This window comes from Helianthus annuus, chromosome 14, assembly GCF_002127325.2.
Source record: "Helianthus annuus cultivar XRQ/B chromosome 14, HanXRQr2.0-SUNRISE, whole genome shotgun sequence".
Lineage (NCBI taxonomy): Eukaryota > Viridiplantae > Streptophyta > Magnoliopsida > Asterales > Asteraceae > Helianthus > Helianthus annuus.
The window spans coordinates 129,307,962-129,380,050 of record NC_035446.2 but is presented as its reverse complement, the minus strand read 5'-3'; the positions used below and the strand labels follow the sequence as shown (position 1 = coordinate 129,380,050).

Here is a 72,089-nt window from a genome sequence, read left to right as displayed (position 1 = left end):
GCTTGAGGAGGGTTTTGAATAACTCTAAAATCTTATCTTCCTCAATTGCGTTTCGATTCTGCTCGTTACCGCCTTTATCGGATTGATTGTAATTTTGATATCCTCTGGAGCCATGATCCGGGTGGTAAGAACGTGGACAATCTTGAGCCCAGTGATTGTGACTCCCGCAACATGAGCATGCTTCAACATCATAATCCCATTCCATAGTTGCTGCACAAGTAACAAACTAAAAGTAGTACTGAAAAAATAAATAAATAAAAAAAATCAAATAAAAGATATAACACTAAGCGTACTAGCTCCCCGGCAACGGCGCCATTTTGATGAGGCTGTCGTGGGCCACTCAAAAAATTAACCTAACATTACCTATAGACAGGGTAAGTCGGGTGTCGAATCCACGAGGAGCATGTGGTTAGTGTTACACGTTTTGTTTGTAAATTTTACTAAACTAACTGATGATTATAAAACTGATATGGAATTAAAAACACATGAAACAAGTTGCAATTAAGAAAAAGACTGAGTTGTAATAAACAATGATGAGAAAAGGTGATCACTCCGGGATTCAGATTCTGTAATTACTAATAACCTAGTTCTGATTTTATTGGATGCTATTGATTGAATAGTAAATCTGTCACATCTACCAATTACCTATGCAGTTCAAAATCTTAATATTAATTGATCAGATAAATATTAAAATAAACATACATAGGAATCATTCAATCAACAAAAGCATAATTGGATTCAAAATATAATTATAACTCTGACTGTCACTCAGGATTTGTCTGTCACACAAATTATATAATCACGCAAATAGTCGGCTGTCACCCGACTACAAATCCAAATCTCAATACAAAACAGAAACTAGAATTACAAGTGTCTCACAAGAATCATTCACCCGAAGTGTCCACGAGAGATTTAGCCGCTCATGATGTTCGACCAATCCTCGATAGCTTGGTAGAAGGTTGAAGACATGATTGCTCTTTTCAAAGGATGTGGAATGATTGATGAAAGATTGATATCCTTAAGGAGCCAAAGAGAATGATGATACGGCTGCTAAAAGTCCAACAGATGATGTATTAATTATTGATGATAATGTTATCAATCAATACAAGAGCCAACTAAAACCCTCTTTGCTGCCAATCGATGGAATGGTGATGTAAAAAACCAAAAGTCCACGGCCCACAGTTGTTTTTATTGCTGCCAATTGTGATAAAGGAAGCGTCTTTGGGCTGCCAAACTTTTGTATGATCTAGATGTTGTTGGGCCGATTATGAGAGCCCACTAATATTACTTATGGCTGCCCATTTTCGATGTAGAGGAAAGGTATTGTGGCTGCCCATATTTGCGAGTGTATTATGGAAGTCTTGAATCATGAGCAACTCCCAAAAATAATAAACTCTCCTCAAAAGTCGATAGCCAGCAACCATCCTTCTTGTTCCTAGAAGTCTGCGTGAGTGTACATATTAATTGCAAGTCACGTGGCTGCCTCTTGATCCTTTAGAATTAATTGCCTCCACTCTAAAACTTAGCCGCCACTTATGTTTCTTTTATTTATTTAAACCGTAACTAACGGTTTATACCCGTAAGCCCCATCTCTAACTTGCTGTGAACTTTTGCTTTTTGACTGCCCCAAATAAAATAAAAGAATGTTAGAGCCTTGCTTGTTATTATTAAAATCATAATCCTCAATTCTCCACTCAGCCACATGATGCGTGTATATATATGAAGTTGTTGCTGACTTTCCAATACTTCTCTATTCGGTTCCCATGTGCTGCCTTTATCTACAATTCATCCAAACTATCATGTCACAAAAGAGAGTTTCAAAACCCAATTAAATACTTTCCCAATATGGCTGCCAATTGTGTCCTTTTCTTGTAACAAACCCTCTAGTCACGTGAATATGCTCCTCCTTTGTATCACACAATTATGATCATTAAATGTGTTGACATTTATTCACATTGTAAGTTACACTTTGCACCCTGAAAATTGAGATGTGAACCCTTAACTTCTTCATGTGAATCCGTAAGCCATAACACATTCCCCATCTTTGTTTTCCACTCACAAAAACAACTTTCACTGAATAACACATTGGCCCCTCAACTTCAATATTCTTCATTTCTTTCATATTCTCACTCTATTCACTTCCAATGGTTGCACTCATCAATCTTACATGTTCCGCTTTATCTTTAAACACCGTAACTTCACCGAATTACGCGTGGTTTACCTGCAAACATATGAACACTCGCAGTAATCCAACTCCAATCATATAATCATATAAAACAAGCTAAATCATGTAAAATCAACACATAAACACCCATGTCTCACACTCTCCATCACATCCCCACACTTACCTTTGATTGTCCTCAAGCAAACCAATACGGAACTACTCACCATAGTAACAACACCTCTAACCCATTAACCAGTTCAACAATTTAAGTCCCAAGTCATACCCGTTCCTTAGACTAACACAATCGAGATTGACAGTCCGACAAGCAATTGGTACAATTTCTAAAACTCAAGACTTGTCTATTAAAAACTAACATGCTTAGGATTATACACATGCTACACGCCCCTCACAATATTCACTCCTCTCCGTTTAAAAACTGAACTAGCGTGTAATGTGCTAGCAATTATAACACTCAAAACCACACATGAAATTCTGTAATCATAGGCTTGTATGACAATCACACCTCCACTGTATCATATAACACGACACATATCAAAAGGACTTTCGGTTTTGGGCTTAAGCTAAGGGTAGGAAGATTTTAGGTTTTTTTTTTTATGTGGCGAACAAACAAATGACCAAACCGTGACAACTTATTTGCAAACATAACATACTTTTGGGTTGGTTTCTACCCAAAACATTATAACATTATTCACAAACTTTTTTTTTCTTTTTCTATTTTTTCTTTTCTTTTTTTTTCTCTTTTTTTTTCTTTTCTTTTTTTTTTAATGATTTTTCATTCACGGTCGGTATCAAACATTTTATATTAGGTGGACAAACGAGAGGTAAATAGGCTCAACAGGGCTACTACGGGTGATAACTAGGTAAACATAAAACGAACACAACGGGTGTAAGGGTTATCCTAATGCCTTTATCATTTACGTGCACATGTCAAACCACAGTCTCAGCATGTATCAAATCATACAAGTTCTAACACAAAATAACATGCGGCCTGCTCTCAACAAATGAATTCAATATGTAAATCACTCTATCATTCTACAGGCTCAAATCTCACCAAAGAAGGGTAAAAAGGTTGCCGACATGTAGCATATGCAATCTAAAGCATGTTACCCCTAAATAGACATCTCTTTTCAATTCTTTTTCCTAAAACACCTGTCGGACCTACTCTCATGAAACTTAAAGGAACGACCATGACAAAGGACTACATTAGTTTACTACCGGCAAGGAATCCATTAGTGATTGAAACATTCGGTTTTTGTATCCATTTAGTTCACTTAAGGCGATGAAATTCTTTAAAATTTTCAAAATTTTCAATTTTTTCGCTTTTCATCGTTTTCAATCATTTTTCAACCTTTTCAAACTCTTGTCCCAAACCTTTCCCTTCCCGGGTTTCCATATCCCCACACTTGGGCGACATTGTCCCCAATGTATAGTGCTTTTTAACACAAACCCAGGAATACCAACTAACAAACCTCATGAGCAGCCGTACCTAACACAAATAACTAAAACCCATTCCCTAACACATAGAGTTTAACACCACCAAAAACACGAATAGAAATGAAATAATAAAAGAGGAATAGACTCCCCTGGTTTAAAGCATAGAAGCCTCATGTGTCATGTTCCACCACGACCGTTTAGCATTTCATTTGCGGTCGTGTCCAACAAGTACCTGGGTCAATCTCTACAATTAGTGTGCAAATCATCCCCGTCCAAATGGAGATTGAGTATGGACAGTTTTGACTGACTCTAATCCGTGCATTGTCCGCCACTGCAACTAGGACGTATTGGGATTTCACCAAACATCCCCACACTTGGACCATTGCATCTGTAGAAATTATTAACCTGGTAACCTGCAACAATAATCACGCAAAACAGAAAAAAAAATACACTACTCTACATCCTCGGGCTGCCTCCCGAGAGCGCTAAGTTTATGGTCTTCAGCCAGACCGTATCTGGTTAAGCTCATGGTGGTTCATATAGTATCCCCTGTGTATGAAACATATGGTTATCATCCCACATCCATCCATCATCTCTTATGGCATCCCAATGATCCGGGTTATCTGGATCTGTATCATCGAAAGAATATAATAACTCGCCCGTACGTGTCTCTATGGGATTCTTCTTGGATTTGGTTGCTTCCTTTGGTGGCATCTTTTTTCGCTTGGCTAATTGCTTTTTAATTCTCAATTTGAGCCACCAAGGTGACTTGGCCTCTTTATCCTTCACGATCTTGTCATCTTTAGACCTGTCAATCATAGCAACACTCTCTTTCGGGCCATCGTCACACACTCGAGAATAACTCGTGTTAGTAACAAAATCCCATGAACAAGTATTTATAAATGAATAATCAAAAGAATGTGAAAGGAAGTCAATAGAAAGCTTACGGCTCCCGTATGTCATATCAACTGTACCTTTCCAGCAACAGATCTGAGCATCTGCAGTGGCCAAGAATGGTCTGCCAAGTATCACCCTCAGTTGTTCCTTCTCTGTATATGGATCTAAGACAACAAAATCTTCAGGATAATAAAAGTCACCTACCTTTACAGTCAATCCCTTCAAAATCCCTCGGGGCCTTCCTCGTGAGTATTCAGCTAAAACCATAGGATCATTAACCTGTTGCAATGGGCCCAAATCATACCTGTCATAAATATACCCGGGAAGAACACTCATACTAACTCCAAAATTCAATGAAGCGTTATCTGTCTTGAGATCCCCAAGTTGAATTGGGATGAGCGGTTCCCCTGGATCTCTATCTGTCTCTGATCCAGCATCCTCAACCAGGCTAACTGTAGCTTTTCTTTCTGCAAAATTGTCAAACTGATTAGTTAGTTGTTCAATTCGCTGGTTAAGTGATTCATTAATATTTTGTTGTTCCTTGAGAGACTGGGTGAGTTCCTCTACATGCTTGAGGAGGGTTTTGAATAACTCTAAAATCTTATCTTCCTCAATTGCGTTTCGATTCTGCTCGTTACCGCCTTTATCGGATTGATTGTAATTTTGATATCCTCTGGAGCCATGATCCGGGTGGTAAGAACGTGGACAATCTTGAGCCCAGTGATTGTGACTCCCGCAACATGAGCATGCTTCAACATCATAATCCCATTCCATAGTTGCTGCACAAGTAACAAACTAAAAGTAGTACTGAAAAAATAAATAAATAAAAAAAATCAAATAAAAGATATAACACTAAGCGTACTAGCTCCCCGGCAACGGCGCCATTTTGATGAGGCTGTCGTGGGCCACTCAAAAAATTAACCTAACATTACCTATAGACAGGGTAAGTCGGGTGTCGAATCCACGAGGAGCATGTGGTTAGTGTTACACGTTTTGTTTGTAAATTTTACTAAACTAACTGATGATTATAAAACTGATATGGAATTAAAAACACATGAAACAAGTTGCAATTAAGAAAAAGACTGAGTTGTAATAAACAATGATGAGAAAAGGTGATCACTCCGGGATTCAGATTCTGTAATTACTAATAACCTAGTTCTGATTTTATTGGATGCTATTGATTGAATAGTAAATCTGTCACATCTACCAATTACCTATGCAGTTCAAAATCTTAATATTAATTGATCAGATAAATATTAAAATAAACATACATAGGAATCATTCAATCAACAAAAGCATAATTGGATTCAAAATATAATTATAACTCTGACTGTCACTCAGGATTTGTCTGTCACACAAATTATATAATCACGCAAATAGTCGGCTGTCACCCGACTACAAATCCAAATCTCAATACAAAACAGAAACTAGAATTACAAGTGTCTCACAAGAATCATTCACCCGAAGTGTCCACGAGAGATTTAGCCGCTCATGATGTTCGACCAATCCTCGATAGCTTGGTAGAAGGTTGAAGACATGATTGCTCTTTTCAAAGGATGTGGAATGATTGATGAAAGATTGATATCCTTAAGGAGCCAAAGAGAATGATGATACGGCTGCTAAAAGTCCAACAGATGATGTATTAATTATTGATGATAATGTTATCAATCAATACAAGAGCCAACCAAAACCCTCTTTGCTGCCAATCGATGGAATGGTGATGTAAAAAACCAAAAGTCCACGGCCCACAGTTGTTTTTATTGCTGCCAATTGTGATAAAGGAAGCGTCTTTGGGCTGCCAAACTTTTGTATGATCTAGATGTTGTTGGGCCGATTATGAGAGCCCACTAATATTACTTATGGCTGCCCATTTTCGATGTAGAGGAAAGGTATTGTGGCTGCCCATATTTGCGAGTGTATTATGGAAGTCTTGAATCATGAGTTTGCAACTCCCAAAAATAATAAACTCTCCTCAAAAGTCGATAGCCAGCAACCATCCTTCTTGTTCCTAGAAGTCTGCGTGAGTGTACATATTAATTGCAAGTCACGTGGCTGCCTCTTGATCCTTTAGAATTAATTGCCTCCACTCTAAAACTTAGCCGCCACTTATGTTTCTTTTATTTATTTAAACCGTAACTAACGGTTTATACCCGTAAGCCCCATCTCTAACTTGCTGTGAACTTTTGCTTTTTGACTGCCCCAAATAAAATAAAAGAATGTTAGAGCCTTGCTTGTTATTATTAAAATCATAATCCTCAATTCTCCACTCAGCCACATGATGCGTGTATATATATGAAGTTGTTGCTGACTTTCCAATACTTCTCTATTCGGTTCCCATGTGCTGCCTTTATCTACAATTCATCCAAACTATCATGTCACAAAAGAGAGTTTCAAAACCCAATTAAATACTTTCCCAATATGGCTGCCAATTGTGTCCTTTTCTTGTAACAAACCCTCTAGTCACGTGAATATGCTCCTCCTTTGTATCACACAATTATGATCATTAAATGTGTTGACATTTATTCACATTGTAAGTTACACTTTGCACCCTGAAAATTGAGATGTGAACCCTTAACTTCTTCATGTGAATCCGTAAGCCATAACACATTCCCCATCTTTGTTTTCCACTCACAAAAACAACTTTCACTGAATAACACATTGGCCCCTCAACTTCAATATTCTTCATTTCTTTCATATTCTCACTCTATTCACTTCCAATGGTTGCACTCATCAATCTTACATGTTCCGCTTTATCTTTAAACACCGTAACTTCACCGAATTACGCGTGGTTTACCTGCAAACATATGAACACTCGCAGTAATCCAACTCCAATCATATAATCATATAAAACAAGCTAAATCATGTAAAATCAACACATAAACACCCATGTCTCACACTCTCCATCATCCGGGTGACGCCACACAGTTTTAAACAGAACAATAGTGTCCGAAACCCAGAAAAAACGATTCTTCCAAGTTCCAAGCGTGGTAACCATCGATGAAATAAGGCCAGAATCAACCTTAGACGCTTCAAAAGTAAACCAATCGCCATTCTTGGCGAGTCGGAAAAAACGACGGAATAACAACAAAGAGGGATCATATCCGAGGGCACGGCACAAAACCTCGAAGTGTAAAACCCTAGCCATGCCCTTCGGATGAATCTGACCAAAGGAAACCCGGTAATACTCTAACAAATTCAAAACAAACAGAGAAAACGGATAGCGAAGGTTTGAAAATTCAAAATGACGGCAATAAAGGGCGATGAAACCAGCCGGACATTTATCAATCGAAGCGTCACATGCAGGAGCACTAGGTGTAAATTCAGCCTCAATGCCATAATCTTTACAAAACAACTCTACTTCCTCTTGGGTTAACCGGGAAAAGGATCTCGCTAAATCCTTAAGGGCACCCATTTTTGCAAGAAAATTATGAAACAAAAGTAAAGCAAAGGATGAACAAACACTAACCTTGAAAGAAAAGGGGAAAGATTTGCAGGAAACACTTGATGCAAAATGAAACGGCAGCAAAGAAAAATATAAAACGAATTAATATAGGGGCAATAAAGTAATTAAAGTCTTCTGCAAAACCGCCACCCTATCTACTGCCATACATCAATCAAATCAACTGTCAATCATTTAAAATTCAAATTCAAATATTAATTGCCTTCAACCTTTCAACCCATCAAGCAACGAGCCATTGAAACCTTCAAGCAATAACACACATGCATAAAAGTCAGAAGTCTTTGAGTATACTACCCAAAAGCCTCTGACTTGGGGGGGCTGATGACGGGGGTAGCCCAAGACTAAATAAAGTGACTAAACATGCAAGTGCTTAAAGGGTTAAACGGTTCAATGGTTGAAAAGCTGTGAAATAGGAAAAGCGAGGAGGGAACAGTAATCAATCACATCCGAGCTCACTTCACCAACCCACGCTCGCAAAAGCAAAGCAGGTCTGAACAATACATGCTATTATCCAAGGGACAAAAGCCTTCAACCCCAAAAGGGGAAACCCTCCACTGCAAACAGGTTCTACTAGTCTTGTACATACCATTTGAGGAGATGTCTTCCCCTATAAGAAGACAGCTCATTCACCCTAAAAGACATTCTTCGATCAGTTGAGATTCCCTCATTTCTGGTCATTCGTGGAGTACTTGCTCACTCTCAAGTTACTTCTTATCACATCCACCACACACATTCTGTTTGCTTTCACTTCTGGATTCGAGCACGTCTCGGAGAAAGAACTCTCAGCAAACAACAATTACATACTACTGAACCTCCTTCCACGTTTTGCAAACTGTAACACCCCGAAAATTTACATCCAATAATGTATTGACACGTGTCATAGACTTTGCATATGCAAAAACAAACTTTAGAGGGACTAAAGTTGACAAACGGTGAAAACTATGGAACGTAAGGGTCCAAAGTGTCAACAATGGATAAATAGACTCTATAATAACCCTACATAATGTTTATGACCTTAAACGGATGGATCATGGATCATACGAAGCGGAAATTGCACAAAAGTGAGGAATTACAAACTATAGGGGCTAAAAGTGTCAACATGTTGAATTTATACCTCTGAGTGAACTTTTGGCAGACCCGAAGCTTTGTAATGCTAAAATATACTCACTAGAATATGTGGTAAAAATTTCATGAAGTTTCGTTATCGAATGAGAAAGTTATGGCCAAAACCGTACTTGAGGGGTTAAAAGCGTCAACGTCGAATTTCATGGCTTTTCGGGTGAGCGCAAAGTTATCCGAGGACATTACCATGTTGGTAAATGTCCCAAGGTTCTTAAAAACCAAGTTTGGGGGTTTACGAGTCAAAATAAATAGCCGAAACCTCGCGTGCAAAGACAGGGACCAAAGCTGCCATTTTTAATCAAAGTTTGGCAGCCCCAGGTGCAGAATTCGCGATCAGCTGCTGTTAAGTCCGAATTTTTGAGTGTTTGACAGCTAATATCACCTCCCTTATGCACCAATGGATGGACATGCAAGTATAGACACATGTAGACTCCTTACAACATCTGATTTCCTTTATAATTCAGATCAAAGCTCACATTTTGGGCACTTGAGTTAGAGAAACAAGAACATAGCAACTATCAAAATTTCACAAGGCTTCTCCAGGGATAATCTGATCGACAAGGCAGCCTCCAAGTGTTTTCTAGGCTTCATTAGGACCTTTGTGAGCATTCATATCATTCTATAATTCGTTCTAGCTTTGATTATTAGCAAAAAGTCAATCCGTTGTTCATATAGTTTGACTTTTAGATTAAACGAGTTTGGCTCTGTCATTTCTCAAATTGAAACCACTTATAAGTTGGTATTTATGTGGGAAACAAACCCTCAAAAGGGCATTCTCTGATTCCCACTCTAAGCATGCTATTTGTCGAGTCAAAGATGTTCTTAAAAAGTCAACAGAAATCGTTTTTGCGAAATATAGCATAAATGGTAATGTAGATAACATGCAATCAGTTTGATCATCAAAAATAACTTATAATGAATATAAGAATGTGTTTTATCATAATCAACTCGACAATCTTTAGTATAAACTCGGATCGGAACCGAAAGTCTTATAAAACGACTTTTTCGTAGACTATCGATTCGGATCCGTGCATGCATGTTTGAGATCTGTATTAGAGTGTATTTTTGACCATTTTTATTTATGTATAACTTTCCGGAATTTTTACATCTTGAGTCTATGCTTAACCGATTCATATGTGTGTTTCCGATTATGCTTAAAAGTTGACTATTTTGCCCTTTTTGATATAAAACGTGATTTTTGGAAAAGTGAAAGAGTAGAAATCTTTATTATTAATTTATAAACTTGCACCGAAAATTTGAGATCAGTTGGTGGTCCAGATTTTGAGTTATGGCCGATAGCGTAAAACTATATCTTTATGTTAAATAAACGGCGCATTTAGCGTATAACCTATTTCAGGCCACTTTTCGATATAAAACTTTTTACCCATTGATGTTATATAATATTCTGGGATTTTTGAAGATTTTTATTTAATTTTTGGCTGATCGGATCATACGTCGCTAAGTCGATTCGGTTAATGCCGGTTTTGACCGTTTAAGCCATAAAATGAGTTTTATACATTCTTTTGACCCCAAACCTTTTTCTACTGATTTTATTTGTTAAATAAATTATTTTGGGCATTCTGGAAATATAAAAATCTCAGCTTTCTTTTAAAAACCCGGAAACGGCTCTAAATCGCATTTTTAGCGTTTTTAGTGCATTGTAAGCGTTGTACTCATATTAAACATATAAGACTCATACCTACTGATGTATTTAGCATATTTTCATATAATAACAGTAAGTATAAGATTTTGAACTCAGATTTCCAGTTTTGACGTTTTTAGCCCTTGTGAAATTACTAAAATACCCCTACGGTGCATAGTTTGATTTTAAATGATAAGTTTTGTCTACAGGTCATACCCTACTGTTATAACATGACAAATTAAGTATATTTACTGTATAATTCAGACCCGTAACTCAGATTTCCAAATTGACTCTTTTATAATCTTTTAAATGACCAAAATGCCCTTATGAGGCGTAAATTGAGTTTAAATCCATTCGGGGCATAATAGAACATAACTTGCTGATATTATATCATATTTAAAGCATATTATCTCAGGGAACTTGCATATGACTCTTTTGATTACCCGTAACGCCCTTTTAGCGTTCGGTTCGGTTTATGTAACTAGTTTGCATAAATTGACCGAAACGGGTCAAACGTTATCATTTTTATCCCAAAATCCAGAATGTATTTAGTATACCCATATTACACAAGTATTCAAACTTGTCGGGTCTAAATCACATTCTATCCGGTCTTTCGCTTAATCGTGCGCTTGAACCGTATCGTCCTTAAAACTAACCGGTCTAAGCTTAGGCTTAAATAAAGACCCGTTAGGAATCTAATAGGTTATTATAAACCTCTGTTCCAGAATAGGAGAACCAGTAAAAGCTATCTGTACTTGCTTGGTGGTATACGGCTGAGATTGAATTTATATTTAGCTCAGGTAAATACATTTTGACTTATTTTCCCTATACGGGCTTGGGGTACGGTATATAGAATACCGCTTGATCGAGCGTTCAAATCTTGCACCCCTGGGTATGCAATTGGAATAGTTTGTCCGACTCGTTTAAACAGTCTTGTTTTACTTTAAGCATTTGGGGGGTTATTGACCGTGTCTCGGATATCCTTGGCATTATCTTACGAGATGGCCACGACCAGAGCACGGGGTGTAGGCGTACACCCGTCGTGTATAACTCTTTAATGTGGTGTGTCTACTAATCTTTAACCCGGACAGAAGATCCCGGGCTACCAAACGTACGAGTAGCATGTAATTCGTTCACAAGTTTATACTGCATAATTATCCCAAGTTATAAAAATGTTTTATGCCATGTGCATTTAAATAAATTTTCAATCATTTTCAAAATGAGTCAGTTAACTTGTATTTACCAGTGTAAACTGACGTATTTTCCCAAAAGGTTAAGTGCAGGTACTACACGTACTAGGCTGGCTGTCTCCTAGAGCGTCCACAATAGTCTCGCAAGCTCGGACGACAATAATTGTTGAACAATTATCTTATTTTATTTGATCCGCCTGTGGATCCGTTTCAACTACATATGATATTTATTATTACATTTTATTTAAAGTTGAAATGAATCTATTCTGCTTCCGCTGTGCATTATTATATTGTGTTGTTTGTCTATGATGACGCCAACCACGTCACCTTACCCCACACCGGGCCCACCGGTGACACGTGGAGATCGGGGTGTGACAGGTTGGTATCAGAGCCAACGCTGAGTGAATTAAACACTATCCTAATGTGTTTAATCTCAGTGACACGATTGCACATACTTGAGTCTAGACTTAACATAGGAATACTCCCGATTCTAATCTGGAATTTATTGCTTCCAATTATTTTATATATTGGATACGTCGCCAAGCGAAGGAGCCGTAATAGGAGTTCTCCACACCCGGAGCTCCGAGATGCTGAGCTTCGTACCACGGCTAAAATGAAACGAACATCCAAGGAGAAAGCATTCAGAAATAAAATATCGAGGAAGAGACTCCTTTTACTGAAGATCGTTTCCTTAGAGGTCTTTATAACGGTATTTATCTTTTGGTCCCTTTGAGGACAACATTATTTCCTTTAAATTCCTTTTAGGACAATTCAGTATTTTTAAAATCATTGGAATACTTTATCAAAAATTTCCTTTATTCGATATATAAGAATATAATATATGAAATAAATTAAAGTAACATTCCTTTTTGCAAGATCTACCATTATTATAAGATGGCAAAATCTAAAAAGGGCCAAGACCTAGCTCAGGTGTCATTTAAGACAGAGCCAAGATGGTATCTCCATAATTAGATTCAGATCCATAATTAACGTCTCAACTTCGGATTGATCTGCGTTATGTTAAAAAGAGAATCTTAGGGGTGAAACCTAGCCACGTGTCGTCGCAGACATGGCCAAGATGGTAGAACCTGTCAAAAAGATTCCAAATTTATGTTAACATTTGAAAGTGTGTTAACATGCTGGGCAAATTGTGATGCAGTATAAATCACACAGGCCAAATTTGAAAATTGGGATTTATTAAAAATTCCCTGTAAGTAAAATAGCCATCCATTAAGGATGAAGTGCCTACGGGTAATAAATAACGTCCTCTGGGACTAAGAGACAGTAGAAGTCTGCAACTCACTGTCAAGAAGGGTAATGAACTGTAACTCAGACCCAAATACCTCGATTCTGTGGAAATCCTGGTTATAAATTAAACTTGTCTACGTGACTAGGCTTTTATGCCATAGTTATATTTTAAATAAATGTAGGATAATTATAATCCTGAATAAAATAAATATCATTCTTCTCCTGCCAGTATTTATATTAAAAAGAGTCTCAAAGGGTATAACCTAGCTTGAATGTCGTTAGGGACCTGGCTAAGATGGTAAGACCTGTTTAAAGAGATTCAGATCCTTATTAAACACTTGAAAACGTGTTAACACTCCCGACAACAGTGATACGATAAAATCACGATTGTCACCTTTATATTAGGAACTTCCAAACCCCTTAATTAGCCTATATGATTGATAGGAATCATGGCTAATAAACGTCAAACATGATGTACACATCTAAACATCCACCTGGGATGTATACCTACGGGCAAAGATGCATACATGAAAACGATAGTTATATTTCATAACTTCTTGTCAAGACAATGAATTATGAAATTTTCCGATCCAAAGGAATCATTGATTATGTTTTAAAATTTCCCTAGTGACAAGGCATCTGTGCCATCGAAAAGTCCTATGGAACAAGCCGTTGTGCTATATAAGATGTCACTATGACATTGACAGTCGTGACTTATGTCCCCTGTCTAGTAAGTATAAAGGATTTTATTCCATTTAAACGCCAAGGATGGCTTATTTAAAAACCTAGGCAAAACATGATCAAATAAACTTAATACTATCTATTGGCCTATATGGTTTGTTGCACCATGGCTATTTAAATTATCAAGTTCGACAATTCCCTATAATTAAGTAAGCTATTACTTCTTGGTTTGTAGCCTTCGAAGCATCATCATGGCCGACCCCTCTGAAACTCCCAATCATCCAATTAATCAGAATAATGATGCAAGACTGAATTTATCGGGGACCGAGTTACAGACTATGATAGATACGGCCGTAAACAACGCTGTGGACCGTGCGTTGAAGGGACACAAACGAAAGTCCGATGACACCCCGAGTAAGGGTTGTAAAAAGGGTAAGGCCAGTTCAAACTATAGCCAGTTCAAGCCAAAGGAGGCAAAACCCAAGTGTAAAACCTGCAAAAGAAGACATTGGGGGCAGTGTCGATTAAACCAAAAGATAAAGCAATGTGGCATCTGTAAAAGAGCTGGCCACCAGTCCCACGAATGTAGGGACATGAAGGATGCAAAATGTTTCAGCTGTGGTGAAAAGGGGCACATCAGTACTAATTGCCCTAAGGCTGCCAAGAAAGGAGCAGCTAGGTCTGGAAAGGACTCGAAAGACAACTGGCAGTTAGATAAAAAGCCCAAATGCAAAACCTGTAGGAAAAACCACCTCGGGAAATGCAGATTTGAATCCCGGCCTTTACTCTGTGGAATTTGCAAGTCCAAGGAGCATAAGACCTTGGATTGCAAGAAGTTTAGAGACGCAACCTGCTACGGTTGCAAAGAAATAGGGCACATCAAAACTAACTGCCCGAATAAAACCGAGAAGCCTGGAAAGACTAAGAAGAACAACGCTGGAAACTCTCAAATGGATGCTCAAGAAGCTAATCAGGATGCCAATATCGCAACAGGTAATTCCTTTATCAATAACGCTCATGCTAGAGTAATACTTAATTGAGGTTCAGATAAGTCTTTCATAGACAATGGATTTTATAAATCTTTGAATCTGCCTGTTAAAAAAACTCTAAGCGTTAAGTATAAAGTAGGATTGGCCAATGGTACCCCAGAAACTGTTTCAAATATCAGATGGATATATCCGTTAGGAACCATCCTTATCCTCTATCCTTGTTTCCGCAGTATAGGAACTCGGCATAATAATAGTAATGGATTAGTAATCCTGTAACCAAATCTATAGTCAAGGTAATGAGAAGCAAGTAGTTATCAAGAGTTTTTATATTAAGCCCTTGGCAATTCAAGGAAGACTCATGGTAAGGACTGCCTGAGCACTTGTTGAATCTGGTATTTAATACCAAAGCTTCGAGTAGGGAAAACTCGTATAAGGCAAACAACGGTCGCAATGCTAGAGATGCGACAAATGTTATCGGTGCATCGAGAGTAAACCTCAATATCAAGGGAGTTAATCTCCAAATCGGTAATTAACGCAGCCATTGGAAAGGCTGGGAGAAGAGCCATGAAAAGGATCGAGGAACTGAATGTTGTTTGCTGTTTGCTCTAAAACACATGTCGCTGCTCATGAGAAGAACTTTATTCGCGCTTCAAATGCGAAGAATGAACTCAGCAAAACCATAAATGGCAAGGAGCCCATTCTTTTTGGATGTACTTAAAAGTACTTCATCTCGGGGAAGTCCAGAGACTTCAATGAGTAAAAAGGGGCCATCGATTGCAGGAAATTAATTGATGAAGTAGAAACCATTAGGTGCATCATTGGTTAAGTTGAAAAGAACACTGTAATGTATGCATCACAGCCGTTCGATGGTAATACCCTTAATTAATAAGGACATTAATGAAGTCCACAAGAAAGATTCTCTTATACACTATGGGATGGGCCAAGTGTTAAGGACCTTATTAGAGATATCTATTATTCGCATCGAAATGGAAAAAGATGGAATGAGAATTTTCTGACTCTCACCACAAAAGTTTAGACTGTCGACAGTAGGTCGCGGATCGTAATTCATTGGCTAAGATAGTACCCTATTCCAATTACCCAAAGCCTAAGCTTAATGCAATAGTTATTTGTGGTTAGCACCGGCGATAAGAGGGCACATTAAGGTTCAAAGCCTGCTTGTCATAAATCCATTATGGATCTACCTCAGCTACTCGCGTTATATAGATTTAGAAATAACCAGTCAAAGCTAAGACTGCCCCAAAATTGTTAAAGATTCTGCAGCTGAGTTTGAAAGGATTAAGAATAGAGGCGTTTAACCCTCCCGATTAATGATTAGAGGCAGTTCGCATTAATAATGATATTAGACCAATCCCCTATTGTGATTTTTAGTACTGAGAAATTTCGTTTGGGTTCAGGTGCGGATAAGTTTCTCATAAAACCATAAGCTTAGTAGACTTTTAGAGAATATTCCGTAAGAACCCCAGATATTAAGTGTAAGGTAAAACTTACAAGCAAGATCGTAAGAACCATTTCTTCTGTTCCCATCAGAAACCTTCAGCCGTAAAATTTTTGAAGTATCTTCTCTATGGAGGAAGTGCGTCGGCATATACAGTTGATATCTCCTTAATCTCAATCGATTACGAATACCAGACGGTATGATAAAAACGCCATATGGGGATTTGTGTATCTTAATATGTCCCATAGATTGCTTCCATGCCTGATCAGTATGGAAGTTTAATGCATGGGACCACAAAGATGTTCGGATGGTCATATGGTACTAAAGTCAACTAATGGTATTCAAAGAAGATATCCAGAATGGAAGTTTTCATGCAAATGTTCCCGATTAAGGAAAGGACTTATAACATAAATGTGTCATTTATATGACTCGAGCGATGAGGGATGAACTGGAGTCTGAGATTCGGAAAATCTCTGTAATCTCCTTGTATCTTGATTATCTTCTTCTAAGATTACCCTGTTTACCTCTTGAGAGGCAAGTAGAGTTAAGATTTATATCCCATTTAGGGTTGTTCTATTATGAAACCTTCAAGGTAGCTAGTGCCATCATTGGATAATTCGAAACCCAATTAAGTAAGTTTTAAAATAAAGGATTCATATAGCCTAACTCGATATCCTGAAGAAATCAGTATCGTTAATTAAGAAAGACGGTTCATTTTGCTTATGCATGAAATACCGCAACCCCAAATAGGCAACAATTAAGAATTTCCATCAGCTGCCCAGGATCGTCGACTGTTCGACTAACTGTGAGAATTAACTATCCCTTAGGATTAGTCTTAAGTAATGGTTGGAATAACCATTTCACAATTAAGATAAGCTTTTCTATAATAATTGATGTATAAGTATCAAGGCTACTCCTTTGGGGACCTTGCTTAGATGGAATGTTGATTATTTATTGTAAATAGAAGATTGGTAAGTCCAATCATCCGGTCTGATAGTTGCCTTGGAAACAACGAATAAGATCAGGCAAATCCATGATCATCTGTAAGATTGCCAGTTTTGGCAGAAAAATCGAAGAGTTATGAAAATAGCAACCCTCCTAAGTCCTTGTTAAGAAATAAGGTTCATCAAAGACATCACTCTGGAAGGGTGTGCCAAATTAATAAGTATCAGGCTAGTTAAACCCTGATTATATATAAAAATCATTCGAAGGAATCGAATGTATCATAGATCATATAACTTATGAGCTAAAAGCCTATTTAAGGAGCTTAGAGGAGCTCGCAATGTATTGCACCCTAAGGATTAAGGGATATGTTTCGCCAATAAGTCAAAAGGCACTATCACATAACGGTTGGAAGACTTGTGATATTATGATAAACCCGTATCAAATGCGGATCCAAGGCGCAAAGATTTTCACGTCGAAGTAGGTGGAAAAGTGTTACTTAAGGTATCGCCCTGGAAGGGGGTAATGCGATTTGGTAAGAAAGGCAAGCTAAGCCCGAGATACAAAGGACCTTTCGAGATTGTCGAACGTGTCGGGTCAGTCGCTTATAAGTTAAACTTGCCTGAAGAGCTTAGCGCTATTCATAATGTGTTCCACATCTGTAATTTGAAGAAGTGTTTCGCGGACGAATCACTGGTTATATCGCATACAGATATACACATAGATGAGAGTTTGAAATTCGTGGAAAAACCTTTGTCGATTGAGGATCGACAGGTGAAGAAACTTCGAAGGAAGCATATACCTATTGTCAAGGTCAAATGGGATGCCCGTAGAGGCCCCGAATATACGTGGGAAGTAGAATCCACGATGAAAGAGAAATATCCTCATTTGTTTCAGTAAATCTCGAGGTCGAGATTTCTTTTAAGGGGGTGAGGATGTAACACCCCGAAAATTTACGTCCAATAATGTATTGACACGTGTCATAGACTTTGCATATGCAAAAACAAACTTTAGAGGGACTAAAGTTGACAAACGGTGAAAACTATGGAACGTAAGGGTCCAAAGTGTCAACAATGGATAAATAGACTCTATAATAACCCTACATAATGTTTATGAGCTTAAACGGATGGATCATGGATCATACGAAGCGGAAATTGCACAAAAGTGAGGAATTACAAACTATAGGGGCTAAAAGTGTCAACATGTTGAATTTATACCTCTGAGTGAACTTTTGGCAGACCTGAAGCTTTGTAATGCTAAAATATACTCACTAGAATATGTGGTAAAAATTTCATGAAGTTTCGTTATCGAATGAGAAAGTTATGGCCAAAACCGTACTTGAGGGGTTAAAAGCGTCAACGTCGAATTTCATGGCTTTTCGGGTGAGCGCAAAGTTATCCGAGGACATTACCATGTTGGTAAATGTCCCAAGGTTCTTAAAAACCAAGTTTGGGGGTTTACGAGTCAAAATAAATAGCCGAAACCTCGCGTGCAAAGACAGGGACCAAAGCTGCCATTTTTAATCAAAGTTTGGCAGCCCCAGGTGCAGAATTCGCGATCAGCTGCTGTTAAGTCCGAATTTTTGAGTGTTTGACAGCTAATATCACCTCCCTTATGCACCAATGGATGGACATCCAAGTATAGACACATGTAGACTCCTTACAACATCTGATTTCCTTTATAATTCAGATCAAAGCTCACATTTTGGGCACTTGAGTTAGAGAAACAAGAACATAGCAACTATCAAAATTTCACAAGGCTTCTCCAGGGATAATCTGATCGACAAGGCAGCCTCCAAGTGTTTTCTAGGCTTCATTAGGACCTTTGTGAGCATTCATATCATTCTATAATTCGTTCTAGCTTTGATTATTAGCAAAAAGTCAATCCGTTGTTCATATAGTTTGACTTTTAGATTAAACGAGTTTGGCTCTGTCATTTCTCAAATTGAAACCACTTATAAGTTGGTATTTATGTGGGAAACAAACCCTCAAAAGGGCATTCTCTGATTCCCACTCTAAGCATACTATTTGTCGAGTCAAAGATGTTCTTAAAAAGTCAACAGAAATCGTTTTTGCGAAATATAGCATAAATGGTAATGTAGATAACATGCAATCAGTTTGATCATCAAAAATAACTTATAATGAATATAAGAATGTGTTTTATCATAATCAACTCGACAATCTTTAGTATAAACTCGGATCGGAACCGAAAGTCTTCTAAAACGACTTTTTCGTAGACTATCGATTCGGATCCGTGCATGCATGTTTGAGATCTGTATTAGAGTGTATTTTTGACCATTTTTATTTATGTATAACTTTCTGGAATTTTTACATCTTGAGTCTATGCTTAACCGATTCATATGCGTGTTTCCGATTATGCTTAAAAGTTGACTATTTTGCCCTTTTTGATATAAAACGTGATTTTTGGAAAAGTGAAAGAGTAGAAATCTTTATTATTAATTTATAAACTTGCACCGAAAATTTGAGATCAGTTGATGGTCCAGATTTTGAGTTATGGACGATAGCGTAAAACTATATCTTTATGTTAAATAAACGGCGCATTTAGCGTATAACCTATTTCAGGCCACTTTTCGATATAAAACTTTTTACCCACTGATGTTATATAATATTCTGGGATTTTTGAAGATTTTTATTTAATTTTTGGCTGATCGGATCATACGTCGCTAAGTCGATTCGGTTAATGCCGGTTTTGACCGTTTAAGCCATAAAATGAGTTTTATACATTCTTTTGACCCCAAACCTTTTTCTACTGATTTTATTTGTTAAATAAATTATTTTGGGCATTCTGGAATTATAAAAATCTCAGCTTTCTTTTAAAAACCCGGAAACGGCTCTAAATCGCATTTTTAGCGTTTTTAGCGCATTGTAAGCGTTATACTCATATTAAACATATAAGACTCATACCTACTGATGTATTTAGCATATTTTCATATAATAACAGTAAGTATAAGATTTTGAACTCAGATTTCCAGTTTTGACGTTTTTAGCCCTTGTGAAATTACTAAAATACCCCTACGGTGCATAGTTTGATTTTAAATGATAAGTTTTGTCTACGGGTCATACCCTACTGTTATAACATGACAAATTAAGTATATTTACTATATAATTCAGACCCGTAACTTAGATTTCCAAATTGACTCTTTTATAATCTTTTAAATGACCAAAATGCCCTTATGAGGCGTAAATTGAGTTTAAATCCATTCGGGGCATAATAGAACATAACTTGCTGATATTATATCATATTTAAAGCATATTATCTCAGGGAACTTGCATATGACTCTTTTGATTACCCGTAACGCCCTTTTAGCGTTCGGTTCGGTTTATGTAACTAGTTTGCATAAATTGACCGAAACGGGTCAAACGTTATCATTTTTATCCCAAAATCCAGAATGTATTTAGTATACCCATATTACACAAGTATTCAAACTTGTCGGGTCTAAATCACATTCTATCCGGTCTTTCGCTTAATCGTGCGCTTGAACCGTATCGTCCTTAAAACTAACCGGTCTAAGCTTAGGCTTAAATAAAGACCCGTTAGGAATCTAATAGGTTATTATAAACCTCTGTTCCAGAATAGGAGAACCAGTAAAAGCTATCTGTACTTGCTTGGTGGTATACGGCTGAGATTGAATTTATATTTAGCTCAGGTAAATACATTTTGACTTATTTTCCCTATACGGGCTTGGGGTACGGTATATAGAATACCGCTTGATCGAGCGTTCAAATCTTGCACCCCTGGGTATGCAATTGGAATAGTTTGTCCGACTCGTTTAAACAGTCTTGTTTTACTTTAAGCATTTGGGGGGTTATTGACCGTGTCCCGGATATCCTTGGCATTATCTTACGAGATGGTCACGACCAGAGCACGGGGTGTAGGCGTACACCCGTCGTGTATAACTCTTTAATGTGGTGTGTCTACTAATCTTTAACCCGGACAGAAGATCCCGGGCTACCAAACGTACGAGTAGCATGTAATTCGTTCACAAGTTTATACTGCATAATTATCCCAAGTTATAAAAATGTTTTATGCCATGTGCATTTAAATAAATTTTCAATCATTTTCAAAATGAGTCAGTTAACTTGTATTTACCAGTGCAAACTGACGTATTTTCCCAAAAGGTTAAGTGCAGGTACTACACGTACTAGGGTGGCTGTCTCCTAGAGCGTCCACAATAGTCTCGCAAGCTCGGACGACAATAACTGTTGAACAATTATCTTATTTTATTTGATCAGCCTGTGGATCCGTTTCAACTACATATGATATTTATTATTACATTTTACTTAAAGTTGAAATGAATCTATTCTGCTTCCGCTGTGCATTATTATATTGTGTTGTTTGTCTATGATGACGCCAACCACGTCACCTTACCCCACACCGGGCCCACCGGTGACACGTGGAGATCGGGGTGTGACAGGTTGGTATCAGAGCCAACGCTGAGTGAATTAAACACTATCCTAATGTGTTTAATCTCAGTGACACGATTGCACATACTTGAGTCTAGACTTAACATAGGAATACTCCCGATTCTAATCTGGAATTTATTGCTTCCAATTATTTTATATATTGGATACGTCGCCAAGCGAAGGAGCCGTAATAGGAGTTCTCCACACCCGGAGCTCCGAGATGCTGAGCTTCGTACCACGGCTAAAATGAAACGAACATCCAAGGAGAAAGCATTCAGAAATAAAATATCGAGGAAGAGACTCCTTTTACTGAAGATCGTTTCCTTAGAGGTCTTTATAACGGTATTTATCTTTTGGTCCCTTTGAGGACAACATTATTTCCTTTAAATTCCTTTTAGGACAATTCAGTATTTTTAAAATCATTGGAATACTTTATCAAAAATTTCCTTTATTCGATATATAAGAATATAATATATGAAATAAATTAAAGTAACATTCCTTTTTGCAAGATCTACCATTATTATAAGATGGCAAAATCTAAAAAGGGCCAAGACCTAGCTCAGGTGTCATTTAAGACAGAGCCAAGATGGTATCTCCATAATTAGATTCAGATCCGTCACCTTACCCCACACCGGTAAGGTGACACGTGGAGATCGGGGTGTGACACAAACGTGGGGGGACCCCGCGACCTGCGTTAGGCAAGGTTGAACCCTTCAACCTTTTTGCCTAACCGACTCAGCTACCATCTTTGGTCTCGTGTTTGTTGCATCAACACTAACATAATGTTACATATTCTATACTTAATCTAATAATGTCACACAAAAAAAAATACTTGTTGGCTGTAAACAGCCTATGTTCGGCCAGCAACAACATTAGGATGAGTCGATATTGGTTACACTATCAGTATTCATTTTTAAAAATAATCGACCCGTATTCAATCCGTATTCATCCGGAATCAACTTTTAGTTTTCTACTCGCTCCAAACTTTGTCTTTTATCCAAGCCGCATTCAATCCGTTTTCATCAGGAATCAAACTTTTAGTCCGAAATCAGCTTTTCATCCAAGCCGCAATCAATCCGTATTCATCTGGAATCAGCTTTTAGTCCGAAATCAGCCTTTTCATCCAATCCGTTTTCATCCGAGATCAGCTTTTTGTCCGAAAATAAGCGTTTTCATCTAATCCGGTATCATTCGAAATCAACGGTTTCATCCGTAATTCATTTTCGTTTTCATCCGTAAAATCTATCTTTCTTATTATCATCCGCAATCGACATTTTGTTTCTAAAAACCTAAATTAGCTTCGTTTTCATTCGAATTCAACGTTTTTATCTAATCCGTTTCAAAATCAACATTTTGTCTTCATCATTCTCAATTTGTTGCAGCTGATTCAGATCTGGGAGAATATAGATCAGATTTTATAACATAAACACAAACAAAATTCTCAATCCAACCATGAGCTAGCGGGTAACGTGGGGTTCTTTTTAGAGGGTGGGTAACTTGCGGTTGCTGCCCTCCTTTGGTTTTCCACTCCCACAACTCATCTCGAGTTTGGCTTATCACTTGTGTGTTTCCATCCAAAAATGGCAGCTTAAATACGCGTATGGCTCCTACGAGACGGGGAAGGGATGTTAAGTCAGTTGGCCCTATGCAGGGTTCTGCTAGTGGTCTAAGGACTTGTCCTTTCAAATTTTTTCACGAATGTAAAGAATGGAAGCCGGGATCTGCGGGTTTTTTTCGCCTGCTAGAACACATGCAAAGCACCCACTTCAAGACTGAAAACCGAAAGCTAACTTTAAAGGAGGCTATCTCTAGGGACGTGGACCTCTTTTTGGACGTTGGGGAAGTTCTTAGAGCAGGAGACAAATGGTTGTGTGGCCGCTGCATGGTCATGCATGCTCTCAGTAGAGGGTGCAAGCATGATGATGAGGTCGTGTCGTTTGCCATAGTCTCGGGGGACGTGGAAGATTTCATCGTTGGGATCCGGAAACCATTTCAAGTGGTGGTTGACACAAGCCCATGTCACCCAGCAACAGTCGGGGGTGGTGTTAACCTCCTCGAGCGAGTTTTTTCCCTCCCTATTCATACTGTTAAAAGCATTCCTCCCAGTTGCCGGCTGATGTTTGCTCAGGTTTTAACAGGTGCATTGCGCAAAGTGGTTGTGTCACCAGGATCAGTCGACAATTGGGTCCAATTACTTTTGTTGCCGCGTTGCACCTTACGGGTGGTCAGACCGTCCTCCCGACAAGAACGAAGATCAGGGAACAGGAAATCTTTGCAGTGTAATAACATCTTGCATGCGCTTACAATTTGGAAAGATGGGTCTGGTTTTGATGAATTGGTCTCGTCCCTATTGGATAGCGAGGGGGAGGCGGGGACTCTTAGGAGAGAATGCAGGACGGAGGGAGACAAAGATAAGGACCCTAATATTAAGCAATGTCTCTGAAAAGTTAGGGATGGACATTTTACGGCTGCGGTTAAGGTCCTAAGCTCCAGTGGAGTCGCCCCTCTATGTGATTCGACCTTGAAAGCTCTTATTGATAAACACCCTGTGGTGGCGCCCCCTTCCTTGCCTCCCAACCCTCACGCTCAACCCACTCTTGTTGTTGATGACGAGTGCGTGCTCAAATGTATCCGATCCTTTCCTAAAGGGACATCGTGTGGTAGGGACGGGATGCGAGCCCAACACTTGTTAGATGCTATCGGGGGTGAGGGATCAATGGCTTCCTCGGGTTTGCTAACGGCCATTACTGAAGTTGTCAACTTATGGCTTGGAGGATCCTGCCCTAAGGTGCTAGCAGAGTTTGTTGCCTCAGCCCCCCTTACCCCATTGCTGAAACCCAATAAACGAATTCGACCTATCGCTGTGGGAGGTATATGGCGAAGGTTGGTTTCCAAGGTGGCAATGAAGAAGGTTGGGAAAAACATGGCTCAGTACTTGGGAGACTTTCAGTTTGGGGTGGGGATGTCAAACGGTGCAGAGGCGGTGCTTCACAGTGCGAACAGGTTTCTCAACTCCTTTCATGCTGATGGTTCCTTAGCCTTGCTTACTATGGACTTCTCGAATGCGTTCAACATGGTTGACCACACAACCTTCCTAAAAGAGGTTCATCAACATTGCCCGTCAATCTATCGATGGGTTCAATTCCTGTACGCCCAGCCTGCCCGGTTGTATGTTGGTAATGAGTGTATTTGGGCTACTACTGGAGTGCAACAAGGGGATCCCTTGGGGCCCCTTCTCTTTTCTCTTGCCTTACACCCACTCATTCTCAGGGTGCAGGACCGATGTAACCTCCCGTTTCATGCTTGGTACTTGGATGATGGGACGATTATCGGCAATGCGACGGAGGTTGCTAGGGCATTAGACATTATTAACAAGGAAGGGCCATCCCTAGGACTTTACCTCAACATTAAGAAAACAGAGGTATATTGGCCGACATGTGATGGACAGAAACTTCAGGACGGGCTTTTCCCGAAAGGGATTGGCAGACCAGAGAGGGGGGTTAAGCTGCTGGGTGGAGCGGTTAGCCGTGACCCTCGCTTCGTTGGCGAGTTGGCAGGGCGGCGGGCGACGGGGGCGGTTGAACTCATGAAACTCTTGCCATGCCTTAGGGACCCTCAATGTGAACTCCTTCTTCTAAGATCGTGCATGGGGGTTGCTAAGTTACTTTTCGGGCTGCGAACTTGTCAACCTTATTTGATGGAGGACGCATCATCCCGGTTCGATGATGGCCTCCGAGAGGCTATAGAAGACATAGTCGTAGGTGGTGGCCCATTCTTTGGGGACCTCCAATGGCGTTTGGCATCCCTGCCAATGCGTCTAGGTGGTTTGGCTCTGCTCTCAGCTCGAGATGTTGGGGTTTATGCTTTTGTGGCGTCCAGAGCTCAGTCTTGGGAATTACAGGATCATATCCTTCGGAACAGTGGGGTTGTCGAGCTCGACGTGGACTATCTGCAGGCGCTTGAACGCTTAAATGTCTATCTCCCAGACTTTGATATCGGCGGTTTCTCTAAAAAGGACACCGCCCCCTCGAAACCACAAACAACTTTGGCGAATGCTCTGTTTAGCAAAATCGCTCAAAGACGGGGAGAAAATTTTGATTTGTCAACTCGCCAAAGGGCGGTGTGGGAGTGCCTGAAGGGTCCCATGCTCAAGATTTTCTGACCGTTATCCCAATTGAGGGGCTGGGACAATGTATGTCAGCAGTAGAATACAGAGCAATCCTTAAATACCGGCTGATGATCCCTATGTATCCAGAAGATGAAACGTGCCCAATATGCCGTAAAGCTTGTATGGATAAATACGGAGAGCATGCAGTACATTGTAAAGAGCTCCCTGGGTTCAAATATCGGCATGACTGGGTACGAGATGTTTTGTGGGACATCCTGAGAAGAGCTGGGATTTCAGCTAAGAAAGAGGCTCCTGTGAATTTCCTTACGGACCCCATGGAAGGGAGATCTACTCCGCGACCAGCAGATCTGCTCGTCTTTGGTTGGGCTAGGGGGAAACACGCTTGTGTTGACCTCACAGGGGTTTCCCCTCTGGTTGGCTTAAGGAAAAATGGGTTTGTAGCTGGTCAAGCAGCAAGAAAGGCAGAATCGAAGAAAGTTGACAAGCACGCTAAAGCTTGTGCAGAGAACCAGCATGTTTTTGTCCCTTTTGCCTTTGACACATTTGGCTCTCTAGCGCCAGAAGCTATCCAATTCCTGACCAGGGTCCAACGGGTCATCCACAACAATTGCTCGGCACCAAGGGGACGAGATTTTGTCTTTGGCAGATTAGGGTTTGCCATTCAAAAAGGGGTGGCGGCGCAGCTTGTTGCCCGTCTACCTTTTGTTTTGATGTAACTTGGCAAATATGAATGAAAAATATTTTGTTTGATTTAAAAAAAAAAAACTACTTGTATTAATTGCAAGTTTGCAACCCACTTAAACCCTGATTCTTCCCCTATAAATACCATTTATAATCAGCCTTCCTACCACTTTTGCAATACTAAAACACTCTCAAAACTCCCTCAAACTCAGCTGAATTCAGGAGCTAAGTCAAATTCACTATAACTCACAAAAGTGAGCATAACTTCCTCATTTCTTAACTTTTTTCTTTGATTCTTCTTTCTAATTACTTGGAACAACCTTAGGTATGTTTCCAACAGGTTTTCCATGGAAAACCAAGGATGGAACATCACCAAATAAGGCTCCAAAACTTTCTGTTTTGATTAAACACTTGATTAACTCACTTAACTTGAGGTTTCTCGTACACATTCCTATGTCCTTATGCTCATAATCACTTATATGGTTAGTTGGGCTTAAAAACAAGGTTCTGACACTTAGAATCAGAGGTTAAAACCTCATAAACTTTTTTGTTTTGGTTATGGTTTAACCCACAAGTAATGAACAAGCTTAAAGCTTGATGTTTGTGTGATTATAGGACTAGCTCGGGCTATCTTACTTGAAAATCCACACATTATTTAATGATTTCTTAGATTAGTTGTAGTTAACTTATTCTTTATTGTAGGTTCTTTGTTAGAAAACTTGTATAAAAGAATTGAACAGAAACTGGACAGAATGTAATAAAACTGAAGAAACAATAAACGAGTGAACCGGCTTGTGTTTGACACAATTCCCTTAAACAGATTCGTCGTCTGTTCCCAGGGTACGCCGGTTCTAAGCAGAACCGCGCACTGCCAGACTTGAGCACTTGCTTGAACCGAAAAGAAGTTGTGTTGCAGAAACTGAGATTGAGAGAGGAGAAGCTGTGGAGGTGTATCTAAACAGTTGTCTGCATTGGGTTTTATAGGCACAGATCATAACTGATTCTGGCCTCATCATTGCATAGAATTGAAGACTAATCGGTTTCGAAACTTATGCCTCATCATTGCAGAGAATTAACTCACATAATGGCTCAGCGGTTTCCAAACTGAATAATATAATGATTCTCATTAAAACTGAAAATCATTTCAGTTAAAACCCCATTAATAAGACCAACCGTTTTAGTTTTAAAGGCTAATTAATAAAAAACAATTAATCAGTCGCGAGTGCAAAAACTGTCTCCCGCGAGCCCGGATTTTCGGAGCTGCATTCGTGTCCGCAGGACGTGCGGGCATACGCGAGTTCAACTAAATCCGGTTCCATTTTTTGCACCCCCCCCCCTGCGCGCGCGGGGGTAGGACTTGTGGTAAAACATGTCATAAGACTTCAAAGGCTTCATTAAGGTTTCACCTTATAAATAGCCTATCTTTTTGTTCCCACACCAATGTGGGACAAGGTGAATAACCAACTTGAGACTTTCATTCACACTAAACTTCCAACAACCCCCCACATGAATGGAGGTCGATCTCAGAAACAACATAATTCCTTATTACATTTCAGCATTTGAGTTTTGCATACGATAGGTAGGTGTTACCCTTTGAACCTTCGCTCATGAAATGCACTTAGCCTACTAGCTCTGAGTAGAACTCGATGTCTTTGAACTCTTCTGCCGTTTGTGTAGACGACAAAGCACTTCACACAAGACTTGGAGTTGGGTGCCGTTGTATTTGCACTGAAGTTATGGAGGCACTACCTTTATGGTATTAAATTTGTGATTTATTCTGATCACAAAAGCCTCCAGCACCTGTTCAACCAGAAGGAGTTGAACATGAGACAACGCCGTTGGATGGAAACCCTGAATGATTATGACTGTGAAATCAGGTACCATCCCGGCAAGGCGAATGTAGTCGCCGATGCCTTGAGCAGGAAAGAAAGGGTAAAACCCATTCGAATCAATGCCAAGAGCATTGAGGTTAAGAATAATTTAATGGAAAGGATATTAGCTGCACAGCGAGAGGCTGTGTTGGAAGCTAATTATCCTAATGAAAAGCTGGGAGTAACTGAGGAGCAGTTGACTCTTAGCAAGGATGGAATTCTTAGACTGAACGGACGTATATGGGTTCCGATATATGGAGGACTACGAGATGTTGTTCTCCAGGAAGCCCATAGTTCCAAATACTCAGTCCATCCTGGTGCTGATAAAATGTACCAAGACTTAAAGGCAAATTATTGGTGGATAGGCTTGAAAAAGTCTGTAGCCGCCCATGTAGCAAAGTGCTTGACTTGTGCTCAAGTCAAAGCCGAGCACCAACAGCCGTCTGGCTTGCTACAACAGCCTGAACTTCCCGAGTGGAAGTGGGAATGCGTAACTATGGACTTCATAACCAAGTTACCCAAAACCAGGAAAGGAAACGATACAATATGGGTCATAGTCGATAGGCTGACAAAATCAGCTCATTTTCTACCCATCAAGGAGACGTATAGCTCCGATATGTTAGCCCAACTTTATGTTGATAAGATTATAGCCTTACACGGCATACCTGTGTCTATTATCTCCGACAGGGATACTAGATACACATCTCACTTCTGGAAAAGTTTCCAGCAATCTTTGGGCACGCGTTTAAACTTTAGTACGGCTTACCATCCACAGACGGACGGTCAAAGTGAGCGTACTATCCAAACGCTAGAAGACATGCTTCGTGCATGTGCGATCGATTTAGGTGGTAACTGGGATAAAAACCTACCCCTGATCGAATTCTCCTACAATAATAGCTACCACACCAGCATAAAGGCTGCGCCTTTTGAGGCATTATATGGTAGGAAATGTAGATCGCCTGTTTGTTGGGCGGAAGTAGGAGAGGTCCAATTATCGGGACCAGAGATTGTTTTCCAGACGACGGACAAGATTGTCCAGATCCGGGAACGTCTCAAGGCTGCCCGCGATAGGCAGAAAAGCTACGCTGATCCAAAGCGTAAGGATTCTCACTTCGAAGTGGGTGAAAAGGTATTACTTAAGGTGTCACCCTGGAAGGGGGTGATGCGCTTCGGCAAGAAGGGCAAGCTGAGTCCGAGATACATAGGGCCTTTTGAGGTCATTGAACGAGTCGGATCAGTTGCCTATAAACTAAACTTGCCTGAAGAGCTCAATGGAATTCACAATGTGTTCCACATCTGCAATCTCAAAAAGTGCTTCGCCGACGAATCGTTGGTGATTCCACACACGGATGTGCATATAGATGAGAGCTTAAAGTTCATAGAAAAACCTTTGTCGATTGAAGATCGACAGGTGAAGAAGCTTCGCAGAAAGCACGTACCGATTGTAAAAGTCAAATGGGATGCTCGTAGAGGTCCTGAATATACGTGGGAAGTCGAAGCTACAATGAAAGAAAAATACCCCTATTTATTTGAGTAAATCTCGGGTCGAGATTTATTTTAAGGGGGTGAGGAAGTAACACCTTGAATTTTTGTGTCCAATGATGTGTTAACACGTGTCATTTGTTTACACGTGGCATCTATAATAAATAAAGGACTAATTTTGACAAACCTTGAAAGTATGTAAATTCGAGGGTTATAAATGTCAACAAGGGTAAATATACTGTATAGTATCCCTAAATAATGCTTAAACCTTCGAACGAATAAATTATAGATCGTACAAAAATAAAACGCGGAAGAAAGTGAGAGATTACAAACTACAGGGGTTAACTGTGTCAACATGTTTAATAATACCTCTGAGTGACCCTTTAACGTTCCAAAGACTTTGTAACGGTATTATACCCTCACTAAAATAATATATATAAATTTCGCGAAGTTTCGATATGAAACGAGAAAGATACGATCGAATTCATAGAAGAAGGGTTAAAAGCGTCAACAATGAAAGTTAAGGCTTTCAGAATAATTAAATAAATAAACCGGGGACTTAATAGCGCGGGTAAATAACACGAGGCCCCTATCGGTAAATAACCGAGGGCCAAACCGCAAAGTTACCCCTTCAAAACCGAAAGGTCAGGCGAATCATTACGAAAGATTTCGTTATTAATGGCCAGATTCTGTAATCATTACAAAAAGATTTAAAAATCCTGAAATCTTAACCTTAGGCGGCCCGCGTGAAGGTTAAGGATTAGTTGAGGCGGGCCGCGAGCCTCCTTTGTTTCGCGTCTGTTATTTGATCTTTAGGCGACCCGCATTAAAATGCATGGGAACTCCCATGCGGGCCGCGTAAAGTGCCCAGATGCAGAATGGTTGTAACTACTTGGCTTTTGGAGCTTTTGAACGATCAAGCAACCAATTAATTGAGCATGGGTGCCCCCTACACGACCCATACCACTTAGGGACACCTGCCCATGATCCATGATCAATTGTAGCTTGTTGTGTAATGATCTTGAAGGCTCTTAAGCACTATAAATAAGCTACATTGGCTCATATCATTCACAACATCAAAACACACAACTACTGATCATTCTAAGTGCTCCCAAGCATTCTCTTCTGCTCTGTAATCAAGAAACAACTTCTGTAAGTCGTTCATAACCATTTTGGTTTCACATTTCCATAGTTATAGCTCATAAACGCAACCGTCGTAACTAACGGTTGTCATTACAATATCTTGCAAATGGTTCAGTCTTATGACGAATCAAAAATGGTTATAAGTTGGTATTTATGTGGGTAATAAACCTCTAAAAAGGTTCCCCCTGATCACCACTCTAACTATGTCAATTGTCGAGTCAAACGTGCGGTTAAAAAGTCAACGGAAAGCTATTTTAGCGAATTATGCATAATCTGTAAAGTATATGTTATGGAACCTGTTTTGACACTCATAAAATATGATATTAAGTATATAAACTTGTTTGCGCTCGTTTGAATCGACCATTTACTATATAGAACCGGTTCGGAGCCGAAAGTCGCAAAAGTTTGACTTTTGCTTTGACTTCAGTTCTGACCCGTTTTAGTGAGGTATAAATATACCTTAGGACTCTCTTAGGACCAGGTCACATGTTGGTATACGCCTCTGTGGTCGGTTCATGAGTTATCCGAGTCTTTTACGTATTTCCGTCATTCGCCTAAAAGTTGACTGTAACGCCCTTTTAAAATTAAAACGAGTATTTCGGACATGTGAATGGACCAAAACCTTGCTTGTTAAATTATAAGCATGTCCTTAAAGTTTCACGTCAATCCGAGGCCTAGAATGAGAGTTATGCTAAAAGGCGCACTTTTAAGAAAGTTTTGTAATTAACGGCGCAATTAGCATAACGCCCATCTAACCCAAGTTTTCGTCACCAAAACTCTTACCCACTGTGGTAAAATAATATTTTGGGAATTTTAAAGATTTTTAATAATTTTTACCTTGCTCATAACCTGCGGTTATGGCTACGGTTCGGTTAATACCGAATATGCCCTTTTTGGCCAAAACGAGAGTTCTACAAGGTCTTTTGACCCGATTCCAATTGCCACTGGTTTTAAATAATAAATAAAGTATTTTAAGCTTTATAAGCTGTTCGGGAAACTCGGATTTCCTGTAGAACTCGAAAATCCCTTTTAAAGTCTTTAAAAATGACCGAAAAGCCCCTACGGGGCATAATATAAACTTAAACTCGTTACGGGCATTACGGAAGGTATCCTACTGATACCAAAATACTTTTAAGGCATATTGACTTAGGAAATAAGCGTAGGACACTTATGGTTAACCGTTTCGCCTATTTGCGCACACGGTACGGCTCATGGAACTAGTTTTCGTGCAATAGCCGATACGGGTCAAATTATATTATTTGAACCCCAAAATCCAGAGTGTGAACCATTAACCCATATAAAATAAGTCTCTGAACTTGTTGGGTCCAAATCATACTCCATTCTCGGTTTTCGCCTTTTCGTGCGAATTAACCATATCTAAATATCGGAATCAACCGGTTTAAGCTACGGCTAATACAAGGACCGTTAGGATTCTAAGAGGTTAATTAAAACCTTCGTTCCAGATTAGGAGCCCCAGTAAAAGCTATCGGTGACTTGATCTAAATTAAGGATTAATACTTGCAAAGGTAAATACTTTAACTTATTTCCCCTATATGGGCTTGGGTTACGGTATATTAATACCGCTTGATTGAGCATTATATAATTCCATCGCTTAGGTGGTTAATTGATTAAATATGATTGGCTCATTTAAACAGTTTTGTTGCTTATAAGCCTTTGGGGGGTTTAATGACCGTTGTCCCGGATATCCTTGGCATCATTTTACGAAATGGCCACGACCATCGACATCCCGGTGTAGGCGTACACCCGGTATAAAGTGTCGACATTAAAATTAAAAGACGTAGCCGTTGGTTTTCATACTACGGTTTTACGCAAACGTGGTGTGTCTATAAATCTTTAACCCGGCACGACCCGGGCTACTGAACGCATAAAAGAACATGTAAAACGTTCACAAGATTATTATGAATTTTCCCAAGTTATAAAAGAGTTTGTGCCTTGTGCATTCAAATCAATTTTAATAAACATTTTCAAATGTGTCAGTTGAATGTATTTACCAGTGTAAACTGACGTATTTTCCCCAAAAAGATTAAGTGCAGGTACCTAAACGTAATTGGCTGGTATTAGCTCCCTAGCGTCGGGATAAGTCTCGCAAGCTTGATTGCAGTATCTAATGGAACAATACTTTACTTTTGTTTACGATCCACTGTGGATATTCAACTTCTGTAATACATTGATATTATCACCAGAGGTTGAAATATATATATTTATCTTATGCTTCCGCTGTGCATTATATAATTGTGTGGTTTGACTGTATTGTTGCCAACATCGTCACGGTAATCCCCCACCGGGCCCACCGGTGAGACACGTGGAAATCGGGGTGTGACAGGTTGGTATCAGAGCCAACATTGAGTGAATTAAACACTATCCTAATGTGTTTAATCTCAGTGACACAATTGCACATACTTGAGTCTAGACAAGAACTTAGGACAAATTCGGATTAATACTCCTTTTTGTCTTTAATTTCGATTTGATTTTTAATAAGTTTTGAAGCAGGAAAATGCCACCTGTTATATTCCGAGGAAGAGGAAGGGGACGTAGAGGCCGAGGAGAAATCGTGACACATCACGATCAAGAAGCTGGACCATCTGGTACAAGACATCCTTCGATGACAAGGAGCGAAGAGCCACAACGACGAAGAGATCTTTACGAACCCGCGAGGCATTCCACTTCGCACAGCTCGACGCCATCCTACCGGCACTCCTTTGGGCCAGATTCAGAAAATAATCCCAACAACCCACAACCTTCCTTCATACCTCTACAACGTTCGGTTTCGCACCGGAATTATGACGACCCTACTCCATACTACGTAGCTCAGTTTAATCCGGCTGACTACATACAGGAACCTTCAGGTTTTGTTCCACTAGGGCCACAAGACCATTTTTCTGAAGATCCCATGGAGGAAGATGAGGATCCAACTGAACCAGCTCGTGGTACGCCCACGCATCCGATAGAAGTATCTGATGGATCTTCATATCATGGTCCGCAGTATCAAGGCCCAGACAGCTTTATGGCCTTGTTTGACCGACATGAGTGGTACAACACACCATCTCATCAGACATCGCAACCGAGACATCCACAGGATCCCTCTGAGGATTCACGCTTTGAGGCAGTTACGCCACCACCTCCGCCGCCGGCACAACCAGTAATACCTGATCCGCCGAGGCGTAGGAGGACAAATGCTCGTATGTCTACACGAGGAGGAGGAAGTATGCACTTCAGCACTCCTCGACATTCCAGTAGTAGCCACTATCCGCCGCTACAAGAAGAAGGACCTTCAAGTCCTATACAGGAGGCGAACTCCGCACCTACTGCACGAAATTCGCCACCATTTGGGTATGACCAACCCATACCAGCTTACACAGGTCCAACGGCTTACAACCCGTTTGAACCATCACAAGCACAATACAACTACGGCTATGAGCGCGACCCATATGTGGTGTCGGCAAGATACAATGCGCGCTACCCTGACGGAGCACATGGAAACATGGGACCACCGGATTACTCAGCTCATGGGTATCCAATACCTCCCAGACCTCCAGTTCCGCATCAAGCGCCACAACCACGATTTTCTCCTCCTGAACAGGAAGAAATACTCCATCGACTAGATCGTGTGGAGAGAGAGTTCGAGGAAGAAAAGAAAAGCCACCGAGGATTTCTCAAAGGCTTGGCGAACCTACTAAAGGGCAAAAAGAAGAAACGTGACCATTAGCCCTTAATAGTTATACTACTGTAATTTCTACTTTGAAATAAGTCCCTGCGTGGACAACTTATCGTATTTCAGTCCCTACGTGGACTTATCTTTAGTCCTTGCATGGACACCTATCTTGTATTAGTCCCTGCGTGGACTTGTCACTTATTTTAAAACCTCTATGGAGGTATGTATTATTTGAAAGACCCGTTTAGGGCAATATGTAACTGTATTTGAAATTTTGGAATGTATGTTATGAGTTTTGTTTTAATATATATAAAAATAAATCAAAACCATTCCTTTTATATTGATCTGCCTAAATAAAGAATCTTAAAAGGTGAAACCTAGCTTGGGGTCTTTTAAGATCTAGTCAAGATGGTACGACCTAACTGAAAAGATTCTGATTCCCTGTTAACCTCTGTACGCATGTTAACATTCATGGCAGATGTGATTCGTTATAATCACGCACGTCATTCTTATACAATAATCCTTTAAGGATTTCAAAACCCAACTAAATGATTTATAAATCGTGGGTTAAATCACCAATGAAGGTGATCAATATTAAAGACATCCATTTGTGATGCAATGCCTACGGGCCAGTATCATAAAAACATCCATTAGTGATGCAGTGCCTACGGGCCAGAACTATTAAAACATCCATTAGTGATGCAGTGCCTACGGGCCAGAACTATTAAAACATCCATTAGTGATGCAGTGCCTACGGGCCAGAATTATTAAAACATCCATTAGTGATGTATTGCCTACGGGCCAATATTATTAAAACATCCATTAGTGATGTAGTGCCTACGGGCCAACCATATTAAGACATCCATTAGAGGTGTAGTGCCTATGGGCCATAATAATTGTCTTATAAAGACAAAAGGCAGTGGTAGTCTATGACTCCCTGTCAGAAAGAGATAAAAGAACTACGGTTCAACTCTCTATGCCTTCGATTCTATGAAATCTCGGCTGATATTATAAAACATCATCATGATTAGGCTTCATGCCGCCAATATTATCTATATAGCTGAAATAGGATATATTCAGATCCTAATATTTAATGAAATAAAAAGTTAACCAAATATGGTCTCTGGACCATGGTTGACAAATTGCCATAAAAGACAATCATATAATAATCTCCTAAATTAAAATTTTGTTATCTTCTGTAACAGATTCAAGTTACAATGGCGGATCCCAATGGAGAAAACAGCCACACGAATGAAGATGACTATGACAATGCGTCAGTACATTTGACAGGCGCACAACTGAAGGCTCTGATCAACAATGCTGTCCAGGCAGCTATTGATCGTCAAAATACTGAGTCTCAAGGCAGAACTGTGTCCAAACCACCCTCTAAACCAAAGACACACTCCAAACCACCCTCTGAACCCAAGAAAGATGACGACAAGCACTCGTCTACTGAGCACAGCGTTCATCGCGATAGAGAATATACTGATGCGTCAAGTGCTAAGGGTTGCACCTACAAATACTTTGTATCATGTAAGCCCCGTGAATTTACAGGGGAGAAAGGTGCGGTTGACTGTATCACCTGGCTAGACGAGATGGACACGATAGTGGACATCAGCGGGTGCGCTGAGAGGGACGTGGTTAAGTTTGTGTCCCAGTCATTCAAGGGCGAGGCCCTGGCGTGGTGGAGAGCTCTGGTGCAGGCTTCAGGTAAGTCTGCCTTGTACAAAATGTCATGGGGGGAGTTTATTACCCTCATAAAAGAAAACTACTGCCCTCAGCACGAGGTTGAGAAGATTGAGGCTGATTTCGTCTCACTAGTGATGACAAACTTGGATTGTCAAGCTTATCTGACAAATTTTAACACTATGTCACGCCTGGTGCCATATCTTGTGACACCAGAACCTAGAAGGATTGCCCGATTCATTGGGGGCTTAGAGCCGGCGATCAAGGCCAGCGTAAAGGCCTCTAGGCCAACGACCTTCAGGTCAGTTACTGACCTCTCCTTGTCTCTTACACTTGATGCTGTCCGTCTGAGGGCACAAAGGAGCAAGGAGGCTGAAAAGCGAAAACGTGAGGATGATACCTCACGAAAGTCTGGGAAAAAGCACCGTGGAAACGGTGAAGGCAAGAGAGGGTCGGAGGCAAAGAAAGAGGGGCAAACTGATGGAAGACCTCACTGCAAGGTCTGCAAGAAACCTCACTCCGGGAAGTGTAGGTTTGCGTCTGGTTCACAGTCGCAACAAAGGACTCCACCCTGTGGGCTATGCAAGTCCAAGGATCATAAAACAGTGGAATGCAAAAAGATAAAGGATGCAACCTGCTTTAATTGTAACGAAAAGGGGCACATAAAGAGTAATTGCCCGAAGTATGCCAAGAAGGCGGAAGAGACGAAGAAGTCGAATGCGAGAGTTTTTCGCTTGGATGCAAAGGAAGCGGTTAAGGACGACACTGTGCTTACAGGTACTTTTCTCGTAAATAATATATTTGCAAGAGTACTATTCGATTCTGGCGCTGATAAATCCTTTGTAGACCAGAAATTTTGCCAACTACTAAATATGCCTATCAAAACCCTTGACGTGAAATACGAAGTAGAGTTAGCAGACGGCACGATAGAAACCGTCTCTACTGTTCTAGAAGGATGTGAAATGTCCATTAGGAACCATTCTTTTCCTTTATCTCTACTTCCTTTCAAACTTGCGGGTTTTGACATCGTGCTAGGCATGGACTGGTTATCCCATAACCAGGCCCAAATCATTTGCGGCAAGAGGCAAATAGTTTTAAAGACTCCGAGTGGTGAATCTCTTACCATTCGAGGGGATACGCATTACGGATTGCCCGAGGACGTATCTATGCTGAAAGCTTCAAGATGTATGAACAGAGGCTGTGTAATTTACATGGCTCAGGTGATAATTGAAGAACCAAAGCCGAAGATCGAGGATCTTCCTGTCATTTCTGAATACCCCGAGGTTTTTCCTGAAGAACTACCTGGTTTGCCACCAGATAGACAAGTGGAGTTCAGAATTGACATCATCCCTGGAGCGGCTCCGATAGCAAGAGCACCTTACAGATTAGCGCCAACGGAAATGAAAGAACTAAGGACCCAGTTGGATGAACTGCTGGCGAAAGGTTTTATCAGACCTAGTTCATCTCCCTGGGAAGCTCCTGTCCTATTTGTAAAGAAGAAGGACGGATCGATGCGGTTGTGCATCGACTATAGAGAGCTGAATAAAGTTACCATAAAGAACAGATATCCTTTACCAAGGATCGATGATCTGTTCGACCAGCTGCAAGGAGCAAGCTACTTCTCCAAGATCGACTTAAGGTCGGGTTATCATCAACTAAGGGTCAGAGATGAAGATGTACACAAGACTGCATTCAGGACTCGCTATGGTCATTACGAGTTCCTAGTGATGCCTTTTGGGCTCACAAATGCACCGGCTGCGTTCATGGATCTCATGAACCGCGTTTGCAAGCCATACTTGGACAAATTCGTCATAGTCTTCATCGACGATATCCTTATCTATTCCAAGAATCAAGCTGACCACGAGAAGCATCTCCGTTGCATTCTCGAATTACTACAGCGTGAGAAACTCTACGCCAAATTCTCGAAATGTGAATTCTGGCTACGAGAAGTCCAGTTTTTAGGACACGTTGTGAGCGAGCGTGGTATCCAAGTGGATCCCGCTAAGGTAGAGGCAGTCATGAACTGGCAAGAGCCAAAGACGCCTACCGAAATCCGTAGCTTCCTGGGTTTAGCAGGATACTACCGGAGATTTATTGAAAATTTTTCAAGGATTGCTGCGCCCTTGACTTCCTTGACCAAGAAGAAAGAAAAGTACATTTGGGGCCCGAAGCAGCAAGAGTCCTTCGAAATACTGAAGCAAAAGCTAAGCAACGCACCTGTGTTAACCTTACCTGAGGGTACAGATGAATTCGTAGTTTACTGCGATGCATCACACACAGGCATGGGGTGTGTGCTTATGCAGAAGGGCAAGGTGATTGCCTATGCATCAAGGCAATTAAAGGTGCATGAAAAGAATTAAACCACCCACGACTTGGAGTTGGGTGCCGTTGTATTTGCACTGAAGTTATGGAGGCACTACCTTTATGGTATTAAATTTGTGATTTATTCTGATCACAAAAGCCTCCAGCACCTGTTCAACCAGAAGGAGTTGAACATGAGACAACGCCGTTGGATGGAAACCCTGAATGATTATGACTGTGAAATCAGGTACCATCCCGGCAAGGCGAATGTAGTCGCCGATGCCTTGAGCAGGAAAGAAAGGGTAAAACCCATTCGAATCAATGCCAAGAGCATTGAGGTTAAGAATAATTTAATGGAAAGGATATTAGCTGCACAGCGAGAGGCTGTGTTGGAAGCTAATTATCCTAATGAAAAGCTGGGAGTAACTGAGGAGCAGTTGACTCTTAGCAAGGATGGAATTCTTAGACTGAACGGACGTATATGGGTTCCGATATATGGAGGACTACGAGATGTTGTTCTCCAGGAAGCCCATAGTTCCAAATACTCAGTCCATCCTGGTGCTGATAAAATGTACCAAGACTTAAAGGCAAATTATTGGTGGATAGGCTTGAAAAAGTCTGTAGCCGCCCATGTAGCAAAGTGCTTGACTTGTGCTCAAGTCAAAGCCGAGCACCAAAAGCCGTCTGGCTTGCTACAACAGCCTGAACTTCCCGAGTGGAAGTGGGAATGCGTAACTATGGACTTCATAACCAAGTTACCCAAAACCAGGAAAGGAAACGATACAATATGGGTCATAGTCGATAGGCTGACAAAATCAGCTCATTTTCTACCCATCAAGGAGACGTATAGCTCCGATATGTTAGCCCAACTTTATGTTGATAAGATTGTAGCCTTACACGGCATACCTGTGTCTATTATCTCCGACAGGGATACTAGATACACATCTCACTTCTGGAAAAGTTTCCAGCAATCTTTGGGCACGCGTTTAAACTTTAGTACGGCTTACCATCCACAGACGGACGGTCAAAGTGAGCATACTATCCAAACGCTAGAAGACATGCTTCGTGCATGTGCGATCGATTTAGGTGGTAACTGGGATAAAAACCTACCCCTGATCGAATTCTCCTACAATAATAGCTACCACACCAGCATAAAGGCTGCGCCTTTTGAGGCATTATATGGTAGGAAATGTAGATCGCCTGTTTGTTGGGCGGAAGTAGGAGAGGTCCAATTATCGGGACCAGAGATTGTTTTCCAGACGACGGACAAGATTGTCCAGATCCGGGAACGTCTCAAGGCTGCCCGCGATAGGCAGAAAAGCTACGCTGATCCAAAGCGTAAGGATTCTCACTTCGAAGTGGGTGAAAAGGTATTACTTAAGGTGTCACCCTGGAAGGGGGTGATGCGCTTCGGCAAGAAGGGCAAGCTGAGTCCGAGATACATAGGGCCTTTTGAGGTCATTGAACGAGTCGGATCAGTTGCCTATAAACTAAACTTGCCTGAAGAGCTCAATGGAATTCACAATGTGTTCCACATCTGCAATCTCAAAAAGTGCTTCGCCGACGAATCGTTGGTGATTCCACACACGGATGTGCATATAGATGAGAGCTTAAAGTTCATAGAAAAACCTTTGTCGATTGAAGATCGACAGGTGAAGAAGCTTCGCAGAAAGCACGTACCGATTGTAAAAGTCAAATGGGATGCTCGTAGAGGTCCTGAATATACGTGGGAAGTCGAAGCTACAATGAAAGAAAAATACCCCTATTTATTTGAGTAAATCTCGGGTCGAGATTTATTTTAAGGGGGTGAGGAAGTAACACCTTGAATTTTTGTGTCCAATGATGTGTTAACACGTGTCATTTGTTTACACGTGGCATCTATAATAAATAAAGGACTAATTTTGACAAACCTTGAAAGTATGTAAATTCGAGGGTTATAAATGTCAACAAGGGTAAATATACTGTATAGTATCCCTAAATAATGCTTAAACCTTCGAACGAATAAATTATAGATCGTACAAAAATAAAACGCGGAAGAAAGTGAGAGATTACAAACTACAGGGGTTAACTGTGTCAACATGTTTAATAATACCTCTGAGTGACCCTTTAACGTTCCAAAGACTTTGTAACGGTATTATACCCTCACTAAAATAATATATATAAATTTCGCGAAGTTTCGATATGAAACGAGAAAGATACGATCGAATTCATAGAAGAAGGGTTAAAAGCGTCAACAATGAAAGTTAAGGCTTTCAGAATAGTTAAATAAATAAACCGGGGACTTAATAGCGCGGGTAAATAACACGAGGCCCCTATCGGTAAATAACCGAGGGCCAAACCGCAAAGTTACCCCTTCAAAACCGAAAGGTCAGGCGAATCATTACGAAAGATTTCGTTATTAATGGCCAGATTCTGTAATCATTACAAAAAGATTTAAAAATCCTGAAATCTTAACCTTAGGCGGCCCGCGTGAAGGTTAAGGATTAGTTGAGGCGGGCCGCGAGCCTCCTTTGTTTCGCGTCTGTTATTTGATCTTTAGGCGACCCGCATTAAAATGCATGGGAACTCCCATGCGGGCCGCGTAAAGTGCCCAGATGCAGAATGGTTGTAACTACTTGGCTTTTGGAGCTTTTGAACGATCAAGCAACCAATTAATTGAGCATGGGTGCCCCCTACACGACCCATACCACTTAGGGACACCTGCCCATGATCCATGATCAATTGTAGCTTGTTGTGTAATGATCTTGAAGGCTCTTAAGCACTATAAATAAGCTACATTGGCTCATATCATTCACAACATCAAAACACACAACTACTGATCATTCTAAGTGCTCCCAAGCATTCTCTTCTGCTCTGTAATCAAGAAACAACTTCTGTAAGTCGTTCATAACCATTTTGGTTTCACATTTCCATAGTTATAGCTCATAAACGCAACCGTCGTAACTAACGGTTGTCATTACAATATCTTGCAAATGGTTCAGTCTTATGACGAATCAAAAATGGTTATAAGTTGGTATTTATGTGGGTAATAAACCTCTAAAAAGGTTCCCCCTGATCACCACTCTAACTATGTCAATTGTCGAGTCAAACGTGCGGTTAAAAAGTCAACGGAAAGCTATTTTAGCGAATTATGCATGATCTGTAAAGTATATGTTATGGAACCTGTTTTGACACTCATAAAATATGATATTAAGTATATAAACTTGTTTGCGCTCGTTTGAATCGACCATTTACTATATAGAACCGGTTCGGAGCCGAAAGTCGCAAAAGTTTGACTTTTGCTTTGACTTCAGTTCTGACCCGTTTTAGTGAGGTATAAATATACCTTAGGACTCTCTTAGGACCAGGTCACATGTTGGTATACGCCTCTGTGGTCGGTTCATGAGTTATCCGAGTCTTTTACGTATTTCCGTCATTCGCCTAAAAGTTGACCGTAACGCCCTTTTAAAATTAAAACGAGTATTTCGGACACGTGAATGGACCAAAACCTTGCTTGTTAAATTATAAGCATGTCCTTAAAGTTTCACGTCAATCCGAGGCCTAGAATGAGAGTTATGCTAAAAGGCGCACTTTTAAGAAAGTTTTGTAATTAACGGCGCAATTAGCATAACGCCCATCTAACCCAAGTTTTCGTCACCAAAACTCTTACCCACTGTGGTAAAATAATATTTTGGGAATTTTAAAGATTTTTAATAATTTTTACCTTGCTCATAACCTGCGGTTATGGCTACGGTTCGGTTAATACCGAATATGCCCTTTTTGGCCAAAACGAGAGTTCTACAAGGTCTTTTGACCCGATTCCAATTGCCACTGGTTTTAAATAATAAATAAAGTATTTTAAGCTTTATAAGCTGTTCGGGAAACTCGGATTTCCTGTAGAACTCGAAAATCCCTTTTAAAGTCTTTAAAAATGACCGAAAAGCCCCTACGGGGCATAATATAAACTTAAACTCGTTACGGGCATTACGGAAGGTATCCTACTGATACCAAAATACTTTTAAGGCATATTGACTTAGGAAATAAGCGTAGGACACTTATGGTTAACCGTTTCGCCTATTTGCGCACACGGTACGGCTCATGGAACTAGTTTTCGTGCAATAGCCGATACGGGTCAAATTATATTATTTGAACCCCAAAATCCAGAGTGTGAACCATTAACCCATATAAAATAAGTCTCTGAACTTGTTGGGTCCAAATCATACTCCATTCTCGGTTTTCGCCTTTTCGTGCGAATTAACCATATCTAAATATCGGAATCAACCGGTTTAAGCTACGGCTAATACAAGGACCGTTAGGATTCTAAGAGGTTAATTAAAACCTTCGTTCCAGATTAGGAGCCCCAGTAAAAGCTATCGGTGACTTGATCTAAATTAAGGATTAATACTTGCAAAGGTAAATACTTTAACTTATTTCCCCTATATGGGCTTGGGTTACGGTATATTAATACCGCTTGATTGAGCATTATATAATTCCATCGCTTAGGTGGTTAATTGATTAAATATGATTGGCTCATTTAAACAGTTTTGTTGCTTATAAGCCTTTGGGGGGTTTAATGACCGTTGTCCCGGATATCCTTGGCATCATTTTACGAAATGGCCACGACCATCGACATCCCGGTGTAGGCGTACACCCGGTATAAAGTGTCGACATTAAAATTAAAAGACGTAGCCGTTGGTTTTCATACTACGGTTTTACGCAAACGTGGTGTGTCTATAAATCTTTAACCCGGCACGACCCGGGCTACTGAACGCATAAAAGAACATGTAAAACGTTCACAAGATTATTATGAATTTTCCCAAGTTATAAAAGAGTTTGTGCCTTGTGCATTCAAATCAATTTTAATAAACATTTTCAAATGTGTCAGTTGAATGTATTTACCAGTGTAAACTGACGTATTTTCCCCAAAAAGATTAAGTGCAGGTACCTAAACGTAATTGGCTGGTATTAGCTCCCTAGCGTCGGGATAAGTCTCGCAAGCTTGATTGCAGTATCTAATGGAACAATACTTTACTTTTGTTTACGATCCACTGTGGATATTCAACTTCTGTAATACATTGATATTATCACCAGAGGTTGAAATATATATATTTATCTTATGCTTCCGCTGTGCATTATATAATTGTGTGGTTTGACTGTATTGTTGCCAACATCGTCACGGTAATCCCCCACCGGGCCCACCGGTGAGACACGTGGAAATCGGGGTGTGACACTTGGGATCTCCACTCTACTGAGTTAGGTTCCCATCATATGAACTTATATTTTCAAGGGCTTCGGTCCCATTCCCATGGACGACTTCTGTACTAACTCTCTACTTAGGCCTTTTGTTAGCGGATCCGCAATATGATCCTTTGACCTCACGTAGTCAACATAATAATTCCTGTAGGGATTAGTTGTCGTATCGTATTGTGTCTACGTCTGATATGTCTGTTCCTGCCATTATACATTGTGCTACGAGCTTTGCCAAGTGCCGACTGGCTATCACAATGTATACAAATGGCCGATGCCGGCTTAGGCCATCTTGGTATATCCTCAACAAATTGACGTAGCCATTCTGCCTCTTCACCTGCTTTATCTAAAGCGATGAACTCTGATTCCATCGTGGATCTAGCGATAATCATTTGTTTCGACGATTACCACGATATAGCAGCACCTCCAAGTGTGAATACATACCCACTTGTTGCTCTGGAATCATTCGTGTCAGATATCCAATTTGCATCGCAGTGTCCTTCTATAACCGCTGGATATCTGTTATAATGCAACCCGTATTCCCGAGTGTATCTTAAGTAGTGAAGCAATCGAGTGATATTGTTCCAATGCATTGAACTTGGGTTGCTCGTGTATCTACTTAGCTTGCTCACAGCATATGCTATGTCTGGTCTAGTACAACTCATAAGATACATCAAGCTACCAATAATTCTTGAGTATTCCAACTGGTTTACGGGTTCACCTCTATTCTTGGCTAGATGTTGACTTATGTCAAGTGGAGTTCTAGCTTCATTAGAGTCATTTGTATTGAACTTCCCAAGAATTTTGTCCACATAGTGGGATTGACTTAAAACAAGTCTACTTTGGGTTCGCGTGATTTTGACCCCCAAAATCACATCCGCTAGACCCATGTCTTTCATGTCAAATCTTGCTTTTAGCATGTTCTTTGTAGATTTTATGATTTTGTCATCACTCCAGCAATGAGCATATCATCTACATATAGACACAAAATGACATATCCATCAGATGTGTCCTTCACATGCATACACTTGTCACATTCATTGATTTTGAACCCAGCATCAAGCATGACATGATCAAACTTTTGGTGCCATTGTTTTGGAGCTTGTTTCAATCCATACAAGGATTTTACAAGTTTACACACTTTCTTTTCTTGCCCAATAGTTGTGAAGCCTTCGGGTTGCTCCATGTAGATTTCTTCTTCTAGAATTCCATTCAAGAAAGCTGTTTTCACATCCATTTGGTGAACTTCCAAATTTCTAATGGCGGCAATGGCAAGCACCAACCTGATGGATGTTATTCACGTATCTGGCGAATATGTATCAAAGTAATCTAAACCTTCTCGTTGTTTATATCCTTTGATCACCAACCTTGCTTTGTATTTATCGATGGTTCCATCTGGTTTCATCTTCTTCTTGAAGATCCATCGATATGCTAGTGGTTTACATCCTTGAGGAAGATCCACTAGTTCCCAAGTATGGTTTTGTAAGATAGAGTCTATCTCACTTTTGATTGCCTCTCTCCACTGAGGTCCTTCTGAGGAATGCACCGCTTGTTGGTACGTTTGAGGTTCATCTTCTACCAAATAGGTAAGAAACTCAGGGCCAAAGGATTTTTCAGTCCTTTGCCATTTACTTTTCCTGATTTCAACTTCCTTAGTATTAGATTGTTCTCAAAGTTCATCGTTTTCAACTTCACCCTCGGGAACAATTTCCTCAACCGGTCTAGAAGAACTTGGTTCACTTTATCTAAGCATGGGAACATATGTTCAAACCATGTTGCATCCTTAGATTCCATTATGGTGCCTTTGCATATTCCAGGATTCTTAGAATCATGCACAAGAAAATGATAAGGACCATAAGGACAGGTGTATCCTATAAATACACAATCCACCGTTTTGGGTCCTATTAGTAGGCGCTTAGGTGGTGTGACCACCACCTTAGCTAAACACCCCCACACTTTCAAGGATTTATATGGTGGTTTCTTTCCGGTCCATAATTCGTAAGGCGTTACATCCTTTTTCTTATTAGGTATCATGTTCAACAGATAATTTGCCGATAAGATTGCTTCCCCCCACATGTTTTGGTTTACACCAGAACTTATCATCATGGCATTCATCATTTCTTTCAAAGTACGATTTTTCCATTCTGCTATGCCATATGATTGAGGGGAGTAAGGAGCCGTGAGTTCGTGGATGATTCCACGTTTTGCACATACGTCAATAAATGGTGAAACATATTCACCTCCTCGGTCGCTCCTTACAATTTTGATTTTCTGATTTAGTTGATTCTCAACTTCGGCTTTGAACAAGATAAACTTGTCAATAGCCTCATCCTTACTCTTAAGTAAGTACACATAGCAATACCTAGTACTATCATCAATGAACGTCATGAAGTACTTGTTCCCACCACGAGTAGGAATTGCTTTTAGATCACACACATCAGTGTGGATCATCTCGAGGGGTTCGGTGAGTCGTTCAACCTTTTTGAATGACGATTTCATTTGTTTTGCTTCTACGCAAGTTTCACATTTATTAATTGAGTCGATATCGAATGTTGGTATGCAATCAAGTTTAATTAAACGACGAATGGAATTATAATTAACATGACCTAGTCTACCATGCCAAAGATAAGAAGACTCAATCAAGTAAGTAGAACTAGTAGCGTTTTCTTTCATTGCATTCACGACAATTACATTTAGTTTAAACATTCCATTGAGGGCATAGCCCTTACCAACATACACACCATTTTTGGTCAACACGACCTTGTCCGACTCAATCACCATTTTGAACCCAAATTTGTTCAACTGCCACCCCGACACAAGGTTCTTACGAATTTCTGGAACATACAACACGTTTGACAAGGTGAGTTCCTTTCCAGAAGTCATTTTTAGAACCACGTTCCCCTCACCTTTAATTTCGGTCGTGGCGGAGTTTCCCATAAAAACCTTTTCGCCATTAGTCACCTCTTTAAAGGTGTTGAAAAGGCTCTTGTCGAAACACACATGACGGGTAGCCCCCGTATCAACCCACCAATCCTTGTTATTTTGCCCGACCAAATTAACTTCAGTCACCAAAATCGAGAGATCCGTGACCATGGCAACCAGGTTGTTGACTTCATCAACCATGTTCACGTGTCAAGCATTTTCCTTCTTGGGAAGCTTGCATTCACTGGCCTTGTGGCCTTGCTTTTGACAATTATAACAAGTTCCTTGGAACTTCTTTTTCCCAACTCCTCCCTTAGGACCAAGGTTGGAGCGTTTCCCATGACTTTTCTTTCCACCCTTTCCACTGTTTTTTCCCTTTGAAGATTGGCCATGTTCAACAAGATTGGCCTTCACTGTTTCAGGACCATCAACCTTTTTAGGGCCACTTTGTTGTCTTCTTCAATCCGAAGACGAACAACAAGATCTTCAATGGTCATCTCCTTTCGCTTATACTTGAGATAGTTCTTGAAATCAACCCAACTTGGTGGCAATTTTTCGATCATTGCAGCAACTTGGAATGTTTCGCTGAGCATCATTCCTTCCGCATGAATATCGTGAAGGATAACCTGCAATTATTGCACTTGGCTCATAACCGTTTTAGAGTCTATCATTTTAAAGTCCAAGAACTTAGCCACCACGAATTTCTTAGTGCCAGCATCTTCTGTTTTGTATTTGCGATCCAAAGACTCCCACAATTCTTTGGCATTCTTTGCTTTGCAATACACATTATACAATGTGTCCACCAAACCATTCAAAATAAAGTTGCGGCACCGGAAATCGGAATGATTCCAAGCATGCATCGTGCTCACAGATTGACCATCCATATCCCCTTCATCAACATGGGGTTTAGATTCAGTCAAGAACCTTGCCAGGTTCAGTGTGGTCAGATAAAAGAACATCTTTTGCTGCCGCTGTTTGAAATTCACACCACTGAATTTCTCTGGTTTCTCAGCATGCGACACTGCATTAGGCAGTGGTGTCACTAGACCGGTAGTGACAGTAACAGCAGAAGTCATGACCGTAGAAACAGCACTGGTCATGACAGTAGAAACAGCAGTAGTCATCGGCTGGGATTCCATTCTGAAACAAAAAGAATGCAGAAACAATTAGTAAAACAGATCTGTTTAAGTTTGTTAGAAAACCTGTATAAAAGAATTGAACAGAAACTGGACAGAATGTAATAAAACTGAAGAAACAGTAAACGAGTGAACCGGGCTTGTGTTTGACACAATTCCCTTAAACGGATTCGTCGTCTGTTCCCAGGGTACGCCGGTTCTAAGCAGCACCGCGCACTGCCGGACTTAAGCACTTGCCTGAAACGAAAAGAAGTTGTGTTGTAGAAACTGAGATTGAGAGAGGAGAAGCTATTAAGGTGTGTCTAAACAGTTGTCTGCATTGGGTTTTATAGGCACAGATCATAACTGATTCTGGCCTCATCATTGCAGAGAATTAAAGGCTAATCGGTTTCAAAACTGAATAATATAATGATTCTCATTAAAACTGAAAATCATTTCAGATAAAACCCCATTAATAAGACCAACTATTTTAGTTTTAAAGACTAACTAATAAAAAACAATTAGTCAGTCTCGAGTGCAAAAACTGTCTCCCGCGAGCCCGGGTTTTCGGAGCTGCATTCGTGTCCTCAGGACGTGCGGGCATACGCGAGTTCAACTAAATCCGGTTCCATTTTTTGCACCCCCCTGCGCGTGCGCGGGTAGGACTTGTGGTAAAACATATCATAAGACTTCAAAGGCTTCATTAAGGTTTCACCTTATAAATAGCCTATCTTTTTGTTCCCACACCAATGTGGGACAAGGTGAATTACCAACTTGAGACTTTCATTCACACTAAACTTCCAACATTCATGACCCTCCTTGATTGTTTATAATAACAAGTGTAGTGGTGAACTCCCAAGAGGTACCTAAATGGAAGACTTGTCCTTCCTACCTCCTAAATGACTTATATGATATACAATAGAGGTTCCTAAATGCGGGATTCATCCTCCTACCTCATGCTTGACCTATATGACATAATGAACACTATATAATACTTATATATTATCCAAGTAATCGAACTCTTGATGATGAACTAGTGGTCATTTGTCAAGATAGTAGGTTATATCATCTAATGACCACAATGCTTGTCACGATTCTAATGGGCATATGTCCCATGAAAACATTTAAACTCTCTTGAGTTTCATAGTGTCAAGAACAAGTATTATGTGTACTAGATGATTATTTTCTTCCTATGTTTACTTTCATGTATTTTTAACTCCGAAACTTAATCTTCCGTTAAACTCTCACTACTCACCCACCTATGTTTCTTCGTGTAGAAGGACAAGGTGCTCCAAACTAATCAACCAAACACTCGCGGAATATCAAGTGGAAAGCTTGAAAAACCGTGAATATACTCGAACTTCCCCTTTTTCGTTTACCACTTTTGGGGTGTAACATGTTCAACTATAAATTACACTCAAACTTTATTCTTATGCATGCACAAAACAATCCTTATACATGAACTACTTGTTATGCTTGATACGTGAATTTGGGTGATACTTATGTGATACCATAGTCATTAGCTTCGTACGAGCCTCCATTTAACATGTATAGCTATATAGGAGTAAAGCACCGCCTGTAGACTTGTGGTCATGTTAAAACATCATTCTTTATTGCGTAATAGAGGATTGACTAGGTTTATAGCATGCAATGTTACGTTTATCTTGAATAACTTAAGTTGCCATGTAGATTCGTTTTAAACATTTATGCTTTTACATATATTGAAAACTTTTATATTCGCCTTTGCTTTTGCATTGAACTTTATTTTAAACATGTTACAGGTTGAGGATGATGATGCTATGAAATTGAAGTAGCGACGATGCTTAGATACACATATAGACGCCTTAGGTTTTAATATGTTGTATCAATTTTGTTCTTGTTGTTGTGTTTGTCTTGAAATTGTTGTATTTGAATTTCCATGTAATGTTAACAATTTGAAATTTATGAAATGAAAACGGTTTTGATTAAATATTGTCATCAATAGTGTTATGAAGTCTCTTGCAATCTCGTTTTCGTCTTACTCCGATGTTTCCGCCATCGGTTGGGGTGTGACAAAACGCGCCCCTAGTTTGGTAAACGGTCGTAAAATAACGTGTTTTTGCGCAGTGTTTCATGTTTAAAAATACAAACCCAGCTTTAACGAAAACCCAAACACTTTAACGTTTTTGCTTGAAATACACTATAATAATGTTTTGTAAGTCTTTTGAGGATTGACTGATGGTACAATGCACATTTGGATGCTACGGTGCGCGTTAAAATCAAAGGCGGTTTGTTAACCGAAAACTACCTCATTTAACGTGTTTGCTACATACTAAGACCACAAAATCCTTATGTTATAATCTAATTATCATGTCTACGTAAATCCGTATCCATGGGTTCATTTACGGCGCGTCTATTCGTTTTTTCTTCGTTAATGCACTGTTAACCGGAAGTCTTCCATTTAACTTGTTTTCTGTGCACTGAGGCATCAATTTCACCACGCTAATTACTAACGTTCATATGTTAACTATAACGTGCCCTCGGATTCGTCTGAGGCATGATCAAGGTTGTTTCATTAATCGTGTAAGTCATAAGTATCGATTAGGGTTTACCTGGTTTTACCACGGATTTCACATAAAATAAAATAATAGCGATAATAATAAACTAAACTATAGAATTTTAGCCTCATAATGTATAAAAATATAATCAATTATAGTAATTTGTTGTGGCTTGCCATTTTTCAACCAACACAAAAGAATGGTATTATGTTTTGTTGAAGAGACTTCTCTCATAGCAAGACACGCAACCTTAACATCTTTCACATCCCCTTTTCAATAGAAAGTATTCATGTGCATGTACATATCAACAATTTCACTATTTTATTAGTTCGGTTTAAGGTTATTCATAAAAGTCTATTATTTTGTTACTCAAACTCACATAGTTGTCCTACAAGACTACTAACACTGTTCAGTTTGGTACCCATTAGTTCACTTATTGATGTCGACCATGGACGAAGCTTTTAAGGGGCGGGAGGGGGCGACCGACCCCCCGAATTTTTCGCTCAGCAGTGGAGAGTATGTAGTTTTCGTATAGAAATTTTTCGGTATATACGTCTCGACCCCAAGTTTTATAATTTTTTTTAGGTCCGGTGACTTCCGCCCCTCAGTCGGAAATCTCAATATCATGTGTTTAAATAGTTGAAGTTTAACAAACATCGAACCTACAATTATTGTTCTATAAATATCATGTTATATCTACAAAGATATATAGGTTATATTTGTATTTTTTTTTAAATCATATCAACTATATCTAGTTCAGGTTGCATTGATGGGTGTTTTTAAGATATTTTCTTTGGATATCACTTGTTTCTTTGATAATTAAAGTCTGGAATGGAGGTCTTAAACAGTTAAAAGCCAGTTAATTTCGTTTAATAAAGTTTAGAAACCTATTTTAAACATTTTTCAATCACATGAAGCTATAAAATAAATCTATATATAGAAACATGTGTATGTACAATTGTACAAAGTTAAAAAGAATAACGAAAAATACCTAAGTGATACTAGGATGCTGGGAGTCCTCCGAGGAAATTTCCACTAGAGCAACAAAAAACAAACCTATAAGCTCCTCATATGAGAGATTATCAAATGTCACATTCTATATTGGACATGTCGTCATTTACATTTTTCCCATTTAGTTTTATTTAATAAAACTAAATGGGAAAAATGTAAACGAAGACATGTCCAATATAGAATTAGAATCAAAGTAAACCTACAAGATCAAATCACTGTGGATAATGTGTTAAAAATAATCATATAGTAAAAACCACTATTAAAAGACCATGTTATATCACATTTAAGACGTGTACGGTATTTTTTTTAACGGCAAATTTAGATTACTGACGGACCACTGAAGTATCATCGTGCCACCAGTGGAAGCACTCCGATCATATCCATCTTCACTATGCAATAATGCTTATACACCAGTTCAGAAGAAACCCAATAAATCTGGAAACCCCCCCCCCCTCTTTAGAAATCAAACCCAGGACCATCTCACCCGTAAGATGCCGCTAGACTATAATGCCAATGGCATTTCCCTTGTATATTTAAATGATCAAATGCATGTAGAAAATCAGTTCATCCACCACCCCATGGGTACAATCTCCCTCCTCTTCACCTCTCTTCTCATTACCATCTCATCCACCACCTCAGATCAAATCCGTCAAGCTTGTAAAGCCACCAGGAATCCACAGCTATGCGAATCATCACTCGCCCGCTCTCCCAACACAAATCCAATCCAAATACTCCAATCCGCAGTATCAATCACCTCCGAAAACCTCCATACCGCTCAATCCAAAATCCAATCAATCCTCAAATCATCCCCAAGCAATCCCAATCGCACTTCAGCCGCTAAAACCTGCATCGAACACCTCCGAAACTCAGAGTATCGTCTAAACGCAACAGCCGTTGCATTGCCACGTAAGCAGATCAAAGACTGCCGTGCATGGACAAGCGCCGCATTAACCTCCCAGTACGACTGCTGGTCCGCATTAAGTTACGTGAACGACACCAAAATAGTCATTGATACGATGTTGTTTATAAACAATCTTGTGGGTTACACCAGCAACGCTTTGAGCATGATGATGGCGTACAACGTGTATGGTGACAAAACGGGGTCGTGGGGGCCGGTGAAGACAGAGAGAGACGGGTTTTGGGAGGGTGGTGGGGACGGGGGTAAGGAGAAAGAGTTGGGGGTTCCGGTTGGGTTGAAGGGTGATGTGACGGTGTGTAAAGGTGGCGCGTGTAAGTACGCGACGGTGCAGGAGGCGGTGAATGCAGCGCCGAATTGGGGTCGTGGGCGGAGGTTTGTGATATTGGTGAAGGCGGGAGTGTATAAAGAGAGTGTTAGAGTGGGGTTAGAGAAGCTGAATGTTGTGGTTTTGGGTGAGGGAATGGGCAAAACTATAATTTCGGGGAGTTCGAATGTTGGGCAACCTGGGATGTCTACTTATAACTCGGCTACAGTTGGTAACTGCAGTTCTCAGTTTTAACTGAATGTTACCAAATGCCTTTAAAGTTCATTAGTTATTTATGAGATATGTTATACCCTTTGTTAATTAAAAGATATATGAGAATAAAGGAAACATACTCAAATGTAAATGTTATATTTGTTTTTGGATTTTCTTGCAAGAAATATGAACGATATTATGTTGCAGGAATACTTGGGGACGGATTCATGGCAAGTAACTTAACCATAGAGAACACGGCCGGTCCCGATGCACACCAAGCAGTGGCCTTACGAACCGACAGCGACCAATCGGTTATAGAGAACTGTGAGATCTTGGGCAATCAAGACACCCTCTACGCCCACTCCCTTCGACAATTCTTCAAGTCATGTCGCATAGAAGGCAATGTTGATTTCATATTTGGCAACTCAGCTACAATCTTCCAAGACTGCACCATCCTAGTTCGTCCACGTCAGCTCACACCCGAGAAAGGAGAAAAGAACGCTGTGACTGCACACGGACGAACTGATCCCGCGCAAACAACAGGATTTGTATTCAAAAACTGTTTGGTAAATGGGACAGAAGAGTACATGAAGCTATACCACAAAAACCCTAGTGTCCACAACAACTTCTTAGGAAGGCCATGGAAGGAGTTTTCAAGGACTGTGTTCATTAGTTGCAGACTGGAGGCACTGATCACACCTCAGGGGTGGATGCCATGGAAAGACGACTTTGCATTGACAACGCTTTATTACGGCGAGTTTAACAACAGCGGTAACGGGTCAGATTTGTCGAAAAGGGTGCAATGGAGCAACCGGATTCCGACCGACCATGTCAATGTGTATGCTGTAACAAACTTCATTCAAGGTGATCAATGGAAGCTTGCATAGTACTTTGTAACTTAAAAGTTAAAACAAATAAACTCTAGCCAGCATGAGCAATAAATAGAATCCTTATAGATGATAATAAAATGACCACAAACTGAGTCTAACATAACTTCTGATAAAGTAGACATTGACATAATTATTGCCAAACAGATAAACAGACAGTTTGAATTCATAATAAAACGACTTCTTCACAACCACTCCCCACTACAAACATATCTAGCAGCAATTCGACGACAAATGAAGCAGAGAGATGGATTAGAGATGAACATGGTGTTTAACTGTTTATCCCCCTCGGCTTTCCCAGTATTATCCCAATGTCTGCCACTCTTACTTAGTTCACATGAAACATAACACGAAAAATAAAAGGGCAATAGAAAACCAAAAACCAAAGAAACTCAACCTTCAAAACAAACAAAATCCATACTTAGAAGCACTTCCTGTGGACAATGGACGGGCCAGACTCGTCATATTCACCCTTGGAAATCCACATCTGATTACACAAACCCAAGTTAGTTAGTTATATGAAACGATATACACAGATTAAAACGATATAAGAAGACATTGAATATACCTGTTGGAAGGTGCTGAGAGATGCAAGGATCGATCCTCCGATCCAGACACTGTATTTTCTCTCTGGAGGTGCAACCACCTTGATCTTCATGCTGCTGGGGGCAAGGGCGGTAATTTCCTTGCTCATCCTGTCGGCAATACCAGGGAACATGGTGGAACCACCACTGAGCACGATGTTACCATAAAGGTCCTTCCTGATATCGACATCACACTTCATGATCGAGTTGTAGGTGGTCTCGTGAATACCAGCAGCTTCCATTCCGATCAAAGATGGCTGGAAGAGAACCTCAGGGCAACGGAATCTTTCGGCACCAATTGTGATGACTTGTCCATCGGGTAATTCATAGTTCTTCTCAACAGAAGAGCTGCTCTTTGCAGTCTCGAGCTCTTGCTCGTAGTCAAGAGCAACATATGCAAGCTTTTCTTTCATGTCACGGACAATTTCCCGTTCGGCAGTGGTGGTGAACATGTAACCTCTTTCAGTCAAGATTTTCATAAGGGAATCCGTGAGGTCACGCCCAGCAAGATCGAGACGAAGGATAGCATGAGGAAGTGCATAACCTTCATAAATTGGAACTGTATGTGACACACCATCTCCAGAATCCAGCACAATACCTATATAACAAAAATATGTGATTTAGTCTCATTTGTTACTAATGCAAAACACAATCTAACAGAAACATGAAAATAAACACACCTGTGGTACGACCACTGGCATAAAGAGAAAGCACGGCCTGGATGGCGACATACATGGCGGGAACATTGAAGGTTTCAAACATAATCTGAGTCATCTTTTCCCTGTTAGCCTTAGGGTTCAAAGGTGCCTCAGTAAGAAGAACGGGATGCTCTTCTGGAGCAACACGAAGCTCGTTGTAGAAAGTGTGATGCCAAATCTTTTCCATGTCATCCCAGTTGCTGACAATACCGTGTTCAATAGGATACTTCAAGGTAAGAATACCTCTCTTTGATTGTGCTTCATCTCCGACATAAGCATCTTTTTGTCCCATACCAACCATAACACCAGTATGTCTTGGTCTACCAACAATACTTGGAAAGACCGCCCTTGGAGCATCATCACCGGCAAACCCTGCCTATATATTTAATCAACAAACCAAATCAATTCAAAGATTATATTGGCAAGCTAGAAACTGACATAATTAACAATGACAAGTACAAAACAATACCAACCTTCACCATTCCTGTTCCATTGTCACAAACAAGGGGCTGGATATCCTCAGCATCGGCCATTTTATATTAACTGTAACACAAAAATTAATGTATCATTACATAAACTTCAGTATACCATATGTCACCTGTCACGTACAGATAAGACAGTGTACAATTCATGCAACCGCTAAAAGTAGACAAAAAGTAACAGACAAAACAATGAATCATTTCCTCAATCCCAAAAAATAAACATACTCAGATAACTTTAGCTTTACTCTTACGAATCAAATCACTACAGCTGTTAATTTGACTCATAATATCACAAACCGCTTACACAACAACTCACACCCTTAACAACATCCAGCGCATTAATCCACAGCAAAAACAACTTGAAAGTACACCTACCACACATCAGTTACCGATTTCACACACACCAAAAGCAGATCTTCTCAATTCCTTATGTAAACAATCCAATCAAATCATAGACCGCTCAACACCACAGATCGAAGATATCATAACACTAAATCAACAGATCTGGTTACATATCATCACAAGTTCTACAAATTCTAACACAAACATAAACCACAAATAACAGATCTACACAACTCTGAATCAGATTAACCAATCCTAACATCAATCCAGATCTATCCACTACTACAAAGCAAAAACACCTAAATTATCCTCTAAAATAAAAAAACTAACACAAAAAGTTGTAACAAAAGCTTCTGCAAATCAAAAATCAAAGTCAATTAAACAGATTCAGATCTACAACCGCTAAAATCAACCAAAAACAACAGATTCAACAACAGATACAAAGTAAACTAAAGCCAGATTAAACGATTACCAGTATTAGAACCAGATCTGAACAGAAGACGATGAGGATTAACACGAGCAGCAGCCGATCTCGGAGAAGATAACTGCCGGTTAGTTGAACCCTAGGCTTTAGTTCTCTCTGGATCTTTGAAGGTTTGAAAATGGAAGATAAAGTGAAGGTGAGATGAGAGTATATGGAGAAAAAAAGGGGAATCATTCAGACCACGAGGAAAGATAGAGTGACCTGTCGTTGACAGCCTTTCATCATCACAGCCCTACGATCTGTTTACCACTTCATTCTTATCCGTCCGATCTTGCTTTTATGTTTTAGGTTAAAGTAAAAAGTTTAAGAAATAATTATTGCTAAATTCTTGCTAACCGTGTATTTAGAAAAAAAAAATGACAATTTTCTAAAATGAGAATTTTCTTTTATGGTGGTGAAATTTAAAAGTTCTATTTTTAAGTATGAGTAACAATAATTAGTGTTTTCTATTTGCAGAGTTATTGATAATAACTTCACCTCTTTAGGGGGTGTTTGAGAAACGCTCTCTCAGATACGTGGAAACCCAACCTCCACCCGTTCGAAGGCAGGACAGTGGAATAATCGGTAAAATCTCGCCTCTCGTCCAAGACGAACCGGCGTCACCCGTATTCGCTTTTCACCTGGATACTGCAGAAAATAATGGGGAGAGTGGAAGCTGGGTCATAAGAAAAACCAAGTATTTCATCAACCACTTCACCACTACCTCATTGGCAACGAAAATAACTTATTAATTTAGAAAAGTCTCAACTAATCGTGAGTTTTTGAAATAATTTATTAGCTTATTGGTTTTAAAAAAAACGAATAAGTTATTTTCAAAGTGAATTCAATGGTTAGATCTGATCAAATGATGTTTATGTGCTATATGAATTATTTTGTGATATTCTATGTGATTAGCTTGTGTTTAATTTAACTGTTGAGAAAACTTAAATTAAGCAATTATCATAACTAGTTAAATTTCCGCCTGCGCATTGTGGCGGGGACCCAATGACTGCAAAACGCGTGTCAGTAACGGCAAGCAGATACCGAATATCAAAACATAAATAAAAATGTCGTGAAAAGGATAGTCAATCCGTCCAAAAAAAGCGATTTTAAATAACCTAATATAATAATAATAATAATAATAATAATAATAATAATAATAATAATAATAATAGGACCCACACGTGCTACACGTTGGAAATTCGGTTGTTTTCGTTCAGTTATTACGGTGCTAACACGTTAAAATATGGATGAGCTCGGTACCGGTAACGGCGCCGAAAGTACCGATCCAGAAAATCATCGAAATTAGGTACCGACACCGAAAATGCTCGGTACAATACGGTATGGTATTTGAAAGTAAAAATCAATAAATATAGGTATGGTGCTAGACCGTTGTCGAACCGAAAGTAACGATTCTGAAAACGCCAAAAGGTGGGTACCAAATTGGTACCGAAAATGATTTGGTATAGTAAATTTGGTACCGATACGATATCGGTTTGATTACAGGATTTGATACGATTTGCTCATCACTAATCTAAATATCAAAGTTTATTTTACATGCTATAATTCATTCATTACGTATAAAGACAAAAAATAAAGCAAAATAAGTTGTTGTGTATATAAAACCTCATTCAAACGAAACACAGTTTACTTACTGTGTGTATGAAAAGTAATCTAAACTGTGCAATTACTTGCATTGCTACGTTGCAACAGGATTTGATGAGCTCGGTACCAACCGGTTACGAAATCCCCAAAAGTGGGTACAGGTACCGAATATACCTGGTACAGTACTGTCACACCCCAACCGATGGCGGAAACATCGGGGTGTGGCACTGAGCGAAACAGATTGTCCAGAAGTTTCCATAACAACTATATTTACCAGATATTTAAAGCAACACGTCCCATACCATGTCATAAATGATAATACAATTATTACAGAAAAGATCTAGTCAAATTGTTCTGTTCCGAAAACTCAGATTTTTTTATTACAGACAATTGTTTATTGGTTTCTAGACCTTCCCTAGCCTCGATTTCATCACCGTGCAATTAAGCATCCTAGCAACTTAAGCACCTGTCACATACGTTAAAGTAAAAGTCAATACACATAGTGTAAAGGTGAGCATACAAGTTTGATAGTAGTATATAGAGTTCGAAAGCGTTACGCATAACCAGCACGTACACAGAGTGAAATGAGGCATGTTAGTTATCGACATGAACCTATTGATACCAATGACTGCGGGTTGACTGCCCACGGCAGTTCGCATTACACACTCACCACTGTGAGCCATGTAACTATTTGTCCTTAACAACCCCCGAGTGAACGGGTGCTGAGTCCAAACTAATAGTACTATCGTTGCTAAGGCAGGTAGACAGCATCCATGTGTAAACATAACAAACAAGCATTCATTAAGTCACGTATAACATGCGGTAACAGTTAGCGTTAAAAGTATTGCGTAGTGTGTTCGATGTGATTTATAATAAGTAACGTATGTAACACCCAAAAGTGCATAAAGCAAAAATGGATCGAGTATACTCACAGCGGTTGATGGATTGAAGGGAGGGCTAGAGAGTAGGGTTAGCCTGAATAGATTGAATACCATAACGATAAGCGACGCATAAATCGATGCAAAGTGCAAGTGAGTCGGAACGCAGTTTGATCGGACGGTAGTCCGATCGGACAGTCGATCGTTCGGTTGACAGTCCACTCGGATGGTCATCCGGTCGGGTGACCTTTCGAGTGGATTGTTACTTCCTTTGGGAAGGATGTGTTTGTGTATGATGGCTTGACTTTTGAAGTTTTCGTTGTAACATTTTGAAAACATTGAAGTATATCTACCTTTCAGGTCGGTCGGTCGAACGGTCGTTCGATCGGACAGCAACCCGATTGGTTGGGCACTTAAGTGAGAACAAGTTCGCAGCAGGTTGTCACACGATCGGACGGTCGTTCGATCGGGTGGCATCCTTTGTGCATTGAACATGTTGAAAATTGTTTAAGTGTTGAAGTTTCGAAACATCACATAGTCGGATGGTCGGTCGATCGAGTGGTAGCTCGATCGGACGGCAATCCGTTCGGTGTTCCAAAACCCTTGAGAGTTGATTTGAAAATTAAGGTGGGACCAAGGTGCAAGTCGTTCGGCTGACCGGTCGTTTGGACAGTAATCCGTTCGGGCAGTAATCCATTCAGACAGTAGTCCGTCCTGGTCGACCTGTTCGTCTTACACTTGGTTGTTTTGATTGTTTGTCGTTTTATCGAGATGATGTGATAACGTGCCAAACAACAGAAACCTCGTCAATACTTGGTACTCCTGATCGGGCAGGAACCACCCAAATCCGGTCAGTTAACTGTTCGTGATGGTGTTCCATGTTTAACCCGAAATCGGTAAACCTCGTGGATAGAATCCAGATCTTGAACCAACACAACCACATGAATGAGTAGGAAGTCGGTACAAGCTCTGATTCTATCGGTTTTGAGTGCATTGAGTGTAAAAGAGTTGAAAGAAAGTTGGAAAACCATCTTTCGATCCTCTTCGTAGTGAATATGTTTAGATCTATGAAAGATCCTTGTTTGTTTATGTGGAAATCGGTTAGATCTAAGTTATTCTTGATGGATTGATGCCAAAGCATGAAGTTCTTCAAGAACACATGATGACGTCATCCTAGAATACCTCGAATCTTGATGATTTCACAGTTAAAAGTTAAGATTCAAAAGATAGAAAAGTGTAGGAGTGCGTGTAGATCAAGGAAGTACAAGATTTAGGACGAGATCTTACCGGAATCGCGAGAAATCTGAAGAAAAGTGGGGAGAACGAGCTTGTCGGACGTCAGTTGCCAAAAGTAGAAAGAATGATGGTGACAAGGGGTATTTATAGGGTTACCCAAAGTGGAAAGGAGTGGAGAGGGGCTGGTCGTTCGGTTAGGCAGTCCGATCGGACAGCTGGTCGTTCAACCGAGCGGTTGTTCGATCAGCCGGTCTCCTGGTCAATCGGCCTTCTGATTCGTGTGTTCGGTGCGACGAGTTTTGCCGTTTCGATGGCGATTGCGAGCGTTGAATACGAGAGAGTTTCCTAGTCAAATTACTTGTAATCCCAAGTACTCATATCTTGCACTATCTCTTCTCCACCAATTATCATACCGTTTCGATTGCGATTGAGTTCGATTGCGTTTCGATTGATCACCACACATAACATAATTAAACATGCACAAGTAACACATAAGGCACACACACACGTATAACAGTAACCAAATGCGTAGTTCGAGTTGCGATTGCGATTGCGATAGCGAATAAGCGATTAAACATGCGATAAATAGCGATTACCATGCGATCATTAGTAGATACTCCACATAATACAACTAAAGCGGAAATAAAATAGACTATCTACGAGTCAAAGAAGTCAAAACAGGGTTTGAGCAAGGAGAGACATATTGCTATTAGCAATCTTTTTTTCCTTTGACTTCAATCTTGACTTTGACTTGACTTTGACTTCCGAAACATGGGGTGTTACAAGTACGGCTTGATACTGTCGGTACTGGTACGGCACCGGTATTTGAGGGTAAAACCCGATGAATACCGGTGCTGAATGGATACCGAAAATACACTCAGTTTGATAAATTTGATACCGGTATCGATACCCGATACTATTAATTCATTTCTGTTTTTATTATTCTTCATTCATTTCTGTTTTTATTATTGTTCATTTATTTCTCTTTTTAATATTTACTATTTATTACACTTCATTTCGTTGGTTTTTAATATCTATATCTATATCTATATATAATTAAAAATTTAGTTATATGAACTATTTTACAACCTTCATTAATGAGACTCTTAAATACATGAGTCTCTTAAATACATTCTTTCTTCAAATTAATAAAATTAATATTATAATTGTAACAAATTAGACTTAAAATAAAATTAAAGGTCTATATATAAAGATCTATATCTATATCTATATATCTATATCTATATATATTTAAAAATTTAGTTATATCAATTTTTTTACAACCTTCATTATGAGCCTCTTAAATATTTGTGTCTTTCAAGTTGTAGTTGCCCATCCTTGATCAATAATTCCCTTTCCAATGCATATAAATACCTTCAATTGTTTTCTCATATTACTCTAAACTTTTCATCTTTCTTGCAAAATGAGAAATTTCAGTTTTGCAATTTTATTCATTACTACCATAACATGAATTGTTCTTCCACATTTTCTTGGAAGATTAGCCATGGCTACATGCACCCAAGATGGATCAAAGCGTTGGGGTTATGTTCATTTTTTAAGAAACTAAAGGCCACCCACTTTTAAAGATTGGATTTTTTTAACTTCTTGGGTGAAAACAGGGGCACACATGTTCTGGTGGCACTATAAAAGTCCGTACAGAGTTCATGAACCAAAAAAGCCATGGCCAATATCTATATATACTTATACTTAAAAATTTAGTTATATCAACTTTTTTACAACCTTCATTATGAGTCTCTTAAATACATTTGTGTCTTTCAAGTTGTAATTGCCTATTAACAAGGGGCCAGAAATAAACAAAATTTGACCCATTTCTAATTCTCCCTTTCCTGTTTCTCACACCCTAAAATGTAACCCCTAACTTCTCGGTTTCACTCTAATAAAAGTAAGCGATTTGTCATTTTCCCATGTTAATTAATGTTGTCCATTCCAAAAGAGCATCTAAATGGTTTTATAAATCTTTGTCAAAATTTAAAAAATCCCCGTTTTTTTGGGTTTATTTTTAAATTTTATTAAAGCTGGCCAACCCATGCGGGCTAGCCACGCCCCGCCATACCGACCTAACACGTCACTCACCAACGGGGGGCTCGAAGTCTACGTGTCAACCCATGCCCCAAACCCCCGCCCCACCATACCCCACGGTCTAAGATATAAGAGCGACATATACACTTTGCAGGTGAATTTATTTTCTTTTGATTGTCATAGGTTGATTTTAGTTTATATTTTATCTCAAATTGAGTATATCCAAATAAATAACTTACAAATGGGCAAAGTTGGAGTTGACCAAAAGTGGAGTTGCTTTGTGTCCCAGTTCTATTAGTTTTTTGCACGTTTGGGTCTTACAACATGAGAAAGTAGTAAGGGCAAAATGGTCAAAATCATTTTTTTGTTATTGTATGACTAGAAGCAACCCCCTGATTTTTGTACGAACATAACCTTTATAATACTCTAATATTTTTTATTTAAAAAATGCATCATAATGTTAATAGTTGCAAAATTTTTAAGTAAAAAGGAATAACATGAGAGAATGCGTCTATATAAAGGTTATATTATCATATATATCGTCTTGTGAATTATTCATAACCATCTAAGCATCTTAAGTATCATGATAGAGGGGCTTCGCTTAAGTTACACCATCTTACTATCATATGAATCATTGATAAACATTTACTCAAATAGCACATAGGTTTACATTATGCCTTTTGACTTATCCATAATATCTAATAACAAGAATAACAATAATAATACTGTTAATAATTATAACATAAGAGACAATCATAATAATTGTATATGTCACCTAATTTACTATGTGTTCTTAACCATATTTTAAAAATACTCAATAGTTAATGTTACTTAGTGATATATTGTTATACATGTTCCTTACAGTATGTATGGTTTCTAATTTAACATGACATTAAATTATATTCTAACCACACATCAATTAAAGGACATTGATTCCAGACCCTAACTACATATTTACCTTCATAAATACAGCTTTATTGATGTTTTTAATTCTACTTTATTATATTAATGTGGCTATAATTGTTATGTCCCTTTGTATGCAAACCCCTAACTTCTCGGTTTCACTCTAATAAAAGTAAGTAACTTATCATTTTCCCATAACAATCATCATTTAATTTTGTGTTAATTAATGTTGTCCATTCCAAAAGACCATCTAAATGGCTTTATAAATCTTTGTCCATATTGCAGCCCATACCCGCCTTCTCTCGAACAACCTATAACCGCTCTGTCTACACGTGTGGCCATGGCAAGGAACGATTCTGTTGCTGGGTATTCAGAAAAATGGACCACACTAGAAGCCATCTTGACCCACGGTAGAAGAAACAAGTATCACTTGGTATGCCCTACAAACTAGATTGTATATATAGAATATTCATTTTAGATTATGTATCTTTATCGAAATCGAAGAGTAAAGGACAATATATCTCTATCTCTACACATAATATTAGGGAGGACGCATGAAAGGATTCCAGCCTCCGTAATTTGTTATCTCGACCATGTCTTTTATAAAATTATAATGTTAAAGAAATATATACTTTTAAATTTAATATTAACTTAACTATATATGCTAAATATTTAATTATGGATAATTATAATATGATTACCCAAATGAGTTTATATATTTTTTATTTTTATCTTAAGTTAATTAATTTAATTGTGTTAAAAGGATACTTGAAGGATTATTTACAAAGGTAACCCAATAACCAAAAACGCGTTTAGTGGGATCTTGGTGCTATATTTTCTATCATACATTTTGGGTTAGACAGCAAGATTGCCACTAAATAAATATGGATGTTTTTTATTAGTTAAGACTAAAAAAGAACCATATGTTCAACATATATATATATATATAATCACGCATGGGACCACATAATCACGCATGGGACTATAATCACGCACGTTCTATGATAATAACGCACGTTATATTTTTTGTCATGTATGTTAATGTAGGTTAAGCCTTGAAGTACATTATACTTTCTATATATATATATATATATACACACACACATTCATCCTTTTATAGTATTATTATAAATCAAGAAATGACTTCCTGACAGGTTGATTGTTATTACATATGATTATACAATTTTCGTATGCATGTATGAGTTGATTGTTATATGAAGGCATAAGCTTATTTTTTAATACATTAAATCAAACATCTATTTGGACTTACATTCGTATGTTAAAACCTAACAGTCAGTTTACGAGTTTGACAGGCAATAACCAAATCCAAATTCGTATAGTTTGTGACGACCAAGCTGACCCCACATGGTTGTTGGTTGTATCCACATCACATAGGAGGACTATATTGCGGTTGAAAAAAAAATAATGTTTTTTTAATACTGAAATCTATTCTTTAATACGGAATTCACATTTATAGATATTTATAAATATTTTTTAACAGTTATAAATATTTATAAATATTTTTTAATACCGAATTCACATTTTTAATACCGAAAAAAAAGTACTGTTTTTTTAATACTGAATTCATGTTTATAAATATTTATTGAAAACACAAAATGTAATTTAAATATTGGGTAGATAAAGTGTGTACGTAATTCGTGGCGAACCAAGAATATGTAAACGTTGGTCATTTTGGTTAAGGTAAAATCAGGTTTGCATTAGAATGTAATATACACTTAGGATAAGCACAATATTGGTTATCATATTTGAATCAAATGGTTAAAGTTTATAGTTATGCTGGTAATATATGCAGTGTGCTGAATTCACCTGTCGTGTTGAAGTCAAACACATACGCAATAGCCAAGAGTGGTTTAGGCTGACATGTGGCAGTGGGAATTGCATGAAAGGTGTGGGGCGTGAAGACAACGATATGTGGTGTGATGGGTGCGAAAACCCCGTTGTCTTTCCGAGAGGAAGGTTTGTTTCTAAAAATGTTTAGTTGCACCGGCCGTGTCAGACGTTTTACCATGAACAAACAATAGCTATTATGCATGTCGTGCATCGCACGGGCTTTCTCCCTAGTATAAGGATAAAGATAATGTAAAACTATATGTTAAAACCGTGAACATTGAATTTTGTGTTTTAAGTTCAAACAAATCGGCTTGAGGGGAGATCCTGATTTTTTACTAGGTTTGATCCGTACGTGTACACGATTGAGATGAGAGAGTGGGAGGCAAATAAATTTAAATTCATTAGTTTATTTTTACGTAAAATAGTCATACCTTATTTAATATAATAATGAATACGATGGCATTAGATAAAGATAATATTAATTATTGATGACTAGTTTACCCATGTTTTTGGTTACCAACAATTAAACAAAAATAATGCAAATAATTATTACTAAGTTTACTCTATGTGTATCATAGAGGATGATGGTTCTACATGGTTATTAAGAACCAAGGTTGGCCCTAAGAATTCGTGTACCCTGTTCGAGTTCGAAAAAAATGTGCCCTTAGGCCTTAATGAAATTGGGTATTTGGCTCACTAAAGGTCTAAACCTGATGCCAAAGGGGTTAATAACTAATCTAAACCATAAGAATAGTTTTAGGAGGGGGCCGATGTTGGTGTATGTATGGATGTATCCGATTAAAAAAATATTTTACATATACATATCGGGTTTTTTCATAAAAAAGTGTGCCCCTCGAAATATCGGGCCCTGGCCGGTGGTCCTCCCCGCCCACCCCCAGGGCCGGCCATGTTAAGAACACTCACAAGCAAGATTGTTGATGGTCAAGAACAACTGACAATTGCATGGTACCATCTCAACAATATATACATAGTTAATATATTAATCCTTGATCAATATTATCTTCATATTGGAGTTTGTTACAAAGAAACATAACACCACTCAAGTAAGCAGTTAGTCGAAAACTACATACCAACTACGAGCAAGTATGATCTTTTTTTGTCCATACGTGTTTAGATGAGTAAGTTTTAATGTTACTTGCCATCAAAATTGTATGCCTTAGATAGAATAGGACGTATCGTGGTGTCTTCGTCTCATATACAAAAAACAAAGTAGCTGATATATCTGAGTCACTTATATATTAGATTTTTGTCATCTCAATATCAACGAAGGTATGTTTGCTAATGATACGCCAACGAAAAGCTTATATGCGACTTTCAGATCACGTATGATATGAGTTTTAGCCTATAATGATGGGATTAAAGGTTATAATACAAGCAAAAATATATATGTCATTGTGGAGTTGCATGTCTTACAACTCTATATGTGTAAATTGTGATGGAAAAGTGTTTATCCTTGTTATGTATAAAATTTAAGTCCCATAACGAACAAAAGGTATAGATTTAGAGTAGTATAAGTGGTTGTGAGTTAGTAGTTCCAAAAAAGATGTTTATAGCATACTTGAGAACATAGAATACTTTCATGATGTATCATATTTATACTAATCACATTTTACCCCTTTTACATCTTTATCATTAACATCGTCATTATCATCATTGTGTCTGGATGAGAAATGAATAGGAATGGTATTTTATTCCTTCATTTTGGGTATTTGGTTACGGCTTAACCTAACCATCGATTAGTTGTTCAATTCGGTTAATTCAGTTCTAATTCGCTTAATTTGGTTATTAGTTCACCTTATGCCCGATGGTGGTTGTGAAAAAAGTGGCAAAGACAATGGTGGTGGCAGCGACCGCTAGAAGATGTCGCACGACATGTGACACCTAATAAGTCGAGGTGATGATTGTGGAGATGGCGATGATGGCAACCAATTGGTGGTTATGACAATTGTGCCCAAGTGTGTGGGGTGTGGGCTTATGGCATCAATGGTGAACGTCATGGGAGATGGTGTGAGTAATCGGTGGTGGTTGTCGTAAAAAAATTCTATTCCTCTTAGGGGATGTTTGTTTGCATCTGAATGGTTCCATTAAGAGACAAGCCTTTGAATCGGTCAGATGTATGGGTGTTTGGTTCACCAAAACATCACCTCTTAACGAAACCATTCAGATTTGAATGGTTCATCTATTTTTGACATTTGAATGATACTTATGACAATTGCCCCCCCCCCCCCCAACAAAACAACGCATCTTCTTCCACAGCCCCATTCCTCTCCTCTCATCCACAAATCTTTGCCACTGTCACCTCCTCCTCTGTTCCTCCACATAGCCACCATCTCCTCCTCCACTGCTCATCCACAGCGCCACTGTCACCTTCTCCTATGCTCCTCCACATCGCCACCGTCTCATCCTCCTCCTCTGCATCTCCACAACGCCACTGCATCCTCTGCTCTTCCATAGCGCCGCCGCCAGCCTCCTCCTCCTCTGCTCCTCCACAGCGCTGCCGCCGGCCTCCTCCACACTGCCACCGTCCATCACGTTTGCAGCAGGTATTTTGATTATTTCACTTTATTATAGGTTTCATCAATTTTGAGGTTTTGTTTATTGATAATTTGTGACTTATGATAGTTTAGAATTAGAATTTTTGTAGGTTCCATGTTTGCAGCAGTTTTAAGGTTTTGTTTATTGTGGGTTTTATCGTTTTTGAGGTTTGTTTATTGAGAATTTGTGGCTTATGATAGTTTAGAATTAGAAATTTATTAGGTTTTGAATTGTAGAAGATTTGTGGCTTATGCAGTAGTTTTGAGGTTTTTAATTGTACAAAGTAATGCAGAGGGGTAAAAATGTCATTTTACACAGTCATTCAGAGGTGCAACCAAACAACACTTTATTGGTTCAGCACTTACTGGTTCAGAGTCTCGTATCAATTCAGACCTCTTAATCATTCAGCACTTATTAATTCAGATGTTGCCAAACAGCCCCTTAGATTGTTTTGTGACCCAAATTCACTACAAATACAAATTCCTATGAAATATTCCAAATTTATAACTTTGAAATCATTTCAACAAATTTCAATACCAAATACAACTAGTTTAATACCCGTCCGGTGGACGGGTTGCGCTAACAGCGTAACAAACAAAGATATATATGTTGAGGGTGTTTGTGATTGCTTCTCCTTTTCTTCAAGGTTATATGCAGGGATGTTAGAATATTTTCAGATGATAACGGGATTAGATGTTTGTCACTCAGTGATGTTCCTTTTTATGTAACCTTTTATCGTTGATTCGGTTATTTGTTTTACTAAATAAAGTGTAACAGCTAACCAAAAGATCTGATAATTTTGATGACGTTTCTTTTAACACAATACCTTGCGTAAATTCTATTGACTGATCATTGATATTTTTTTTATTAAAACATTATTTCAAGTTGTTTACTCTTATCTTCTTCATATGACAAATGTTGTGACTGTGTTTCAAAGGCTAGGGGATTATATGACAAGTTGAAGAATCAGAAAAACATATAAAGGTTACATACGTATATTCTTTGGATTATAAGCTTCATTCTAAACCATATGGACAGATGAAACTATACCCTATAAAAGGTACTTTCTAGAAGCTTTTAGGCGTCCCCGGGTCATTACAAGCTGATCAAGATGCAACGAAATTAACCTATGGTCTCGTATTCAAACCTTTTCCCTTGTACGGAAGACTAAATGAAAAGTGGAGGGGCAATCTTAACCCAAAGCCTTTCAAGTGGATTAGTTTGGGTTGCTTTTAAAGTTATAGGGGTTGGTCTGGGTAAGATATTTTAACTAAATGGGTCATAGTGGGTCACTTGAAATTCCATCTTGTTATTTACGGGTCAAAGCGGGTTGACAACATTAAAGAACTGGGTCGGTGTGGGTTAGTGTCTTAAAGAAACGGAGCAGGTTTCGGATCGGAATGGGTTTTTAGCCGGCACAAGTATCCGCATGAGACGTGTTTCAGCACGACGCAGGTTTTGGATCGGAACGGGGTCGGTTCGGGTCGGGTCGGGTTTCGACCGACACCGGTTTTTGCACGGGACGGGTTTCGAGCCGACACGGGTTTTGGGCCGACAGGAGTTTTCGCACGAGACGAGTTTTGGGCCGGGACGAGTTTCGTACCGTTTTGACGCGAACCGTTTCTACCCGTACCGAATATGCTATGCAAGCTTCTGTTTTTTAGAAAATTGTTTTCATCGATTCATACTTTTATATTTTGTAACAATGAATATTTGTGTATCTCTTATAAGGAGCACTAGGTTATATACCCGTGTATTATACGGGTTGAAAAAAGGAAAATTCTCATAAATGAAATTACATATAAATAAATGTTACATATAAAATTCACCGAGATAGACACAAAGGGATCTTAGGATTGTCTCAGAAGGCTTATATAGATCGTGTTCTTACACGTTATAACATGCAACAGTGCAAACCCTTCGTCGCTCCAGTAGTTAAAGGAGATGTTTTCGGTTCATTCAAGTGTCCGACAACAGAGGTTGAGAAGGAGCAAATGAGCCAAATACCTTACGCGTCAGTAGTCGGGAGCTTGATGTATGCTCAAGTCTGTACTCGCCCAGATATCGCTTATATTGCTGGAATGCTAGGCCGTTACCAGACTAATCCTGGCCTAGATCACTGGAAAACAGCTAAGAAGGTACTTCGATATCTGCAAGGGACGAAAGACTATAAACTGACTTATAGAAGAAGTGATCATTTAGAAGTGGTGGGCTATTCTGATTCTGACTTTGTAAAATGCAAAGATGACAAAAAATCCACTTCGGGCTATATCCTTATGTTAGCAGGCGGCCCTATCTCATGGAAGAGTCATAAACAACAGTTGACCACAACTTCCACAATGATGGCAGAGTACATTGCTGTTTATAACGCAACATGTCATGGAATGTTGCTTAGAAATCTGATCACTGGACTCAAAATCGTTAATTCCATTTCTAGACCATTGAAGCTTTATTGTGATAATTCAGCTGCCGTTAGTTTCTCGAACAGTAACAGTTCGACTGGAGCTGGTTTATATCTCGATACGAAATATCTATTCGTACGTGAACGAGTTGAGGAAAATAATCTTTGTATCGAGTATATTAGTACTAAAGATATGCTTGCGGATCCGATGACTAAAGGTCTCCCTCCTAAGGTTTACGAAGAACATGTTCGGAATATGGGATTTAGTACAGACCTTGTTTAGCATATTGTACTAGCTTATGTTTTATGATTAATGAAATTTCCTCAGTTTGATTTTGTATGTCTCTTAGAATATGTTTAACCAGTATAATGGCATATAGACAAATAAAGTTACAAATCAAACAAAGGGCTTATGCGTATTTTGATCATGACGATTAGGTTTTAAATTAAGGCTATAGTATGATTAATGGGGGTCCTGAGTCGCATAATGATTCAACGGCTGTATTTCTCTGCTATAGTACTTGTTTAAGGCTAAAATGAGTGTTAACTCCTGATCAGGCTTATCTAATACTCATAGTAAATGATTACTCGGCTAAGTGGAAGAATGTAAGATTAAATATATTATGTATTAATATTTAATCTATAGCCATTATAATCATTTACATTATATAGATCAAAATATATAATAACCTATTAAATAATTAGTTGGTAATTGTTGATGGACCGTATTACCCTTATTAACTAATTAGGTTTCCTCCTGTGTGCTTATATAAGGAGACTTATGTGGAGGTTAAGGGGTTAGACATTTACACAATTAGACATACCCCATAAGCATAACATCACATTCGACCTCCATCTCCATAGCCGAATCCCCTATTCGGTTTAATCAGTCACCATCATCAGTCAGCACCCTAAGGAGGAACCAGATCACCTTGACAAAGATGTCGAACTCCATGTCGTCTTCTCTCACTGGATTCTCCACTGCACTGTCTGCGGTGACATGTATGTTTTCATGTTTTCCATTATGATTAAACAGAACTGATCCAACACATGTTGACTGGTCTGACCATGTTCTAAAGATGGAATATAAAAGCTTAGTGTTACAAGATTTGTAAGGGTAGCATATGTATATTCTTATAGTTGCAGAGCATGAGCCATGAGGGGTCATGAAAATACCTTTCTTCACCATGAAGTGCATTGGCAAGAAATTAAATATGTGTCGAATCACAAAAAATACAACAATAAATAAACTCAGGGATCGATGTCAAATTATTAAGAAGATGAAAACATGGGCTTACAATGTTTGTCGCGTTTGTTCCCTTTTATCTACATCAATTAAGCGTTCATAACAACCACCTATGAAATCATAAAAAAATATATAATTTTTTTTCCAGTAAACTATAAATCTGAAGATTATCAGCACCAATGAAGCTCGTTCTTCCTGGCACCAATGAAGCTCGTTTCGACGCGAACCGTTTCGACGCGTACCGTTTCGAATCGAACCGTTTCGATGCGAACCGTTTCGACCCGAAAATCATACTGAAATAAAGCATCACTACCTGCGCTTCGCAACCGAGTTTCAAGCAGGTTATTCATAGTAATTGTGTCAACAGTACCACATACCTTCAGTGGGTCGAAGGACAATACGTGTTACGTAGGTGCAAGTGTATTAAAGTTACTCCAAGTTAAACATGCATACATAGAAAGGTTATGTTTGTGGGGGCAACATTAAGCAACTGACCTGTAACCAAAGTCTTCGTAATCGCATACTGAATCATACGTTTTGTTGGTCCACTCGTACCGTTTCGACGCGAACTGTTTTGACCCGTACCGTTTCGAAGAAACAATGTCAATGAGTATGAAACAAATATTTTGATAGAAAATGCTTAAAATTACTAAAGAAACAATCTTTACCTTTGAATGACAGTAGTTGACCCGATATACAAGCTGTTGGAAGAAAAATCTAGCCTGTTAGATATCACTTAAAGTTTTAGTTAGGTCACAACAGAGAATATTTTTTTATCAAAATATTCATCTATATAGGATGAATCAACATATGAATTTAAACAAATATATGAAGACGAAGTACCTGCATGATAGAGCAAAATCAACTCTCTGATTGAGACCATTCATCAATGTCGGCCAGAATCAACATCAAATTTAGGGCAATTGATACCTCAGGGTCGAAATTGATACCTGGATTGTCGAGTAGACGGTTGGAGAAGAAAAAACTTGAACAACCGGAACAATGGTTAAGGGAAGTGTGCCTCAGCGGGGTCA

General features: G+C 39.2%; 3 protein-coding genes across 3 annotated transcripts; 1 reads left to right on the top strand and 2 right to left on the bottom strand.

Moving 5' to 3' along the window:
* Positions 1 to 46,994: 46,994 nt before the first annotated feature.
* On the bottom strand, positions 46,995 to 47,908 carry LOC110907377. The gene is made up of 3 exons (XM_022152370.1): positions 47,480 to 47,908; positions 47,298 to 47,410; positions 46,995 to 47,241 (listed from the first exon to the last, which is right to left on the bottom strand). The coding sequence occupies exons 1-3, from the start codon at positions 47,906 to 47,908 to the stop codon at positions 46,995 to 46,997; spliced, it is 789 nt and encodes a 262-aa protein (XP_022008062.1).
* Positions 47,909 to 52,017: 4,109 nt separating this feature from the next.
* On the top strand, positions 52,018 to 54,113 carry LOC110903733 (probable pectinesterase/pectinesterase inhibitor 51). The gene is made up of 2 exons (XM_022149518.2): positions 52,018 to 52,902; positions 53,091 to 54,113. Exons 1-2 carry the CDS (start codon positions 52,026 to 52,028, stop codon positions 53,768 to 53,770), a joined length of 1,557 nt encoding a protein of 518 aa, XP_022005210.1. The 5' UTR covers positions 52,018 to 52,025; the 3' UTR covers positions 53,771 to 54,113.
* On the bottom strand, positions 53,815 to 56,606 carry LOC110903735 (actin-7). Its single transcript, XM_022149519.2, has 5 exons — positions 56,349 to 56,606; positions 55,526 to 55,595; positions 55,035 to 55,428; positions 54,339 to 54,952; positions 53,815 to 54,257 (listed from the first exon to the last, which is right to left on the bottom strand). The coding sequence occupies exons 2-5, from the start codon at positions 55,583 to 55,585 to the stop codon at positions 54,192 to 54,194; spliced, it is 1,134 nt and encodes a 377-aa protein (XP_022005211.1). The 5' UTR covers positions 55,586 to 55,595; positions 56,349 to 56,606; the 3' UTR covers positions 53,815 to 54,191.
* Between the last annotated feature and the right edge of the window lie 15,483 nt (positions 56,607 to 72,089).

Coding starts and splice junctions, on each gene's coding strand:
- LOC110903733 (XM_022149518.2), top strand. CDS start 52,026: ATGGGTACAATCTCCCTCCTCTTCACCTCTCTTCTCATTACCATCTCA. Junction 52,903..53,090: donor TTATAACTCGGCTACAGTTG/GTAACTGCAGTT, acceptor ATTATGTTGCAG/GAATACTTGGGGACGGATTC.
- LOC110903735 (XM_022149519.2), bottom strand. CDS start 55,585: ATGGCCGATGCTGAGGATATCCAGCCCCTTGTTTGTGACAATGGAACA. Junction 55,429..55,525: donor ATGGAACAGGAATGGTGAAG/GTTGGTATTGTT, acceptor TTAAATATATAG/GCAGGGTTTGCCGGTGATGA. Junction 54,953..55,034: donor TGCCAGTGGTCGTACCACAG/GTGTGTTTATTT, acceptor TTTGTTATATAG/GTATTGTGCTGGATTCTGGA.
- LOC110907377 (XM_022152370.1), bottom strand. CDS start 47,908: ATGACTACTGCTGTTTCTACTGTCATGACCAGTGCTGTTTCTACGGTC. Junction 47,411..47,479: donor CTGGCACTAAGAAATTCGTG/GTGGCTAAGTTC, acceptor CAATAATTGCAG/GTTATCCTTCACGATATTCA. Junction 47,242..47,297: donor GATTTCAAGAACTATCTCAA/GTATAAGCGAAA, acceptor TTCGGATTGAAG/AAGACAACAAAGTGGCCCTA.